Genomic DNA, 72,089 nt, shown 5'->3' with positions numbered 1-72,089 from the left:
AAATGATCTCACTAGGGTCCACTTTCTTGCAAAAATGAGCACATCATCTCACCATGTAAGATTCCTCCCCAGCCTCTCAAGAAGTCTAGTATCTTCCCCTGTAATCAAATCCCTCTTCAGAAATATAAAAGATCTTGTTTCTAACTGTTTTGGCCTAGAGAGAGAAAATATTCTAGAGAGAGGTGATTTAGTTTTTAAATATTTTTGGATGGAAAAATATCTCATCTAATTAAAATAAATTCCCCTGAAGCAGAAGTTCAAAAAGAATTTTAGAATGTGCATTAGAAACAAATTATAATCTGTTCAAAAGGCCTTATCTCCTAAGGGTCCAGATTTTCTGAAAGTTTTAGATTAAGGTTCTGAGAGGCCAATAAGATTAATCCAAATGTAGGGAGGAGGTAAATTGAAGAAATAAATAAAATCCCCCCAAAAATGAGTAAATACTCACATAAGATGAAGAATGGACTAAGGACCAAAGGAAATACTAAAAAAATGAATTTTTGACACCTCAGAGTGGGGATTCCCCCTCATGAAGTAGGTGCCTTTTTCCATCATTGCTTTTGAATTTTAAATACATAAAATTAGATATTTCATCTCTCTCCTAATTCAAAACTAGATCCAAAAAGTGAACTAAACTGACCCAAAAATGGTAAAAAATTAGATATTTCATCTCTCCTCTCTCCTAATTCAAAACTGGATCCAAAAAGTGAACTAAACTAACCCAAAAATGGTAAAAAAATTGACCAAATTGATCTAGAAAATTCTAGAATCAGTTTGCTTGGTTAGAAGCTCACTTTTTCCTATAAATAGAAGCCTCTCCCTTTGTAGAAGCTGCAGTGCTACTCTACTCCTCCCTAGAGCCAAAAATAGTGAATTTATTGATAATTCATTAGTTTTTGACCATTTCCTCTTCAAAAGAATTGGTGGCTTGCAAACAAGAGTAGATCCCTCAAACCATCAAGCCAAAGCAAAGCTCACAAAAATTCATGTAAGCTAGAAATCCTACTTTTTCTTTATTCCATTTAATGGTTTTTTAATTTTTGTTTTCTTTAAAATGAAAAATGATGTTATGCCTTGTTGGAAAGGCTTCCCCCCCCTCTCTTCATTCTTGAATTCAGCCTTTCTTTATATGTAATCAAATTCTTAGAATTAAACTTTTCATATTATTTCTCTTTAAAAAGTGGAATTTAGTTTAGAATGCTTTAAACCATTTGGGATAATTTCTAAGTAACTTGAGAATGAAAAAAATTAAAAAATAGTCAGCCATACAAAGGAGGTTATGGCAAAATTTTCTTAAATTTTGTGAAATAAGTTTTATCTTTTATTATTCAAAAAGAGTAATTCCCACCGTTTGTGTATTCTAAAAGTGTTATTTTCATTCTAGGCATAGAAAAATACATCTTAGAAATATTTTTATTATAAAAGTGTTATTTCCATTAGAATTAAGTTCTATGCTAGAAAGATGCATATTGGAAAAAAAAATTTAATTCTAAAAGTGTTACTTTCATCAAAATTGATTTTTATGCATAAATAGATGCATAAAAGAAATTTTTTTATTATAAAAGTGTTACTTTCATCAAAACTGATTTTTATGCATAAATAGATGCATAAAAGAATTTTTTTTATTATAAAAGTATTACTTTCATCAAAATTAATTTTTATGCATAAAAGAAATTTTTTATTATAAAAATGTTACTTTCATCAAAATTGATTTTTATGCATAAAAGAATTTTTTTAATTATAAAAGTGTCACTTTCATTAAAGCTGATTGATGAGCTTCTGGACAGGCTAAGTGGAACCCAGATCTTCACAAAGATAGATCTCAAATCAGGGTTATATCACAAATCAGGATTGATAAGCAAGATATTCCGAAGATAGCATCAATACTCGGTATGGGCATTGTGAATTCACTATCATGCCGTTTGGATTGACAAATGCCCCAGCTACATTCACTCGCCTAATGCAAGACATTCTCAGAGAATACTTGGATGATTTTGTTCTTATTTTCTTTGATGATATTCTGATTTACTCAAAGAATGCAGCTGACAAGCTCATGTCAGAAAAGTTCTTGAGATTCTAAGGAAGCACCAACTCTTTGCAAAAAAGAGCAAATGCACTTTCTCTGCCGACCATGTTGAATACTTGGGCTTTCTGGTATCCAAAGATGGAATTTCTCCAGATTCCGCAAAAGTCCAAGCAGTCATAAATTGGCCTGAACCAAAAACAGTGAAAGAAGTCAGGGGATTCTTGGGATTGACTGGCTGGTATAGAATTTTTATACCAAGTATGCTCTCATAGCTTCCCCCCTGACTAATCTTCTCAAGAAGAATACCCCGTTTCAATGGTCTGCCAGGTGCCAAAGTGCTTTTGATAAGCTGAAGACCGCCTTGGTAACTAATCCCGTTCTGAAGTTGCCAGATTTCTCTCTACCCTTTGAGGTAGTAACTGATGCCAGTGGTTTTGCCCTGGGAGGTGCACTCATGTAGGAAGGTCATGCAGTGGCCTATGAATCCTGAAACTCCGAACGCATGAGAGGAATTATGCTGTCCATGACCTAGAACTACTTTCAGTAGTATATGCCCTGAAGTTATGGAGACATTACGTACTGGGACAAAGATTCACTTTGATGATGACAGATCATCAGAGCTTAAAGTGGATCTTAACTCAGAAGGATCTCAACATGCGCCAAAGAAGGTGGATGCAGACCCTGCAGGAATTTGATTTTAAAATCAAGTACCGCCGAGGATCTCAACATGTGCCAAAGGAGGTGGATGCAGACCCTGCAGGAATTTGATTTTGAAATCAAGTACCGCCCAGGAAAAGAAAATGTGGTAGCAGATGCCCTCAGCAGAAAAGCCTCCTTGCTTGCAATTACTGTAGTGTCAAATCCTTTGATTATTGAAGCAAGAGAGAAGATCATGCAGGATAGATTCTTTGGCCCTATTGCTACTTATGCAGGAAAGCAAAACTCCACAGAAGTTGAACTGAGTTCAAGGGTACAGCCTGGATGATGGAATTATGTATTATAATCACAGGCTATGCATTCCCAAATGATGAGGGAACTAAGGGTCAAATTCTGAATGAAGCCCATGACAGCCTTATTGCAGGACATCCAGGTTTCATAAAAACTTACATGTCTGTGTGACGAAAAGCTTCTTTTGGCCTGGACTAAAAAAGGATGTACTTAATCATGTACGTCAATGTCTGACATGTCAGAAAGTCAAGGCCGAGAGAGTAAAATTGCCTCGGAAGTTACATCCATTAGACATCCCCCACATGAAGTGGGAATGCATCAGTATGGATTTTATTACTGGATTACCTTCAGTGCAATCAGGTTACAACTCCATCTTCGTGGTAGTTGATAGACTAACCAAAGTTGCCATCTAATTCCAGTAAAAGAAACCTACACTATAGTGGATGTGGCAAGAGTGTTCCTCAAGGAAATCTTCAGATTGCATGGCCTACCCACCAGAAGAATAGTCGAGACCCCAAATTCATGTCAAGATTCTGGACTGCATTTTTCGCAGCAGTAGGAACCTTCTTGGATCTCAGCACAGCTTACCACCCCGAGACCGACGGTCGAACAGAAAGAGTAAACCAAGTAATCGAAGATATACTTTGGTCATGCTGTGGCAAGGAACCCAAGAAGTGGCTAAGCTATTTGCACCTAGTTGAGTTCACCTACAATGCTTCTTATCACCAAAGTATTGGGATGAGCCCTTTTAAAGCTCTGTATGGACAAGCTTGCTTAACTACATTAACTTGGTCTGACCCATTGATTAGGGTCGAGATGTCCAGATAGATGCTTGACGACATGGAGCAGCAGATGGAGTCAATTCGCAAAGATATAAAAGTTGCCCAGGATAGACAGAAACAGTATGTAGATAAGAAGAGGACAGATAGAAAATTTGAAGAAGCAGATAAGGTCTTCATTCGAGTACGTTATCCCCCAGATATTGTGGGCCATATCTGATTACAAAGAAAGTAGGTGACTTAGCCTACGAGATTCTTCTGCCTCCTCATCTCAAAGTACATAATGTATTTCATGTCAGCCTTCTTAAAAAGTATATACCAAGCCCCCGAATCATGTGCTTGATGATGAAATCTTAACTTCTTCAACCCAAGGGCAGATGGAACTCCAGCAGCCTGAAGAAATCCTTGATGTTCGAGAAAAGGTTCTTAGGAACATGATTATGAGAGAATTATTGGTCAAATGGAAGTTCTATCCTTTTGAAGATGCCACCTAGGAGAAAGAAGCTGAACTGTTGCGGGATTACCCCCAGTTTGCGAGATGAGGACATCTCGCGTTTTTCAAGTAGGAGAGAATGTAAGATTCCTCCCCAGCCTCTCAAGAAGTCCAGTATCTTCCCCTGTAATCAAATCCCTCTTCAGAAATATAAAAGATCTTATTTCTACCTCTTTTGGCCTAGAGAGAGAAAATCTTCTAGAGAGAGGTGATTCAGTTTTTAAATATTCTTGGATGGAAAAATATCTCATCTTATTAAAATAAATTCCCCCAAAACAAAAGTTCAAAAAGATTTTTAGAACTAAACTGACCCAAAAATGGTCAAAAATTGACCAAACTGATCTGGAAAATTCTAGAATCAGTTTGCTTGGTTAGAAGCTCACTTTTTCCTATAAATAGAAGCCTCCCCCTTTGCAGAAGCTTAATAGTGTTTTATGCATTGCTACTCTACTCTTCCCTAGAGCCAAAAATAGTGAATTTATTGATAATTCATTAGTTTTTGACCATTTTCTCTTCAAAAGAATTGGTGGCCACTCTTGTTGCAAACAAGAGTAGATCCATCAAGCCAAAGGAAAACTCACAAAAATTCATGTAAGCTAGAAATCCTACTTTTTCTTTATTCCATTTAATGGTTTTCTAATTTTTATTTTCTTTAAAATAAAAAATGATGTTATGCCTTGTTGGAAAGGCTTTCCCCCCCCTCTCTTCATTCTTAAATTCAACCTTTCTTTATCCTAGATATGTAATCAAATTCTTAGAATTAAACTTTTCATATTGTTTCTCTTTAAAAAGTGGAATTTGATTAGTTTAGAATGCTTTAAACCATTTGGGATAATTTCTAAGTAACTTGAGAATGAAAAAAATTGAAAAATGGTCAACCATACAAAGGAGGTTATGGCAAAATTTTCTTAAATTTTGTGAAATAAGTTTTATCTTTTATTATTCAAAAAGAGTAATTCCCTCCGTTTGTGTATTCTAAAAGTGTTATTTTCATTCTAGGCATAGAAAAATGCATATTAGAAATATTTTTATTATAAAAGTGTTATTTCCATCAGAATTATTTTCTATGCATAGAAAGATGCATATTGGAGATTTTTATTTTATTTTAAAAGTGTCACTTTCATCAAAATTAATTTTTATGCATAAATAGATGCATAAAAGAATTGTTTTTACTATAAAAGTGTTACTTTCATCGAAATTATCATAAATAGATGCATAAAAGAATTTTTTTTGTTATAAAAGTGTTACTTTCATCAAAATTAATTTTTATGCATTAATAGATGCATAAAAGAATTTTTTAATTCTAAAAGTGTTACTTTCATCAAAATTGATTTTTATGCATAAATAGATGCATAAAAGAATTTTTTTATTATAAAAGTGTTACTTTCATCAAAATTGATTTTTATGCATAAATAGATGGATAAAAGAAATTTTTTATTATAAAAGTGTTACTTTCATCAAAATTGATTTTTATGCATAAATAGATGCATAAAAGAATTTTTTTAATTATAAAAGTGTTACTTTTATCAAAATTAATTTTTATCCATAAATAGATGCATAAATTTTTTTTTTTTAATTCTAAAAGTGTTACTTTCATCAAAATTGATTTTTATGCATACATAGATGCATAAAAGAATTTTTTTATTATAAAAGTGTTACTTTCATCAAAATTGATTTTTATGCATAAATAGATGCATAAAAGAATTTTTTAAATTATAAAACTGTTACTTTCATCAAAATTGATTTTTATGCATAAATAGATGCATAAAAGATTTTTTTTATTATAAAAGTGTTACTTTCATCAAAATTGATTTTTATGCATAAATAGATGCATAAAAGAATTTTTTTATTATAAAAGTGTTACTTTTATCAAAATTGATTTTTATGCGTAAATAGATGCATAAAAGAATTTTTTTTATTATAAAAGTGTTACTTTCATCAAAATTGATTTTTATGCATAAATAGATGCATAAACGAATTTTTTATTATAAAAGTGTTACTTTTATCAAAATTGATTTTTATGCATAAAAGAATTTTTTTATTATAAAAGTGTTACTTTCATCGAAATTGATTTTTATGCATAAAAGAATTTTTTATTATTATTATAAAAGTGTTACTTTCATCAAAATTAATTTTTATGCATAAATAGATGCATAAAAGATTTTTTTTACTATAAAAGTGTTACTTCCATCAAAATTGATTTTTATGCATAAAAGGATTTTCTTTTATATAAAAGTGTTATTTCCATAGAAGTTGGATTTTATGCATAAATAGATGTTATTTCCATAGAAGTTTGATTTTATGCATAAATAGATGCATACAGAATTTTTATATCAAAATAAGAGTTCTCTTTAATCCTATGTTTAAATCACATAAATATTTGTAAATGAATAAGTAAATACTCTGTGAGAGAAAATTCTACCGTTTCATATTCTCTAGGATGGTAATGAGAAAACTCAGAAAAACTATCAAAGTCGAAATTTTAGATATGATTAATTTATTCCTCATAGGAATTCGTGAGATTAGTTTTGAATTCAGTTAAGCAAATACTCAATGAATGAAATTCAGTAAAGTAGTAATCGAAATATTACCCTTCGAGAAAGATAGTTCAGGAGAACCTTTCCAGACCAGACTCAAACCCTGAATCAGACTATGACCAAGACATAACTCCTTCGTCAGTTTCAAGAAAAGACGATGTAACCAGTTCAGAAAAGTTCACTGAAAAATTCACTCAAATCACCCACCGAATCCGAAACTAAGTTGAGACCCTTGATTTTGATCTTAGGATCAAGGTTACAGAATTCAAGGAATTCTATTTGGAATTCAGACCTGCGATCAGAAAGTCTTGGGATATGGATTTAAGATATACTCATTGTATTCAAAAGAAACTCAAAACTGAAAACTTGCATAGAAACCCTGTTTTCCGTAAAGGACTGTCTTATGCCAGAATGCTGGAGGGAGCATTTGGTATATGTGTTTTTCTAAGGGAAGTTCGGTTGCAACACCTGGCGGGGAGTGTTCAAAGGACGGCTCACACAGCAAAAACTTACCCAGGTCTTGACCAGCCTTGGTATGGTGAAAAACGGTGTGCTTCCGGTACAATGGGTGAGGGCCGACGAAGCGGTCCCTGAGTGAAGTGCTAGGACACCTAAGGAGGATCCTGGAGGGTTTTGACTAGGCGATGCACGGGCTCGCGGTGCTTAGGACACCCATGCATATGTCATGGAAGATATATATGTATGATAATGAAAAATTATTGTAATCTGTTACTGGATCTCGTTGCTGACCAGCTGGTCTCGATGGAGAGTCCAGAGTGATACCTGTTTTTGAGAAACAAGAAACTGGATGAAAATTTTGAGTTATGATATCTGTAACCAATAATTATTTGTCAATGGATTGTTTTATAGGTTAAAGTTTAAAGAGGAGTGTGTGCGTATCTGTATTCTAAAGCAAAAGTTAAGAAAGGCATTCAATTATGGGTGGGTGAGTACTTGTCTGGTTCTACCAATTCCAGTGGTGGTTGGACGGTGGCTAACCCATGGGCCGGATAGGCGCTGGAAACAGTAGAGTTTTAATAATAAAATTGATTAATAGGAATGCGCTTAGAACTCAAATAGTTAAATAATAACTTGAAGACTTCTCAAATGAATAGATCAACGGCTGTGCCTGATTCAATTAGGAAAAAAGTGTTGATTCCTTCAAGATAAGTCTGTAATAGTTTTCCTTCTATCTGGTTTAGTTAGATGAAGGTTAGTTCAATATCTTGACCTCGCAAAAAAATTTGTTAAGAAATTGAAAATGGTGGAATCGTCCCCGTTTTTTGGGCATGGAAAATTTCCCCGGTTTCGATTTTCAGAATGACCACCAGCTTAGTCTCGTGCCCAGACATCCAAGGGCGAGGCCCCAAGTGGGAAACCCTACCCCACACATGAGGGAGCTGCTTCCGCTCTGCCAGCTACCGGGAATCCGATTTGCGGAGGGGGCAGTGGGATCTCACACACCAAGTATAAAAGGATTTGCACCACCACCACACCCATAATAATAATATACAAGCCTCTATATAAACATTTGTAATTACATAACCACTTTTGTGCATAAATAAATTCAATTGCAATGTACATGTTCGTTCCTATGCTTATCATGAAAAGTAATTATAAGAATAGAAACTGTAGCATATTTTTCAAATCAATTTGATTCTTTCTATTTTTTTGACTTTGTTGCTTCTATATGCATCATATTTTTCTTACAAGGCCCTTTGCTACTCTCATAGATGTTTTTCTTCTCTTTAATGTATATTCCCTTCTTCATGTTAATCCACCATGGCAATTTTTTCCTCTCTCAATTCATTAGAATGTAACTCTCTTTTCAGGAGAACCACACTCTCTAAAGATATGTGAGGTGTACATGGAAAATGTAGGGGGAGTTACGATAGTCCATCCCTTGCATATATTAGGTATTGTCACCACCCACTTCTTACATTCAACCAAGGAAACCCAAACTTTAGTTATGATGGTCCTTTTAAATCATGATCTTAAAGAAATTTTAATTAGAATAAGGAGCATATAGATTTAGCTCTTACCTATACACTCAGAAATGAGATCCACTTGTATCTAATGGGGAGCAACCACTCTCAACTCAATCACCAAAGGCTCAAAATGGGGATACGCCAAGCAATGAGATCCATCAAAATGGGAATACAACAAAAAATGAGATCCATCAAAATGGGGATACGCCAAGCAATGAGATCCATCAAAATGGGGATATGCCAAGCAATGAGATCCATCAAAATGGGAATACAACAAAAAATGAGATCCATTCAGAATATCCTCTTGTTTCAGTGGGGGAACGGTTGTAACCATTGTCATCTCAATCACCACTCAGAAATGAGATCCACTTGTATCTAATGGGGAGCAATGACTCTCATCTTAATCACCAAAGGCTCAAAATGAGGATACACCAAGCAATGAGATCCATTTAGAATATCCTCTTGTTTCAATGGGGGAACAACCATTGTCATCTCAATCACCAAAGGCTTGAAATAGTAGCCTCTATGTCTTTTAAAAAACATCATTTTTCACTTTTACCAGTGTGGAATGATCATGCAACTACGTCCTCTCATCATCAATACTTAACTCCACCAATTGACAAAGAAGTCTAGTGGCATCATTTTTCACTTTTACCAGTGTGGAATGATCATGCAACTACGTCCTCTCATCATCAATACTTAACTCCACCAATTGACAAAGAAGTCTAGTGGCATCATTTGGTACATCCACACCTCTTTTCCATGCCATATTGGGGTAAACCATAATAATTCTTCAAGTTCTTATCAAAACCAAGCAAAGGAAAGATTGATAGTATCTTTGTAGAAGAATAAGCTACCATGGAAACTTGATATAACTTATCTAAAGTAACTTCTATAGTAGGTTCCTCAAAAGGGGGTTTCCAAAAATATTAAACCATCATTTTTCGTGTAAATGGTTAAAAATAAGATCTAAAATTAAAGCAAAGAAACAAGTAAGCCATACATACTTAAATAAAGTATGCCGCACAAATCTAAAAAGATTATACAAAAAAAAAACAAGAAACAAGTAAGCCATACATTCTTAAAGAAAGTATCACATATCCAAAAAGAGTATGCACACCCATTATTCCCTATTTATCCACTTAATTACTTAAGTTCACCCTAATTATCCACCTAGTGTAGGTTTTATTCATGGTATTTTTCATTTAAATAATATTTTCTTCTCCCCTTTCTTAGGCAAAGATGTAGATAGCTTACAACACTGGTTCTCAATCTCCACCTCTTAAGATCTCTATATTCCAATCAATATCACAAACATCTAGTTATTGATTTGTTACTAGTCCTCATAGTTAGTCCTCATTAAAGATTTGGCTAGCCTCCAAGATCCCTATAAAAGATCCCTACATTCTACTAAAGATCACAAATTTCTAATTAATGATTTGTTATTAGTCCTCATAGTCATTAATTTTTTAAGTTTTAGACACTAAAAAAATATACTATGCAACCCAAAATTGTTGCTATTCTCAAGATCGAGACCTTCAATCCACCACTTGCCTCCTTTTGCCTTGCTCATTGTGGGGGTGTATGGTGTTTAAAGGGGAATGAATATGAGATTATGTGAGCTTGTGTGTTGTGAGGGGAGGGAAGATTTTTAATTCACACATATATTCACACAAAAATGAGAGAGAAAGATTGGTTTAGGGAGTGGGAAGGAGGGTTTATATTAAAGTAGGTTTGGTGGTCTTGACTAAAACTATCAACTATGAAATAGGAGATTTCATAGTTGACTTTGCAAATCAAATAGAAAGGGCTTTTTAAAGCTACATTTCTCTAGAAAAGATAGAATAGTATCAAGGATGTGTGGTTCTTTCTTTTACCATTAGCAGTCAAGAGATCCATCCTCATGTCAAAAAAGTTTTGGAAGCTCTTAGACCTTTATAAAATCTGTATAACCTTAGGGGTGCTCAAGACCTTAAATTTTAATTTATAAATTTATTATTGAAAAGAGAAATTTAGTTTTTTTTAAATATTTTTTAGTTACATAAAATCCTTCAATTATCTCAACTTCTTTCATTTAAAAATATCATACTTTGTTCATTAAATTTTATAGTGATTTCAAACTTTAAGAGCTAAAAGAGAAACTTAGTTTTATATAAATATCATTCTTTTATAGTGATTTCAAAATTTAAGAGCTTAAACTCAAAGCTAGCTTAAGAACTAAAACTCTAAAATAATTTATCAAAAAATCCACATTTTTACATGATTTCAAGTTTTTATACAAAATAGTTTTTTTTTAAATTCAAGTGAATAAGTTTAATCATTCTAGATACTAATGTATTACCACTTTTCAAAAGTAGGTTCTTTTTCATGAAATATTTGAGGGAATCTTTGACTAATAACTTGGACAATTATCCATTGAATTAGAATTATGATTTTTTAGGGACCTTGTTATTTTCTAATCTTCATCATTATCCATAATCATTTGTTTAATCCTAACCTTTGATTCATCTCACAATTTTTAATACCCCAAGTTTTTTAGTAATGATCATGAAGCTTCCCACAAAATAAGCTACAATGTAAACTACAAGAGTTAAGAGATTCAACAAAACTTCAATGCCCTTGAGAAACTAGAAAAGTTAGATTTGTGTATCCCAAGGGTTTCTTTTCAAAAACTATAAGAGAACTATGGTAGCATTACAAAGTTGATATGAGATACAAGGTCACCTACTCTCTTATGCATTTAGGAGGCTACACAATATTTTCTCATCAAATGACTTCATGGAATCTTTACTTTCATTGTTCATGTTATATAATCACTATAATGGACAAGGACATACATTTGGCTCTTGCTTGAACCATGAATATTAAAGCATGCACAATCAATTAGAAAAATAAAAAACAAAACAAAAGTAAGGGGAATTGGAGTAACATTGTCACATGAACAAGAGGAGGGACTATTCTAGAATTACCTATTTCTTAAAAAACTCAAGCGTAGTTCCTCCCGTATGAATGCCTATTTTTGATTCATCCACAAGTGCATGAAGAAGGTCAAGGATGGACCTGTAGAAATTATACCTTTGGAAGTAGATTTTCAACCCAGGCTTTCTTTGTGAGACCAACACAGAAGCACACGACATGCAACTTGACATCAACCTCCCTTTGCTAGTTTGAATCCAACAATGGGGGTCATCGACCACTGCCTTAAGAACTACATCTAGCCCTTGTTGGCACTTATCAATAACAAGCACAGTGGGTCAGACATTGCCCATTCTGGAGAGCACCATTTTCATAGAAATTTGCAAAGGAACTGATTCTTGATTGGAGCCACTGTCATTGGTGCAGAACATGAACCACATGGGGATGCCAATTCCATGTTGATTATGTAGTATAACAACATATGGTGGAAGGCCAAACACATTTATTTTAAAAGTACTATCTATGGACCATGAGTTATTTCTAGAAACCCGAAAGGCCATCTGCAACATCCACTCATCTTGTATAATGAGGATGAAGGGTCTGCCCTTTTCATCCGTCCGTTGGTAGCATGGGGATCATAGGGTTGAAAGTACAACACCTGCACACAAAGAAATAATTTAAGTCTACTTCAAGGATAAGCATTGGATGAGTCAACTAAAGTAGTGCAAGACACTACCTTCTTTTGGGATCTCAAATTTAGAGCTTCTAGGCACATTGCCGACGACGACCAATCATATTTGGAGAGCTTCCCTACAAAGAGGCCAAAATGCCATAAGTAATGCCCATTCCAGAAATGTGTATTGTGGGTTGGTTTACTATATTTTTTTACTTTGTAGGCCTGGTTTTCAACAATGGTTCACTATCTAGGGGCCTAATTTGATGTAGTGTTTTTAAACATGGTTTACTCTCTGGGGGCCTAGTTTAATGCAGTGTTTTTTTGCCATGCGTTAACTATTTGGGCTTAATTTAATGCCTATGTTCATTGTTGGAGCCTAGTTTAATACAATGGTTTTTTGCCATGTGGTTTTTACTCTCTAGGCCTGATTTAATGCCTCTATTCACTGTTGGAAACTAGGTTTAATGCAGTGGTTTTTTGCCATGTGGTTTATTGTCTAGGATTGATTTAATGCCTTTGTTTACTATGTGGGCGTACTTTAATGTAGTGGTCTTTTGCCATGTGGTTTACTATTTGGGAGTGATTTAATATTAGCATATGTTCACTGTTGGAGCTTGGTTTAATGCAATGGTTTTTTGCCATGTGGATAATTGTATGGGGGGGCCTAATTTAATGCGTCTATTCACTATTGAAGCCTAGTTTAATGCAATGGTTTTATGCCATGTGGTTTACTGTCTAGGCTTAATTTAATGCTTCTATTCACTATGTATGCAATGAATGGTTTACCTTGATTCAAGACTAATTCCAAAAATACACACATAAAACAAGGCAAATTCAACTGAGTCGGAGATATTACCTTGATTTCGCAGTTGATATGACATCATTTGAAATTCTTTAGGAATCAGAAAAAACCTGAATGTGACCTGATCCAATGAAGAGGATCTTTCTATGTGGAATTTCTCCTTGGATGTGCTCATCCTAGCCACACGGCAACATACCCACGTTAAACAAATGATTCATGTAACACTCAATCACATGTGGATGTGCTAGAAAATGATACAAGTCACTCCGCATGTGCTAGGTGTGTGTTCTTCATGAAGAGCGTGCATTGTGATGGAAAGTTCATCAACCTCATCCACATACTCAACTTATACTCAGAATGGGCAACCACATTTCTTTGATATTCTCAAATTTTATAATTTTCTAGAACCCTTTTTGATAATTGAACAATTATCTTCGCTAGTCCACTCTTTTTAGTCGAGCGAACAATAGCATGTCTCACTTTGTGTTGAATCATCACCTCTATCAATCGACTATCCACATGAGACTGCTTTGTGATAAATGATTCAGTGTGGGGGCTATCTTTTTTATCATTCTTGCTAGGCAAGAAAGGGAAAACACCATAGTTAATCTGCTTTTCAGCTTTCTTGCAACAACTACACCCATGAATGAACTCCTTCACATACACAATGGATATGCCATGCTTCCTCATGTTGGTACACCAGCTAGATTTGATGGCGTTGAATGTTGAATTAATCCCTTGGTGATATCTTGTGTCCACATCCACATGGCTAACATGGAAAATACTTTCTCACCCTTGTATGCATACAATTTGTGAGTTTGGTGGTGACCTCAAGCAAACATAATTGGAATGATCATCACTTTGCACCATGAAAAGGACCTCTTTTATTATTCACCACTTCTTCATATCCAATAACCCCCTTATTATTCACCACTTCTTCATCACTTTGGACCATGAAAAGGACCTCTTTTATTATTCACCACTTCTTCATATCCAATAACCCCCTTATATCGTAAGCTTTGATTGTTTCCAGTGTCTTTGGCAACTCCCCATTGAGATCACGTCTCATCAAATTATTGCTTTGCATGTTAAAAGTGAATTGTCCCTTGATGGTTTGATGCTTTGAACACCATCTTGAAAAAACTCTTCAACATTCAAGCCATCGCTTGATGCATCATCGGATGTCAAACGGTCTAATAATTCATTAAAATCAAATTCACTTGCATTACATGTTAATTTGTCCATCATTCTATCCAAAATGCCTGGGTTGATTCATATGTATTGCAATTGTCATATAAGTGATTCATATATTTTACATGGATCAAGATAATTTGCAAGAGAAAGAGAGTAAGGGCATACATCTTGATCCACGTAGGTGGCAATGGAGTGGATTGAGAACTTCATAGATGTAGGTGGCAATGGTGGAATAGGGAACTCCATAGATTTAGTGCTTTGCTTGGTGTGTCAACCTATCAATTGCAATTCAAAAAATCCACAATAGGTGAGTGGGCTTGGATTTAGATTAAACAACATAGAAATAAGCAACATAAGTTGCATACAAGGTTCTCGGGAGGCCATGCTACAAGGTCTAGAATCGTTGTCAGTAAACCCAAACAAAAAAACCAACACCAAAAGCTCAAAGTTGGCATGGTTCGAGTTTACTTTTCGAGCCTAGTTTACTATCCATTGATGATTTCAAACTTTGGAAGCCTTCTTTTAATGGTAGCCATGTAGCTGCCCCAATTTGAATGATTGGATGTCATGCACTTTCGCCTGGCAAATCTACCCCAAGAACTTTTCAGGTGGCCATGTGTAGCCCCAATAGCTTGTCTTAATAAAATTGGGCTTGGTGTACACATGTGTCTGAGTTCTAATGGTTTACTGTAAGTGAGCCAGTGTACGGACATACCTTTCCTGAAAAAAACTTGGGCATACCTTCTTTAAGCATACGGATGTACATTCCCCCCCCCAAAAAAAACCTTTTTTTTTTAAATTTCCAAGTATTTAGTGGTGCTTATGGTCTTCCTCTCTGACTCATTAGGGTTGTCTTTACATGCATAAAATTCCTCAAAAGACCATTTTTTACCTTAAGAGGCACCGTTCACGCACAAGGCAAAAGAGAGCTGAAACTCCTAATTTGGGCATGCGTGTGCAACATTGAAGTTTTTCTAAGCTTCCCCGCACACCATGGACACCTTTCCATCATGGTTGCATGCCCCCACCCCAATGCCTCCATTCCATTGAACACCACAACCACCATAGCACATTCACATGTGGTTGTCACGCCAAACACTTTTGATCGTGAGGGCGAAACGATTTATGAAGAGCCCTCATCTAGTGGGGCCCCTCCATACATGCACCCTGATGTTGATAGATGCCCCAAGCACACTTACATACCTTCTTCTCTATCCACGGATCTATTCCCAACCCCACCCTTGCACCATCTCCCCTTATGTCCCCACAACTTGACATTCTGAGCTTAGCACAAGCTCTAGAAAGGGGAGTGTCACAATACTTGCACCACCCACAAACATCACATACAAAACTTATGTGGGTGAAAATTTTCAAACTTCTGCCAAAATTCCACGGAGTTGGAGACCCCGTATTCCACATAGAGGTCTTTAACCAAATTTGTCAGGAATTTGAAATTTTTGACGATGTAACCAAAGTCCATCTCCTTGGACTCAGCCTAGAAGGCAAGGCAGTGCAATGGTTCCAATTCTTGGACCCTTGGCATAAAAGCCCTTTCAGAGCATTGAGAGAGGCCTTCATTCTTGGCTTTGCACCCTACGGGCCCAAATGGAACCCCATCATTCAACTATTCCAATTGGAACACAAAAACTAGAGGAAACCTTACGCGACATCACACATCAAGTACCTTGATTCGTGTTGTGAGAAGAAAGGGAAAAATTGAGTCAAGCACTTAATGGACCATTTCCTCTTGGGCTTCACGACCACATGTTGTGGTCAAGGACCCCTCCACCTTTGATCACTCCTACAAAAATGGGCGATCTTTCTCGATGGCAACATGCGAAAAGCTATTCCATGCAATTGCCCACCACACCAATGACAACCCAAAGCTCATTTGTAACATTACCTTCCTCTCCTCTCGGGCATCAAGCCTTACTGGTGGCACCACCCCCAACTAACTACTCACACATCACGCCACTGCAACCTTCTCTAGTGCCCATCTTTCCACTCCAACCGTTGCCTCTCCAGGAAAAACCCATTGATCATAGAAAGATTCCAACTACATCCATTACTAAATCCCTGGAGCCCATGTGCTCGGCCATCCCCAAGGCCTCCATAATACATCACCTCCCTTTGACAGTGCCTCTCATGGACCCTAAACCAATTGTGCACACTATAGGTGCACTCGCAGGGAAACCACCTCTTTTGTGTTTCCTCTACCAACAAGGATCCCAGTTAAATGTCCTAAAAAAAGAGCATGCCAATGACACCACAATGTCACAGTTGTGGAATCAACCATTACTTCAAAGATTGCCTTTTGCAACAATGAGTTTCTCAATCCACAGGCAAAGGCATGCCATCCCTCAACATGTTGAGCATTCAACATATGGAAAAATCTCCACTGTCCCATTGAATGTTGTCACACGGTTGTAGGCCAAGCTAAAGAAGGCCACATCCCAAAAGAAACAACACACTAAGCACATTGGCCAAGGTGAAGATCGGGTGAGCATCCGCACTGACTCAACAAAGACCACATCCTCCTCCTCAATAGGATCGATGATTGTGCCGAAATGCCACTCCCCCATGCAGCTCCCCAAAAACTCACGAAATGGCAAAAACGGTTGGCCACATATCCCAATGGCATCCTTGAGAAGCAACGTCTTCATCAGAGGACCAAGCACTGGTAGAGCAATACAGGCTTATCTTGAGCTGCTACCCGTTTTTGTGACCTTTGCCTTAGTACCAATGAGTGCATGTCATCCCCCATAGAGCAGGAACTTCTGTACTAGGTAAGGTAGGAGCCCCTGCTTATGCTCTAGGCTGAGAAAGATCTGTTTGCCAACATGACGTTGACAAACAAAGATCTTGCCCCACATGTGCCTCCTAATCCTCTAATGCGTAGTCCACAACGACGAATCCCAACTTCCATGTTCACATCGAACCACTCGCGATGATGCGAGAACATCAAGCCCAACACAGAGTCGGACAAGGACTCACGAGGTGCCCACACAAGATTTGCTGAGGAATTTTACCCTCTTATGGCATCCAAATATTGACCTCTACCCCCGTCAAATAAGGACCAAATTGAACTTCCATATACTATTGTTGGCCCACCTTATGGTCAAGGCCCCGCACCTGCGGAAGCTCCTCGTCAACGTGACCTGGCCGGCCTCTTAGCCTTCCTTTCCTCCCAAATCCAAATGTCCATTGGAACCTTGTTAAAAGGTAATCCAAATTTATGGAATAATCTTTGGGATTAGATGGAACAAAAACTCCAGGCTTCTGTGGAGGAGTGAGGTAACTCAGATTCCTCGGCAGATGATTCTGAGCCCCATCATCCTGAACTACTCCATCATCACTACCCACAACCCAAAGGTGCACCAACAATTTGAGTAAATTCATCAGACCACTACTTTAAAGGCGATGACACAAACGTAGCCCTACCCATTTTCTATAACAGACATGTGGTCAAAGGCATCCTGGATGATGGTAGTGTTGGCATAAGCATACTCACAAGAACATGCTGGAAAAATTGGGGTCATACCACATTGGTGATAAAGCACGCGGACAGGAAATCTGCATGACTCGTGGGCTTAGCGTATGACCTCAAGGTAAAAGTTTGTGACATGACTGTCAACCTCACATTTGTGGTCATGAACTTTTGTAACACTGCCTATAACAACATCCTGGGCAGACCCTTCATGCAACAAACACAACTGATCTGACTGGGACACACATCATGTCTACCACCGCAAAGGATCTCAAACACTCAAAGTCAATTTATATACCTGGCACTCACATGCCGAAGACTCTATGACCATTGCCAGGAGAAACGATCTCTTTGTTTGCGATGCTTCATCAAGCCCTTGATGATGCGTGGGTGCCATCCACGGTTGCTTCTGTCATAGTGAACAAAGTTTGGCTGAAAATCCTTGCTACACTTGACACCCTTCCGAATTGCAAACTCGGCACGCAATTCATTCAGAAATAACCACCCTTAGGGTCTAGATAGATTTTTCCTTTGGTAGATATATGCAACGAAAGCGTACCTTACTGTCTCCCACAGTTAGCCACAATCTTTTGCACCATGGGAAACCTGGGTCTCCCTAGGCAAACCATCTCTTAAAAAAACTGCCCATGCCAAAGTTCAATTGCCTAGTGGACAACGTATACAAAGCCTTGGGTCTTTAAACATAAATTATACATATTTTCTCTAATCCATTGGCTTGTAGGTTTTATGTGGTTCCCATATGTGAGACAAAAGAAGTAGTCTTCCTTGGCGGAAGTTGGGTCCAGAACACTACAAGTACAATCAACTCAGCTGACAACACAACTAGCCTCAAGCTTCCCATAGAATCTGATCATCCGCCCCCACCAACTACTACCACGCGGGGTACTCTCACACCCTCAACCATAACTGGTAAGTTTTTCACTGCCCCTAAATTTCCACCATAACTAAACCCACCAAGAGTATGGATTGGACTCTCGACTAAGAATAGTCTACAATGGTGGTGGTGGCAAGCCCACATATATCGCATGGTACATACCAATCTTATATTCTTTTACAGGCGTGGAAAACCCACACTTACAAAAGAAAACACTTACATTCAAATTTCACATGAAATGCATTTAATGTGTTGGGTATTTCAATCCTAAAACTTATATTGGAAATAACTAGTTGGAGTGCATATTTCATGTCATAGATGCATGAGCACTCTAAGGACGGGATATTCATTGGAAAAGAATGGATTGATGCCACTCACTGCTGTCAAATCAACTGGCACAAAGAAATAGCCACCATGGAAATCAACGGCTCCGTCCTCTTGTGTCCCCCAGAGGAAATCATTCACACACCCTCACCCTCAACTGCCTTTCCCCCTCATGTCCCATCCTCATCACTGACAGTCTCCCCTATTCATCCGTCAGCCATACAAAGGAGGTTATGGCAAAATTTTCTTAAAATTTGTGAAATAAGTTTTATCTTTTATTATTCAAAAATAGTAATCCCCACCATTTGTGTATTCTAAAAGTGTTATTTTCATTCTAGGCATTTAAAAAATGCATAGTAGAAATATTTTTATTATAAAAGTGTTATTTCCATTAAAATTTAAATTCTATACATAGAAAGATGCATATTGGTTATGTTTTTATTATAAAAGAGTGATTCTCATTATATTTAAATTCTATGCATAGAAAAGATGCATATTGGATATATTTTTAATTATAAAAGTGTGATTTTCATTAGGATTAAATTCTATGCATAGAAAGATGCATATTGAAAATAATTTTTTTTATTATAAAAGTGTTACTTTAACCAATATTGATTTTTATGCATAAAATGATGCATAAAAGAAATTTTTTTAATTATAAAAGTGTTACTTTCATCAAAATTGATTTTTATGCATAAATAGATGCATAAAAGAATCTTTTTATTCATCAAATTTAATTTTTATGCATAAAAGAAATTTTTTTAATTATAAAAGTGTTACTTTCACCAATATTGATTTTTATGCATAAATAGATGCATAAAAGAATTTTTTTTATTATAAAAGTGTTACTTTCATCGAAATTGATTTTTATGCATAAATAGATGCATAAAAGAATTTTTTTAATTATAAAAGTGTTACTTTCATCAAAATTGATTTTTATGCATAAATAAATGCATAAAAGAAATTTTTATTATAAAAGTGTTACTTTCATCAAAATTGATTTTTATGCATAAATAGATGCATAAAAGGATTTTCTTTTATATAAAAGTGTTATTCCCATAGAGGTTGGATTTTATGCATAAATAGATGCATACAGAATTTTTATATCAAAACAAGAGCTCTTTAATCCTATGTTTAAATCCCATGAATATTGGTAAATGAATAAGTAAATACTTTGTGAGAGAAAATTCTATTGTTTCATATTCTCTAGGATGGTCATTGGTAATGAGAAAACTCAGAAAAACTATCGAAGTCGGAATTTTAGATAAATGATTAATTTATTCCTCATAGGAATTCGTGATTAGTTTTGAATTCAGTTAAGCAAATACTTAATGAATGAAATTCAGTAAAGTAGTAATTGAAATATTATCGTTCGAGAAAGATAGTTCAGGAGAACCTTTCCAGACTCAAACCTTGAATCAGACTATGACCAAGACATAACTCCTTTGTCAGTTTCAAGAAAAGACGATGTGACCATTTCAAAAAAATTCACTTAAATCACCCACCGAATCTGAAACTAAGTTGAGACCCTTTGATTTTAATCTGAGAATCAAGGTTACAGAATTCGAGGAATTCTATTTGGAATTCAAACCTGCGATCAGAAAGTCTTGGGATATGGATTTAAGATATACTCATTGTATTCAAAAGAAACTCAAAACTGAAAACTTGCATAGAAACCCTATTTTCTTAAAGGACTGTCTTACGCCAGAATGCTGGTGGAGGGAGTATTTGGTATATGTGTTTTTCTAAGGGAAGTTCGGTTGCAATAGCTGGCGGGGAGTGCTCAAAGGACGGCTCACGCGGCAAAAACCTACCTAGGTCTTGACCAGCTTGGGTATGGTGAAAAATGGTGTTCTTTCGGTATGATGGGCAAGGGCTGACGAAGTGGTCCCTGAGTGAAGTGCCAGGACCCCTAAGGAGGATCCTAAAGGGTTCTGACGAGGTGATGCACGGGCTCGCGGTGCTTAGGACACCCATGCGTATGTCGTGGAAGATATATATATGTATGATGACGAGAAAATGATTGTAATCTGTTACTGGATCTCGTTGTTGACCTGCTCGTCTCAACGGAGAGTCTAGAGGGATACTATTTTGTGAGAAACAAGGATTAAATGGAAATTTTAAGTTATGACATCTTTAACCAATAATTGTTTATCAATGGATTGTTTTTAAAAGTTAAAGTTTAAAGAGGAGTGTGTGCGTATCTGTATTCTAAAGCAAAAGTTAAGAAAGGCATTCAATTATGGGTGGGTGAGTACGTGTGTGGTTCTACTAATTCCAGTGGTTGGGCGGTGGCTAACCCATGCCGGATGGGGTTAGGATGGAATCAGTAGAGTTTTAATAATAAAATTGATTAATAGGAATACGCTTAGAACTCGAGTAGTTAAATAAAAGCCAGAAGACTTCTCTAATGAATAGATCAACGGCTCTGCCTGATTCAATTAGGAAAAAAGCATTGATTCCTTCAAGATAAGTCTGTAATAGTTTTCCTTCTATTCGGTTTAATTAGATAAAGGTTAGTTCAGTATCTTGACCTCGTTAGAAAAATTCATTAAGAAATTCAAAATGGTGGAATCGTCCCCGTTTTTCGGGCATGGAAAATTTCCCCGGTTTTGGTTTTCCGAATGACCACTAGCTTAGTCTCATGCCCAGACATTCGAGGGCGAGGCCCCGAGTGGGAAACCCTACCCGCACATGAGGGAGCTGCTTCCGCTGCCAGCTACTACCGGGAATCTGGTGTGCGGAGGGGGCACTGGGATCTCACACATGTTGTTAATCAACATAATGATTTATCCCAAATCTCAACTTACGATCACTCCATTTTGCTGAGCCTTGATTAAGCTTGTACTTCTTGTGTACAACTATGCTAACGAATGAGAGAAACACGCACTGGCTGCCCACACTTGTTAATTATGTTGAGCCTGAAGAAGGCAATAAAGCCCCAAATAGCATTTTGAGTACATGAAGAAGGCTATTTTAACACGTCGCACCTACTATCCTGTCCACTACCTAACGTGTTGTGCCTCTGTCCAGTCCACCACCTCCATATTCACCACCATAGCCACATCCGTGAAGCTGGGGTACTTCAAAAAGTTGGCCTAGAGAGAGGAAGAGAGATGGAAAAGTGAGTGAATCAAAGAGGAGGGAGTTGCAAGGGTTCTCGTTCCAAGACTGCTATGGCGTGCGCAAGCTCCTGTACCATGAGCTACTATGCTTCGATGGCAATTAAGAGATATTCTTTGCAATATAGGCCATTGTCAAGGCAAGAAGAGGTTGTGTCTGATAGGTAGGGTGGTGTGCCAACATGATGATGATGCTTCACTCTTGAGTCAGTGTGACCAGCCTTCAATAATAATCTCACATTCATTTGTGCATTTTCTTCCTTTGCACTTAAACCACCCAATAATGGACTTTCTATCACTTAAGGTTGGATGTATACACTTGCATTTGGTAGGGCCGCTACTACTGCACTTAACTGAACTTGTTGTGCAAGGGATGATTGTGTCTATTGTGTGAATGAGGATCAAAGGGTTAGTAGCTTGTATTGAAATTAGGGCGGATGGAGAGACACCATGATCATACTCATGATAAATGCATAAGACAAACTACGTAAGATGAAGATTAATGCTAATCACATCATTAACTAAATGGGCAACATAATGACACAAGAGATGGGATAATGGAGGTTAAGTTATCTTGCATATTAGATGAGAGCCTCTTATATAGGCTGGAGTACAATGGATTAGGTTGTGATTAACCCCTAAGCAAAACCCTAATTATATCTAGAAGAAAGCACCCAAAAACCTAGATTGGACTGCAAAGGAGATCTCCTCCTACTTGCTCTAGGCACCTAGAATATGCTCCATATATTCTAATGTATGTCATAAACCATAGTCTACAAAAAAGTTATAAGGTTAAGTGACCATATGAACCATATGCCCTAATTACCAATGTCACATGGATGATTTGCTGTATTGTTTTCAACACCCTCCCCCTCAACAAAATATCCATGGCTACTAAGGTGACAATGCTAGATCTAGTTACTATTTACAACTCTAGTTATGATGACCAACCAAGTGCCGGTAGATCTTACTCATGGTGGTTTACAATGCTAGAAGTTGATGTTTACATTTCACTTAGGATAGAGGGGTGACCACAGGTAGGCAGATCCTAAATGGTTTAAAAAGCCCAATCATCTTCGATGAAGTTAGCCTCCACTGAGGCTCTTTCCTTTTTCTTGTCGTTTATGTCTTCGCTTGAGCTATTAGTTGTTCTTGCAAGTAGAGCTTTTTGAGATTTGCTTCTATAGAAACAATCTTTTTCTTTGTGCCTTTTTCCACAAAAGTTGCATGACTTCTGGGGAACTCTTTCTTTGGATTTGATCTGAATCCTCTCCTATTCTTCTTGTAGCTTCCTTCATTGAAGAAAGCACTATTTGTATTACCTTGAGTATTACCTTGCCTTTACTTAATTTTTGCATCTTCTTCTAGGAGAAATGCTTGCACATCCATAAGTTTGGTGAGGGCAAGTTAGTGAGAGTGGTAACTATGTTACCATACTCCTCTTGAGGTAAACTTTTCAGGAGGACAGCTATGATTACATCTTCTTCAATAGTCTTCTTGATCCCAGCTAGCTTTGTGAGAATACTTTTCATGTAGTTCAGATGGGTCGGGAGTGACTCCCCTAAACTGAATTTTAGCTTGAAAGTTTTGATTAGCAAGCTGATTTTAGAGTTCTTTGACTGTGCTCCAAAAAGAGAATCTAGGGTATTCCAAGCCTCATTGGATAAGTCCTTTCCATCTAGGTGATGGATATAGGTATCACTTAGTCCCAAGGCTATGATGGCCAAAGCCTTCTCATCCTTGCCAATCCATAGAGTTTTCTCGTCCCTGGTGTTTGGCATTTTTTCTTTCCCATTTGTTATGCCCCATAGCCCTTTTCTCAAGAGAGTAAATTTAATCTTTGTCTACCATGTATGAAAGCTATACCCTTCAAACTTATCTACTTTATATGTACTAGCCATTATGATTGGGTAGGTCTTACCTCTTGGCACTAGAGACCAAAAGACAGTGTCTAAACCCTTACATGAAGTTGAGATGCAAGAGGCTAGAAACTAAAGACCGTCATCACCATAGAGATGCATATTGGAGAACAAAAACCTTGAAAACCTGTGATCTCTTGCAAGATGATAGTACCATGTCCTTTTTGCTGAGGGTTTGTATGAAAGCTATACCCTTCAAACTTATCTACTTTATATATACTAGCCATTATGATTGGGTAGGGGCACACTAGAGACCAAGTGGGAAAAGGTTTGGAAGAACTATAAAAGCCAATTTCTCTTGTTCTCGTGACGGATTCTCCCATTTGTGCAATAGAAGTGATCTCTCTCTCCCTCTCTCTTGCAACTCTAATCTAGCATGTGTGGTGGGCTTAGGGTTAGTGTTTGGGAGTGATTAGTTCTAATCACTTGTTCTCTCATACTTCCCTATTTCTTCTTCTCTCCCTCTTGCTTTAGTAATTAAGCTACCAACACGATGGTCTCTCGTAGAGATCCCACACAATCTTTGTGAGAGAGGTTGTACCACCCATTGGATTAGAGTAACCACCCCTCGATGTGATAACGTGTGTGAGGGAGGCCGCAACGAGTGGCTACGGTGGAGTTCTTGAGCCTAGCTCGAGCTTGGCAGATAGGCAACGTCTAGTAGATAGATCTAGTAAACATGCTTACTTTATTGCCTATAAAAAGACATTGACTGCTTATCAATGTCTAGTAGATAGATCTAGTAAACATGCTTACTTTATTGCTTGTAAAAAGACATTGACTGCTTATCAAGCTGCACATGTTTTCATTAAACAAGTTTTTGTGCATCATGGTTCACCAAATATTATTGTTTATGGTAGACATAGAAAGTTTTGTAGTGATTTTTGTACTACTTTCTTTGATAATCTTAGAACAAAACTTGATTTTTCTACTACTTTTTATCCTAAATCTAATGGACAAAACCAAAGCAACAAATAGCACAATACTTGATTTGCTTAGATCATATGTCTCATCTCAGCCTAAGCAATGGGATAAGTGTTTACATATTTTGCAGTTTGCATGTAATAACTATCCTCATATCGCTACTGAGAAAGCACCATTTGAAATAGTGTATGGTAAGGCTTTGCCTACTCCAATTACTAGACTTTCACATTCTATAGAGGCTACATATTCTTTTGTTAAAGACTTTGACCAAATTCATGAGTTAGCAAAATTGAATATTCAAAAAGCTCAAGAGAAATACATGAAGTATGCAAATCACAAATGCAAACATGTCATCTTCAATGAAGGTGATTACGTTGTTGGCCTGCTGGTCTCTACTGTTTTGTAAGAAACAAGGATTGAATGGAAATTTTGAGTTATGACATCTGTAACCAGTATTTGTTTGACAATGGATTGTTTTATAAATTAAAGTTTAAAGAGGAGTGTGTGAGTATCTGTATTCTAAAGCAAAAGTTAAGAAAGGCATTCAATTATGGGTGGGTGAGTACTTGTCTGTTTCTACTATTCCAATGGTTGGGCAGTGGCCCATGGGCCGGATGGGGTTAGGCTGGAATCAGTAGAGTTTCAATAATAAAATTGATTAATAGGACTACGCTTAGAACTCGGCTAGTTAATTAAAAGCCTAAAGACTTCTCAAATGAATAGATCAACGGCTGTGCCTAATTCAATTAGGAAAAAAGCATTGACTCCGTCAAGTTAAGTCTATTATAGTTTCCCTTCTATCTGGTTTATTCAGATAAAGGTTAGATCAGCCGCCCGTGACCTCGTTAGAAAAATTCGTTAAGAAATTCAAAATGGTGGAATCGTCCCCGCTTTTTGGGCATGGGAAATTTTCTCGGTTTCGGTTTTTTGGAATGACCACCAGCTTAGTCTCGTGCCCGGACATTCGAGGGCGAGGCCCCGAGTGGGAAACCCTACCCCACGCAAGAGGGAGCTGCTTCTGTTTTGCTACCATCCGAGAATCCGGTACGCAAAGGGGGTAGTGGGATCTCACAAAAGTATTATTACCCCTTTTAAACAAATGGTCCCTAAACATGTTATATAGATAAGATAATAAATGCATAGAGGGCAATAATACATTTCTCTTTCTTCACTCTCTCAAAAGAGGACTTGCATCATCACAAGAATATTGAAATGTGGGACACCCCACATCCTCTTATACTCAAGAAGGGGAAGAATAAAGGGTCGAGTTGATTTGAAGCAATAAATGCCAAGAATCTATGAAGTACCAGTAAAAGAGTGTGATGAAATTCATATAAATTGATATTAAAAATAAAAATTCATAAATTGGTAATTGGGTCTTTAGATGGAAGTACCACAATTGTATGGAAGCGCTTCACTCATAGGCCGCTTCCTTGGTCCCTCATCCACCGTACCGGAAGCTCACCATTTAAATCGAACCGAGGTTGGTCAAGACCTCGGTCGACCTTGCTACGCGAGACGTCCTCCATTGACTCTCCGCAGTTACAACTTTAACAGTTAGGTGATTTCTGGAAGGGACGCATTTATTAGATAAAAGGCCGATGCGGGCTTGCCCGGTAATGCGGTGAATCATGATAACTTCCCGAATCGCACGGCCTCGGCGCCGGCGATGCTAAGCAATCCAATTGCAATCCTTTTCAAACTCGAGTGACCACCTCTACATAGTCCGAATCACACATATGAACTCAAACAAAAGATTCCAATAGCTCATTGGAAATATCTTGAAGTGTTCTAAAACTTGGTTTTTTAAACTCTTAAAAATTACTTCATTTGCAAAAGTTATGGTCAAAACTATGAAGTTGTTTATTTAAAAAGGTTTTCACATCATTTATGGGGCTAGTCAATTCTCCAATCATACCTTAATTTTTTTAAAAAATAAAAGGGTGGTATTGAGAGTCATTCAAAATCAATTCCAATTTAATGCTTCAATTTGAGAAGATTCACCTTTCACGGTGCCCAATTAAATGGCCTAAAATTGTATTTTTGAGCCATTTTGCTCTCCTTCCTACTAAAAACGACTAAGGTCTCAACAATGGAACCAAATGGTGCACAAAAGCGCTTAACTATAACCTAAGGATCCGTAGTTATGACTTTTGGGGTTTAAATTTATTGAAGTGCAAGAAGAAGAGACGGAAAATTCTCAATTAATTGCATCCTAGAAGAGTATTATGCGAGAGATTAAGCAAAATAGAAGAATTTATTAACACAATATATAGTAGTCACATCAATGGAGATATATAAGATTCCTAAGACATGATCACACAATAAAGGCTTGATGTGAGACTAGTTATGACTTTTGGGGTTTAAATTTATTGAAGTGCAAGAAGAAGAGACGGAAAATTCTCAAAATTGCATCCTAGAAGAGTATTATGCGAGAGATTAAGCAAAATAGAAGAATTTATTAACACAATATATAGTAGTCACATCAATGGAGATATATAAGATTCCTAAGACATGATCACACAATAAAGGCTTGATGTGAGACTAGTATGGCATTTCTAAATCAATCAAATCAAGCATACACGTATATACTAAGAGGATGGAGTAGACCATAATAGTGTCTATACTATATAAGGTCGCAATAAGCTACACAAGCTATGCAAGATCATCTAGGCAAACTATGATCAATTAATTATGTATGAAATGTTTTCTCTACTAAGAGTGATCAAGAGGGCTTCTTTAGAATATTTCTCACCATGCTCACACAAATTACAATTGTAGAAGCATTTAAGCTAGGACTACATAAACCCAAATGTCACCATCACCCATCACTTGTCCTTCTTGGTGGCTACTTTTGCCATGTGTTTCTTTGCTTTATTTAATCAAGGAATCCTTGACTTGGTAGATTACATCTAACCCCACATTAAGCCGACACAAATACCACCAACATAGGACTTTGAGACTCCTCTATTATGTATCCTTCCACACTCCTCCACAAGTATTCACAAGCCTCTGTAGGACTTCTAGAAGGATTCTCCTCCATTATGCATCCTTCCACACTCCTCCACATGCATCCACAAGCCTCCATAAGCTTGCCATGCATTCGCCATCTTATTCAAATAGAGTTACCAATAGACATATGGCCCACACCTACTTTATGAATCATCACTAATTAAATAGAGAATTTGCACTAGTTCCCATACCAATGTAGTAATCATCTATTCATATGGTATTTATGATATAACAATCCATTCATTCTCATACCTAGCACATAATATTAAATAAACTTCCTTGGAATCCTTCATGTGAACATTACTAGCATACCAAAGATCAGGTCCCACATGTATCTTGTCGGGATATCCATGGGCATAAATATTATATTATAATCAATAAGTCTCACAAAAGGGAAAATTTTGGTATTATAAGTCTATGGCATACCATCTATGGTACTGAAGGTCATCTCTCCCAAGAATGCCCCTTAAGACATTATTACAAGTCTCTGTTGTACCATCTACCATACTCAAGGTCATCTCTCCTAAGATTGCAAATTAAAACATTATTGCTCTTTCTACAAAAAAGGGGGCCACAAAGATAAGGAATGCTTCTATCTTAAGGGGATTTAGCTAATGTAACAATAACTGTAGCAACCACCCTTGATCTTCAACAACCCTCTTGCTAAAGCATTTATTGACACACCTTCCACGACTGTTTCTCCATCGACTACTCCAATGGAGCCCATGTATGAACCCGCATTTTATGTTGTAGCTCCCCAACCCTATGTGGTCACCTTGCCATCCACACTCTCTTATGAAACTCCTCCCATAGCCACATCCTCTCTGACATCCCAAGTATCCTTTTCACTGGTGTCTCTCCCCCATAAAGTACTTTTATCCTCCGTCGGCCACCTATCCCTCTCTCCCGTATCCACCTCTGCTGGTGTATGTAGTGACTTAGCTATCACCCCAATCCACCATAGTCCCTACCGCCTATGTAGCCCCACTCCATCCCAACCTCCACCTATGGCTAGATCTTGAGTTTTCAATCGAGGTTGCATCACACGGCTAATTATTTATTTTTCTTTCTGGGCAATAGTGGTCATTTTCAGCAGTAATGAACTCTTCCAAAAGGCTCTTCCCCATGCTTACATTTTCCAAAGGGTTAAGACCATTTTACAAGGGATTAATCATCTGAAGCCTCTCTTACCCACTCCTACCCTGATGGTCACCATTATGGAGGCCATGGTCCCCTCATCTACTTAAGTAGTACTAGAGCTAGTCATTGTCACATGTTCTTAGGGTGTGTACTCCCAAACCATCTTCTTTAAATGAAACCATGAACGTACTTCTAAACCATCTTCCTTAAATGCACCCATGAACATTGGGGTGGGGGAACATGTGTAACTTGAGGCCCTCCACAAGCTAATGAGACTACCCCACCCATGGAGCCATCTCCTACTCCTACTCCTCCACCAACCCCCATACCTCCCTACTCCAACACCCCAAGTGGCAATTCCTTGACTACATCTATATGGGCCACCTTCCTATCCATTCTTGTGATAAAAATACCCCTCTCCCAACCCTATGCATTGAACTCATAAGAAATGAAATCTCTTCAACTCATGTTTAGTGGTCATCCCTCTTCTCTAGCGATTCCAATTCAAAGGGACATTCCATCCAATAGTAGTAGTGGTGGACATGTATGACACTTGTAGTGGTGGGTGTGACACCACACCACTATCTTCCAATGAAGCCAAACTTTGCTTCACTTCCCCCATGATGGCTAATCATTTTAGAGTCTTCCAATCTTAATATTTGTCAAAGGCACCAAGATCCCCGGTGTCATTGTCGATGGTGGCTCTAACATCAACATATTGCCTGAGGCCACGAGCATCATGCTTTGAATCTCTCCCTTACAGATCCACCTCCCTTTATTCTTTATATTTCTAACCAAAGAGACATGATGCCCCTTGGCCTTGTGCAACATTTTCTTGAATCTATGTAGGTCTCACAATTTTGATGGTTTTCATGGTATTAAATCTACCACTGGACTAAAGGGGCCTATAATATTTTGATTGGTTGCTCATGGGGCTAAGAGCTACCAAAGTAGTTAATGTTTGGGGCAAGGTAGACCTGATGATGCCCTTTCCAAATCATACATTGCTACTCCGTCTTAAACGGCTTCCAATGAGGGGTTACCACGCACTCCTTCCCCCCTATCCAATGTAGTCTATTAGCATTGGCTAGATGGTGTGTCCAAGATAAGTTTATTGCTCTTATGGTTGATTGAAATGCTCTTAAAAGTTTGGTTGCACCACCATCCCCAAACTTTAAAGAGGAATCTTAAAAGTCTGGCTACACCATCATCTAAACTTTAAAGAGGAATCTTTAGAGTTTGGATGCACTAGCCTCAATGGAGGAACTTATTGAGATGGTTAGTTAAAGGGAGACAAATTTCCATGCTGTCAAAGTTTGGCTACACAACCCTCAACTAAGGAACCTATTGAGATGACTAGTTTACGGGAGCCAAAGTTCCATGTCGCATTACACCTGACTTGCTCCACCCCTTGTGGCCCCCTAAATATAGTGACTATGTGTGATTTTCTCCACCCCTTGTGGCCCCTCCCTAATAGTCATTCAGGAGTAATGTGTGACCCACTTACAAACACAAAGAGGACCCTCTACATAGTCATTCATAGGAGTAATGTGTGACCCACTTACAAACACAAAGAGGACCCTCTACAAGCTGCCCTAGGAGCATATTGGTGATTTCCCTCTTGACTCTATTCCTGTTAATGATCCCTTACCTCTCCATTAGGAAATTCACAAGTGGTGCTTCTCTCTCTGTCCACATATGACAATGAAGTCCACAAACTAATATGAGATCTATTGAGGAGCCTCACACCATCCATGTACCTTTTTGGGTTTGGGATAACCCTATCACCTTGGACATGGTATCTACTTTCTCAACCCAACATCATGAATCTGCCTTTGCTTGGTCTTATCAAGATTTATTTGGCATCAATCCTTCCATTAGCACCTATTGCATTTCTCTCAAGAGGTCAACCAAGTGTAAAGAAGAAGCTTGATAAGATGATGGAGGTAGGCATCATTGTTCCTATCAAACACTAAGAATGGCTTTTTCCCATTATCATCATTCCAAAGAAGAAAAGCAATAAGATCCGCATTTGGGTGGACTTTCAACCCCTTAACCGAAGTACCATTAGGGACGGATTTCCTTTTTCATTTATTAAGCATGTATTGGAGGGGGTCATTGTCCATTGGCTACTTGGTTTTTAGTACTGACTTTGTGCTGATGTCATGTGTGAGTGCTCCCTCTCAAGCAACATACTCCATCTATCTCAAGCGAGTAGAGGCCAAGGGTGTGATTCTTTTCTTGTGATGTTCTATTTACCCTTGGTGACATTGGCCAATCTTTCTACCTTGGCCCCTTCTTTTTCTCTTGGTGATCTCTTCTCATTGGATCCTAGTTCTCCTTCTTCTTTGAGGCTCCTTCTCTCCTATGTAGATACCTCTCCTATGTAGGTACCTCTATATAAATATTCACCAAGTTAGTAAATGGAGTAATGGTTCACCAAGTTCCTTGGCTAGCTATTCCTTTGGCACCAACTTCCTTGACTAATATCAAGTTTTCAACCGTCACGCTGACTTGCCCATTGAGTTCTTGGTTGCTTAACTTCCTTGACAGTCGAGTCCCAAGGCTACATCGACTTCCTTAACTACCAAGTCCTAGGCTCCAGCGCCCAACATCAACGTCCTTGACCACCAAGTCCCTAGTCATTGACTTCTCTAAGCATCTTCCTCAATCTTTAGCCTCTTGATTGCTAACTTCTTCAGCCAACTTCCTCAACCCTGCTAATTCCCTCAACCCCATTTTCCCTTGTTGACTTATCTAGTTGTCAACGTCTCCGATCATCGACTCCCCCAACTCTCTTGACCACCAACATGTCAGTGCGCCATGGCCATCTTCTTGTCTAGTAGGCTGTCTTCTTCTTCCAATAAATCTCTCATGGTTAGGAGGCCATCCTTGGGCTGCATTCATGTATGGGACTTCTCCTCATTGTATTTTCTTCTCAAGATGGTTGCCTTCTAGGTAGATTCTATTGGGATTGTAATCCCCTCTCTTATGAGAATCCCTTCCCTATCTTCTCCACTCAATGTAATCATTCTCCATCTCTCTCTTCTTAAGGTGACTCCGAAGATAAAAGGGAGTTACTTGACATTAATTAACATTACTCAAATCTAGGTCACCTATTACATGCTGCATTTGTGATAATACAGTGGTGCCTTTGGTTATACAATGGCATGCAAGTGTTTTGGATGATCTCCATAGCCTATGGTTGTGTGTGGAAGTTTGTGTTTGTAGTGAGCATCTAGGGTGTGTAAGTGTATCAACCAACTTTGAGTAAGTTTATCGACCAACTTTGTGTGAGTGCTTAAGGTAGGAAGGTAGGAGTGAGAAAGGGGGTGGCACTTCCCAAATCTAGAGGATCAACAATGGTGTTATGCAATGGAAGTTGATGGAGCCTGAATGTAGCAGGGCACAAGAGAGCATTTTTCACATGCAAACCACCAGTTTTCCTTTGTGGATGGAGGTCAAGGGTACAAAATCTTCACCATCTACAACAATTGGGTTTTTTGATTCATTGGTATTTTACACATGAGTATTGAATGTTAGAGAAGTTACTCCTTGCATCTTCCTCAAATATAATTATTTTGGCTCCCATATGTAGATCATATCATGTTCATTGTATTTTCTTTCTTCTTTGATTGTAAGAGGACCAACATCTTTAAGTAATATGTGGGACCTTTATGTCTTTTCAAACTATTGTTGCTCTTCTCTTCTTCATTCCATTGCCTTTTTTGGGAAAATCTAGTTTGCTAAGAGCTAGTAATTTCATTTGCAATAATGTCGACTCAAGGCTTGCACCAAGCCTATTTGATATGTAGTTATCCATGTTGTTAAACCATAACCCTAGAACTTTTTGGTAGACTATGGTTTATGACATACATTAGAATATATGGAGCATATTCTAGGTGCCTAGAGCAAGTGGGAGGAGATCTTCTTTGCAGTCCAATCTAGGTTTTTAGGTGCTTTCTTCTAGATATTGTGTCAATGTACAAAGATAAGTTAGCCCTAGAAGGATGGGCGTATATACAAGCCGGGAGAAAAAACCTCCTAAAGAGGGAAAAAGTGCCCCGACAGTCCTAAGTGTGTTCACACACATCACTGCCTATATATATATGGCAACAAATCCCCCCTGGGAGTGATGGTGTGAACGAGAGCTGGCACTCATGTATAGAGGAGTGCCATGCCCGAAGTAGATCAGTCCACAAAGGGGAGCAAGCCCAAAGCTTTGCGGAAAGCTTCGAACTTCTCACGAGGAAGCGCCTTTGTGAAAAGATCGGCGAGGTTGTCCTGTGTTGGCACATAGGCCAAGCTGATCTCTCCTGCTGAGAGTCTCTCCCTGACATAGTGATAATGCACCTCAATGTGCTTTGTGCGAGCATGAAAAACTGGGTTTCTCGCTGCCAATGCACTCTGACTGTCAGTGAAGATAGAGGTGGCAGACTCCTGTCCAACACCCAAGTCAGCCCCATAAGCCGTCTGAGCCACACACACTCAACCGTAGCTGTGAAAGCTACCCTGTACTCAGCTTCACAACTAGAAGTAGCCATAGTAGGTTGCTTCTTGCTCAACCAAGATATGCATGAGCTACCGAGCATGAAACAAAAACCACTTGTGGATACTCTTGTGTCATAGCAACCAGCCCAATCTGAGTCCGAAAAAGCATGTAAATCTGGCACGGCAACGATCCCCCCTTGGGATAAAACAACCCAAGATGTATGGTGCCACTCAAGTAACGAAAGATGCGTTTAACTGTCTTCCAATGCTAAGACCCTAGGATATGCATAAACCTACTCACCTGGAGACTGCAAACTGAATGTCCAGCCTCGTAATGCATACATAAATGAGGCAACCAACAGCTGTCTGATAGAGTGTGACATCAAAGTGATCTCCAGCATCATGAAGACTCAACTTCAAACCTGTCTCCATTGGAGTAGCAATAGACTTGCAGTCTTCAAGGCCAAATCTCTGCAACAATGTCTCAATATACTTTGTCTGACACAAAGCAATACCTCCATCACACTGCTTAAATTGTATCCCCAAATAATGATACAAATGCCCCAAATCTGACATCTCAAAAGAGGCATTCAAATCAGCCTTAAAATCAGCAATATGACTTTCATTTGGTCCTGTGAGCAGCATGTCATCGACATAGAGAGCAATGATTAGATGTACATCATCCACACATTTAACATATAAAGTGCTTTCTGTTGGACTATTCTGAAAACCATGTGCAGTCAAATATGTATGTATCTTTTCATACCAAGCTCGTGGAGCTTGCTTTAAACCATATAAAGCCTTTTTCAACCTGCACACTTTGTTTTCCTGCCCTCTTTGAACAAAACCACGAGGCTGTGATACATACACCTCCTCATGCAAATCTCCATTCAAGAACGCAGTCTTTATGTCCAACTGATGTACATTCCAACCATTATGAGCTGCCAATGCACAAATGCTACGAATGGTAGTTATACGACAAGTAGGAGCAAAGGTCTCATCAAAATCAATGCCCTTTTCTTGAGCATAACCCTTTGCAACAAGTCTAGCCTTATAGCGATCAACACTGCCATCTGGCTTTCGTTTCAACTTAAAAACCCACTTACATCCAATGGCCTTTTTACCAATAGGCAAATCACACAAAGACCATGTACCATTCTTGATTATAGCATCATATTCACTTTGCATTGCAGCCAACCAATTTTCTGATTTTTGTGCCTCATCAAATGAAAAAGGTTCTTCCTCTTCACACATACTAGACACAGCCAAAGCATAACAATCTGATGCATAAGAGGCATGCTGAAAACCTGAACGAGTATGACTAGATATAGGTGCATCAATTTTACTATCATGCAAGGTTTGCACCAGCCATTTAGGCATATTTCTAGCCTGCTCATTTTCAGCCCTATCCTCAGAAATTACATCCTGTAAATCTGTATCAGAAATAGGCTGATCTATGATGTCATTTGAAATCTGCATAGGCTGAATATTTGCCTCATTAGGACTTACATTTGAATTCCCACCTGTAATAAACAGAGGCAACAATGTATCAAATACATCCCGTGAGCTCACACCTGTCTCTTTGGTACATGATAACAAAGGCTGCACAGCATCTTCCACAAAAACAACATCTCGACTAATCAAGATACGCTTTGACTTACGGATGAGACAATCTGTAACCCTTGCTCTCAGCATTGTAACCAACAAAAATGCATTTGATAGCCTTATCATCCAATTTTCTGCGTTGTTGCACAGGCACTAAAGCATAGGCCAAGCAACCAAAGACACGCAAGTGACCAATAGAAGGCTTCCTGCCATGCCAAGCTTCGTATGGAGTAATAGACTACAAGGCCTTAGTGGGACACCTATTGAGTACACATGCAACACACATGACAGCCTCAAGCCAAAACGCATGTGGCAAAGCTTGGCTCTTGACCATACATTGTGCCATCTCCATAAGTGACCTGTTTTTCCTCTCAGCAACACCATTTTGTTGAGGGGTATACGGCACTGTACATTGGTGTTTTATCCCACGACTAGCCAGAAATGCATCAAACTCTTTAGACAAGTACTCCCCCCCTCGATCAGAACGGAGGGTGCCCACAATACAATTGGATACATTTTCAACCATAAGAAAAAACTGTTTGAAGCACAAAAACACTTTGGACTTTGCCTTCAGTGGATATACCCATGCATGCCTTGAGTAATCATCAATGAAAGTCACGAAGTACAAGTGTTTACCAAATGACAGAGCTTGCATAGGCCCACATACATCACTATGTACAAGTTGCAATTTGCGAGTGGCCCGCACAGAACCATCCTTTGGAAACGCAGAACGCTGCATTTTGCCCAAAATACAGCCTTCACAAACATGTTTCAATGGTGCCTCCAGAGGGGGCAATGAAGCAACCATATCAAATTTCTGCAAACGCAGCAAACTAGCAAAGTTCAGATGACCAAAACGAGCATGCCATAGTTTTGTATCTGAAACTGCCTTTTCATCAGAAACTGCATTTGCTGAATCTTCCACACACTTGTCATAAGAATTGAGCCTATACAGCCCACGAAACAAGGTGCCAGATACAATAATCGTATCACCAGAAGTCAAATCATGAATAGTACATCTGTCATCCACAAATTTGACTACAAATCTAAGTCTAGCAAGCGTAGAGACAGACAATAGATTCTTCTTTATCCCTGGCACATACAAAGCATCTGAAAGTGTGAAAGCACTGCCAATTTCAGCAGTATAAGCATAATTTTACCAACGCCCTTCACTGGGTAAGAAGCATTATTGGCACATGTGACAGTATTCCCATTAGAGACAGGCTCAAGACAAGTGAACATATCACAATGTGAGGTAATGTGCTTTGTAGCACCACTGTCAAAATACCATACATTAGAGTCAACAGAAAATGCCAAACATGCATCATGTACAGATGGGTCATACTGGCAATACACGCTAAACGCCCATTCTGTATCCTGCACAACATTTGCAGAATCTGCATTTGTAGAAGCATCCGCTATTGTGGCTGCATTTGACTCTTTCTTCTTTCCCTCTTTAGCCTTTAGCTTAGGGCAATTCTTAATGACATGATCATTTGCCTTACAATAGTTGCACCTGGTCTTTTTCTTGCCTTTATCAAGAGCCTTCTCAGACTTATTGTTGCTACATGTGGAAGGAGAAGAAGTTGCAGACCTACTAATAGGAGAAGAAACAGTGGAAGGGGCTACCTTACCACTTCTTCTCTGCTCTGCTGGGCAGCAATAAATGCTTGATCAACTGCACGCTGCCTGGCCCTGTTTTGCTTGGACTGCGCTTCTTGCAAGAGCTTGTTGACTAAAGTATCATACTTGACAGCATTAGGTCTGTGCTCAGTAAGAAGTCTCCACGTGGAAGCAAAAGTCTGATATGTCTCAGGTAAAGCATCAAGAAACAGTCTACACAAGAGAATGATCAGGAATAATCTCACCTGCAAAAATTAACTGTTCTTTGAGATCTTTAATCTCAGCAAGAAAAACATTCATGTCATCATCTTCTTGCATAATCTTCAATTCTAGCTCTTTACGCAGGTAAGAGATTTTTGCCTCGTTACGACCTGCATACAAACCAGCTAGAATATCCCAAGCCTGTTTTGCTATTTTAGCTGAACGAATATGTGGGGTGATGTTACGTTTGACAGAAAGTGCAATCAAGGCATGAGCCTGCGCATCTTTACCATCCCAACAAACGAGCTTGTTCAGCAGTGGGTAAAACAGCAGCAACAGTAGAGCTGCTAGAACCTGCAACATCCTCAACAGATCCTACATCCACAGAACCTGGACGTACATCCATACCCTGCATAATGTTCCACACTCCTTTTGCAACCAAAACATGCTACATCATGTATGCCCAAAGTGGGTAGTTGCTGTCTCCATCCAGTTTGTCTTCATCAGACAACATGCGAAATACATCATTGCTGTTATCAGCCATGGCCACTGACTGAAACTGATGCAAAAGCTGCCTGTAAATGAAGCAAAGACTGAACAAAAAATAACTCGTGCTATGTAGCATGGTCCACAATAGAATACGTATGCCTGTTTTGCAGAAAACTGCACTGTCGAAATTTCTGCAGAAATGACGAAAACACTTGTGCAGAACTTGCAATGCAAAAACGGAGCCCGAAACGACCTCAGATGCGATTTCTGAGAACGCGAAGCCCTACGGGTCTATTTGCAGAGTATAGGGACCTGCAACAAGCGATCGTGAAAGCTCACCTCAATCGAAAAACGTGAGTCAGAGGGTGCTGACGGCGTAGCCCTGGGAGCCGATGCCTGATCTGATACCAATTGTTGGAATTAGGGTTGCAGGAAAGCACACAAAGCTTGGAGAAGAAGAAGCAAGAATGCACACAACACAAAGTATTAGATTGTGTCAATGTACAAAGATAAATTAGCCCTAGAAGGATAGGCGTATTAAGAGACTAAGGTTATGTAGAAGGGTGAGAGAAGGGTGTGAGTGTGAATGGACTTGAGGTCCACTTGTTCACCTATTTAAAGGTGAAGCCATGAGGCATTTTGTAATGTGAGCAAGGCCTAGTTGTATGTATAAGCAACTTAATAAGCAAGATATTATTCTTGTATTTTGTGAGTCTCTTCTCTCTACACACTTGATCTATCATGAGCACCACGTTTTCTCAACATGGTATCAAAGCCTAGGTGATTTGAACCATTGGGGTGGTGTAGATTAGGTCAAAAATATCCACTTTTTCCTCATCTTCTTTGTGTGGAGCTCAACCCACACCACTTGGAGGCCTTCCACAAGCTTGTAGAGGGCGTATCACTCCACAAATTCTTCATGGGAGATGTAGAGAAGGAGTAGGCGCATCAATTCGTACAGGCGATTTCGTGTTTCCTCCCTACGGCGCCGCGACATTTCGACTGTAGTAACCCGCCTGCGTTTTCTGCCTACTACGCTGGTCGTACAGCCATTGCTTGGCTGTAGACCACAATAAAGCAAGCCTCCTTAGGGCTTTGATAGCCCATTGTGTGGAGACCCTACAGCTCTGACTAGAGCTCCAATAGTTCACGAACGCGCCGGCTGGAAGCAAAAGTTCAGGCGCCTTTTTTCATCTTCACTCTCATGCTTTCTATTAAAGCTTGAGCTTTTTGGGTTTTTTTGCTCTAATCAACCCCTCCCTTGCTTTAATCACTCAAATGGTGGTGTGAATGTTTTGTTGTTGAGTTCTTCTCTTGTTTTTGAAGAGTTCTCACTCACATGAGGTAGCCATAAGCCTCATGCCCATCAAGTTTCAACATCAACATCAATTTTTAAGCCTTCAAAGTGATTAAAGTGTGCTTCTAAGCACTAATTGTGTTGTTTAACACTAATTACTCTGTTAATCTAGCAAAGAAAAAGCGTTCTTAAACACTAATAGTGTTATTAAACACTAATAGTGTTATTAAACACTAATGGTGAGTTAATCACCAAAATAAGTGTCATTTGACACTAAAAATGTGCTTTTTAGCACTTATTGTGTTTTATACACACTTATGGTGATATTAATCATCAACTAAAGTGTTGCTCAACACTAAGGTGGCCTTAACCATCAAAGGAGGAGGTCATTTACATTAAGAAGGCTCTTCTTCATCAACATGGAGGCCGGGCACACACCATAAGTGCCACATTCAAGTCTTCATCAACAAACCGCTTCTTCCAAAAAGAAATGGCGTAACCATGAACCAATTGTCTTCATCTCATAGCTAAAGAGGCTGAAGAATTCTGGTTTTTTATCATCAAGCTCAGATTTTTGAGTGGCTTTAAAGTTGAACACATGTACAATAAGTGTTCATCTTCAATGTTTATGTGTATTACTCTTGAGGCCCTTGTTTGTAAGAGGCATAGGCAAGCCATAAGCCGTATGCTCTCGTTTCCCAAGCCCAAGGCATTTCATTCCGTTGCATATTCTGCACTTTCATCGTCTAAGATGAGTTGTAAGGTTAAGCATAGAATCCCTAAATGCTCTACCTTGTTGTTTGTCATGATTGTAAGCATCTTTTGGCATTACTTTTGTAAGAGGCATTGGCAACATTATGAGCCATGTCCTCTCCTTCTTGAGCCAAAGATGATAAACCTTATTTGTTTGAGTATTTACCTCAACCAATTACTCATTAAGCTTGTAACTTCAAACCCTAAAGGGTATCATTTAACCAACATACATAAAAGCTATTGTAATTGTGGAGTAGACACTGCCCTTGACCAATCCATAAGGGAAGTGGTAAGACCCTCCCTTTCCCTTTCCCATTTAAATCTACCTCATTATCCATGGAGGAGATATGGTATTCAAGGGAGCATAAAGCATGTTGGAGGACCATCTAAAAGCAAACCACTTAAGCAATGGTGGCAGCCTGCTTATGATCATTGTGTGAGAATGGTCAAGGTGGAAAGCATATGGTGGAAGCAATGGCATGTATCTTTTAAGCATGTCATCTACAAGAAGTCAAGCAAACACAAAGAGTGGGGTGCACCATCATCGAGGTGTACATCTTCATCGACAACAAATAAAGACTTAGATGGCATCAATGTAATAGCCTCTAAGTACTAGGAACACATTTGTAAATCCTAGATATTCACACCTATAATCTAAACCTTGTACGCCTAATGTTATAAAGGCATCCTATGTCCAATACCACCTATTCCATCCTTCCATAGTTGGTATTGAGGGGGGGTATTAAGAGACTAAGGTTATGTAGAAGGGTGAGAGAAGGGTGTGAGTGTGAATGGACTTGAGGTCCACTTGTTCACCTATTTAAAGGTGAAGCCATGAGGCATTTTGTAATGTGAGCAAGGCCTAGTTGTATGTATAAGCAACTTAATAAGCAAGATATTATTCTTGTATTTTGTGAGTCTCTCCTCTCCACACACGATCTATCATGAGCACCACGTTTTCTCAACAGGGCGTATATACAAGCCGGGGAAAAAAACCTCCTAAAGAGGAAAAAAGTGCCCCGGCGGTCCTAAGTGTGTTCACACACATCACTGCCAATATATATATGGCAACACTCTTCACTACTTGTTTGCAAGCGCACGTTATGAAAGAGATAGGCCTCCCATTTTGATATGTGTGTAAGCGCATTTATCTCTCTGCTTGCTCAAAAGAGAGTGAGAATAGAGAGTGAGGCTATGGAACAGTGCAACTCAACAGTGAAACAGAAGGCAAGGGAAGGGCTTTGATGAAACATTGGCAATGATTGGTGGATTTTAAACACCCTAACCCTGGATATATAGTGTAGAATGTCTTGGCAGTAACGTTGACGCTCTCAACATCCCTGATCATATCGAGGATCACCTACCATACATCTTGTAATTGCCTAAGCATATGTAAGGTCCCTCCCAAGCCATGTATGTGTCTCTTTTAATATAGATTTCAAGAAGGAAAGAGAGTGCACTTAGAGAAGAGTGAGACAATAACGCTAGAAACATTAGAAAAGTGTTAAAATAAAAATATTAGCTCCGAAAATGCTAAAAGAAATAAGAAGACAAGAATAGTTCTATTAGAGATAAGTATCTTCAAAAATAGAAATTTGAATTTAGGTGATAAGAGGTCATATCTAGAGTACTTTTACATATTTAGAGTCCATGCATACTAAAAATGTGAAAAAGCAACGCATTTCTAAAGATGGCATGTTTGTGGCTATATACATACGTTTTTGCCTATTCTACCCACTCAAGCTTGTAGACCAGATGCCTTTCGGTTCTTTTGACTGGTTATGCAACCATATGCTAAGTTTTTATTAAAGAGTTATGGCTGAAACCATTCGCTGGTTCTGTCAAGGTCTCTACACAAGGAAACTGTAAGAATGCAACTAGTAGTGCCACAAGGTGATTCTAGACTTTGAGATACATGTATCCCTTCATTCTTATCTAGTCTCTTGGAAAAGAAAGCTAGATTGCTATGACCTTTATGAGGAAGAGACTACTACTCCATAACTTTTCTTTTAAAGAAAGAATAGTATGTCGTAGCTCTACAAGAGAAGGCTACTTTGCCATAGACCTTCGAAAGAGAGAAAAGTCAAAGTACGAGTAAGAGGAGATAAAGCTCGTGGATGATCAGATGATTTTAATCGTAAGGGAAGGTATTAGAAGACTCTCTATTCTCATATATCAAGTTTTGAAACTCTTATTTTTAACAACAAGCAAAGACAACGATAAATGACAAATTTCTATAAGGTATATATATATATATATATATATATATATATAATGAGGTATGGCCATGGCTTCTCTATTAATTGTTAATAGTGATCTATTTGATTGATTTACTAGTTAAAGTTTGTATTCTTAAATAATAGCATATGCCTTACTAAAGAATGTCTTATCACAATCTCAAGTTGAAATGCTAAAATCTTTGTGAAAAGGATTGTTTTCTTAAGAAGGTAACATGGATCCTAGTCCTATGTTTTAGTTGAGTAAATGGATTGTTATCTTGGTTAAATTAAGGTACAGGAACAAGTTCTCCCTGCCTTGATGCTGCCCCGTTCTTGTGCTTGTGTAGCCGGACACAGCGGAGACGTTAGTAAGGCCCAGAGTCGGCCCATGGTATCCCTCATACCATTGGGAGAATGAGGTTCACCGATTGAGGCGGGTGATTGTGATGCTGCCTAGGGCCTAGGCTAGTGTGGTGAATTAGCTCACCCTAGTGCGTAGACATCCCTCTCAGGGGGCAAGAGGATTGAGCAACGGAGCCTGAGAGGGCGACAGGCCGACTTGAGTCCTCGCCCACCAGCGGCGGGCCGACGATGAGGTGTATGGTCCCATAGGGTTTTGCCCAGCATGTAGAGGTTGGAAAGCCAAATTCTAGATCATCGGTAGTATAAAGGAAAAGAATAAGAGAGCCAGTTTGGCTTGTATGGAATTGATTCATGTATAAACCTTTTTTATAAATCTTGTCTTTGGCATTATTGTACTATGGAAAAAGGCTGTTTTAACGAACCTTATGAAAAGGGCCTTAATTAAGGAACATGTTTATTTATGTCAAACAATGTGGTAGGATTAATTAGAAAACAAATTGACACGTGAGTAGGGTGGAAAGTGGGAGGATGGAATGCCCCAACGACACCATCCTACGGATGGGTGGACCCGATTAGTCGGCGGGTAGCTTTCCAATAGATTAAGTGAAAGCCCTACGCTAGATAAATAGGTTCTCGAGCAACTCTATTCTAGGAGTCTAGGCCAGCGGCTATGCCTTGCATGGATAAGGAAAAAAGCGTTGTCTCTAGGAATCAAGATTAGTAGTTGCCCAAATTATGATCAATTACCCTATGGGTGATTTGACTTTTAGAAGACCACGCTCCCCCTGCGGGATAGGACTAGGTCTTACCTATGAATCGTATCCTTGAATCTCTGCATGGTTAAGGCATCGATGAGTAGGAAATTTTCTCCAAGTTAAGACTTAGTGGACTATCTTAAGTGTTTTTCCTATTTTGGAAGGGGGGAACCTTATAGCATACTCTGGTGGGGCAACATACTTCACATAGACAAAAATTACAAGAAGAAATTTTAGGCCAAGCAAATGAAAAATTACAACTCCCCTCAAAGCATCTTTCAATCAACCACCAACCAAAAAATGTTGATATATAAATCAATGGTGCGGTGAAAAAACAAAAAGCATTGAAAAGTGCCAAACACAATAAAATATCACTACACCTAAGACATAGCCAATATTCCCATGAAATTCACAAATCCATACCAATAGAGTCACGGCAATCCACCCAAAAATATCATAATAGTAAAGAAATAGTAATAATAGAGCCAATGAATACAAGGTGAAGATTGAGTGCTCACTAGTCATATGGATTGTTCCCGCAAGTACGTCCACCATATCATCGCCAATATGTGAAGTATTGGCCTTCTCACCTCTAGTTTTATTCTTGCTATATAAAGAAGAGAATATGCATAAGACGTGATAACCCTATCGCCCACATCCATTGAAATACACATGCAACCAATGTGAAGGCATGCCCTCAAGATTAGGGCTATCCAACTCCACTGCTATATCACCATGATGGCACAAGAGATCCAATTAGAAAGCCATAAATGTATGGCTAATCTCCATGCTCCCATGCCACTTAGCACCATCAGGTTCCCTAGACCTTGACTGCTCTGCAAGTGTGGCAAATGATGGTATGTAATGGACTCCAATGGCCACATCTACAGGGATTAAAATAGAGGTGTACTGTCCCACAAGTAGACAAGTGGATCTACCCCCGTATGTGAATCATAAACAATGTAGATGTACTATATCATAGGACCTAAAACAAGACAAAAAAACATATTCAATAGTGAATGTATGCAAAAGTACAAAGCATCATTAAACACCAAAAGAAGAGTGGACATACCTCTATCACATAGATCCTACAAGCTCCACATAGCCATAGGCAGAGTGATGCTACATGACGATAAGTCGATGCCAAATCTCAAGATCAGATATATAACAATACCGATTAATCCACCCTATGGCATGCCCTAAAAGCAAAAAGCAAAGCACCTAAGTTATAATATGATTCTTTGAACCACACCAAGGTTCTCCATGCCAACAAGAAAAAAAGATCAATCGTACCTCCAGTGGATGCCATAATGAGAAGCCATCCATGATTAAAAAGCAAAAAGGCTACCACCACTGATATCCCATATTGCACATGCTCCTCTATGATCATATCGCATGCAAGTTGAGGCGGAGAACCATAAAGAAATCCACCAAAGGGGAGATCAAGAAAAATAAAATGTGCTACCCACCCGACAGGTTTTCCCTTCCTCACACACTCTCTACCTTGATGCTGATATCTCATGACGCGCTCATGATTCTCTATGTACACAGCAATGTAATTACCAACAATGGCTATACACTAATTCTCCAACCAATGAATCAATGGTATGCTTAGGAACATAGACAAGAGTGCTTCTTTTCTTAGAAAGCACTTGCCACCACGGCAAGTGTTGTCCGCACTCCCTTCCAAACATAAAAAACAAAAGAGTCACCTCATTTTAACCAACTACACCAAACCTATATAATTAAGAAGCATATGAGATGGAATGTCTTCTTACCACCCAAGAAATGAACTATCATCCTCTGAATAAATAGGCTCCCTATCCTCTGAAAGGTTAAGGCTCCTCAACTCAATGTCGACGTTTCTCACAACCTACCAAAACCATTACATAGGCCTATCGTCAATACATATCATTGTCAATTTGTATCCAATTAAAATACATTGATCCTTCCATGCACTTAAGTCTGCAGATGTGTCCCTCCTATACTACCACCTTGTTCCACCTCCTTCTTGAATTGTGCATGCTTCTCCTTTTCTCACTCTAGTACTTCACCACTATCCATATCAATCTACCATGGATAGTTATCTAACTCCCACTTTGAAAGGGAATGCATGTAAGGAGGACACATTGTGGTAGCCTCATTTTATAGTGATCGAAAACCACTGTCTAGCCCTTAGAGGTAGAGAAATATTGTTTCTCTTTTAAAAGTGGAATTTGATTAGTTTAGAATGCTTTAAACCATTTGGGATAATTTTTAAGTAACTTGAGGATAGAAAAAATTAAAAAATGGTAAGCCATACAAAGGAGGCTATGGCAAAATTTTCTAAATTTTTTCGAAGTTTCCTATACAAGAGACCACCCCAAAATAGTATACCTCTGTGCACTAATCTCTGAGCAGCCATCTAAATCAAGTCAAGCTTTTGTAGAGTTTTGAGATCAGCTCCCTTCTCTTTTCCCTCCACACACCTAACCATATGAAGCAAGAACTTTCTTCCCTCAATCCTCACCTCCTCATATCAAGAAAAGGGTACTCGACACAGGAACTACAATTCCACTAGGCACATCGATGAAATCCTTAAGCACATCTTGAGCTCTCAAGAATATCTTCTTCAACACAATCTCTCTTTGAATCCAACTACTACAAAAGGATAACATTTCTAATATTACATGAGATTTGTTTATTTATATACTCATTTCGTGTTCTTCACAACATGCCAAAGTACTCATAATAGAGAGAAAGAAAGAGGCTTACCTTTTGTAGTCATGGTCCCCTCTTGGAACGGAAAACATGGACTTAGTAGCCTTGTTCACCTCAAATACAGAAAACCAATATAGCTTTGTCTCATTGGAAATATCACACATTGCAAGCAAGATAAGCTTCTCTAATGTGGCAAAGCTTTCACCCAGCTACTTCAGTGCCAGGACTCTCTTCCACCACTCTTCCCCCAAGAGAGGCATCAACAATATTCAAAATCTATCCATAATAAAAACAGTGGAAAAAAGATAAAAATAAGATGCTAGAGCAATAAAAAAAAGTGGGCATATTGTTGAAAGACATGATTTCCAAGCTATTTGCAGAAAGTTACATTTCTAATCTCGTCATTGTACTTTTATACTCAATTCATCCATTTCCTTAATCTCTACCTTTCTCAACTATTCCTTTAGATAAAGAAGACCTCATTGCTTCCAACTTCTTATGTAATCTTTAAAGAACTGAACCTATGGAAACCACATTATGCTCTCACAACCACAAAATATCCAATTCATAGGCACTTGATGCTTGTTGTTACTTATGCCCTTGTCTTATTGCATATTGAAATGTTTTAAATGCTAAAGTTATACATGTGAAAATGTCTTATTAAACATTAAATAACTTACATTATATACCTATCAACCCAAGTATCTCTATGTGAGTGGAAACCAAGGCTCAACTCCCCTTAGTATATTTCTTTCAAATTTTTATAAAATGAGCTTGACATCCTCATCGTCGGGAAAATTTTTCAAATAATCTTCTAGATTTGTCAAACAAATGTTGGTTGTGTTCAACAATTCATCCCTCAAAGAGGTGGCGACCAATGCATGCAGGTTAAGGCTACATCAATCTTGAAACACCAACCCTTTAAAGGTTTTTTGTCAACACTTTAATCAAAACATAAAAAGTTATTTGTTAATACTTTAATCAACATAAAAAAAGTAAGGTATCTCAATTTTAAACACCAAAGAAGAAAGGTAAGGACTTCCAAGTTCATTCTTTGTAAACATGAGAGAAGCACAATCTTGGAAACTCAAAGGATCAATAATGGTGGACAACACTCGGACATGCTTGTCTCTTTTGCTAGTAAATCTTTTGCGTATTGCCTCCATCCATGCCATTGTTCTGTGGTTACCCTCCCATACATAGAGCATATGTCCTGTACACGCCTTGGCAACCAATCCCGTTCTGAAGAAGCTGCTGGATTTCTCTCTACCCTTTGAGGTAGTAACTGATGCCAGTGGTTTTGCCCTAGGAGGTGCACTCATGCAGGAAGGTCATGCAGTGGCCTATGAATCCCGAAAACTCAGAATGCATGAGAGGAATTATGATGTCCATGACGTGGAACTACTTTCAATAGTATATGCCCTGAAGTTGTGGAGACATTACCTACTGGGTCAAAGATTCACTTTGATGATAGATCATCAGAGCTTAAAGTGGATCTTCACTCAGAAGGATCTCAACATGCGCCAAAGAAGGTGGATGCAGACCCTGCACGAATTTGATTTTGAAATCAAGTACCACCCAGGCAAAGAAAATGTGATAGTAGCAGATGCCCTCAGTAGAAAAGCCTCCTTGCAATTACTGTAGTGTCAAATCCTTTGATTATTGAAGCAAGAGAGAAGATCATGAAGGATAGATTCTTTGGCCCTATTGCTACCCTACTTATGTAGGAAAGCAAAACTCCACAGGAGTTGCAAGGATACAGCCTGGATGATGGAATTATGTATTATAATCGCAGGGCTATGCATTCCCAAATGATGAGGGAACTAAGGGTCAAATTCTAAATGAAGTCCATGAGACAGCCTTATTGTAGGACATCTAGGTTTCATCAAAACCTACATGTTTGTGAAGAAAAGCTTCTTTTGGCCTGGTCTAAAAAAGGATGTGCTTAATCATGTACGTCAATGTCTGACCTAGCAGAAAGTCAAGGCCGAGAGAGTAAAAATGCCTGGGAAGTTACATCCATTAGACATCCCCCAGAGGAAGTGGGAATGTATCAGTATGGATTTTATTAATGGATTACCTTCAGAGCAATCAAGTTACAACTCCATCTTCATGGTAGTTGATAGACTAACCAAAGTTGCCCATCTGATTCTAGTAAAAGAAACCTACACTGCAATGGATGTGGCCAAAGTGTTCCTCAAGGAAATCTTCAGATTGCATGGCCTACCCAGAAGAATAGTAAGTGATCGAGACCCCAAATTCACGTCAAGATTTTGGATTACATTTTTTGAAACAGTAGGAACTTTCTTGGATCTCAGCACAGCTTACCCCACCCCGAGAGACTGATGGTCAAACTGAAAGGGTGAACCAAGTAATCGGAGATATACTTCAGTCATGCTGTGTGGCAGGAAACCCAAGAAGTGGGTAAGCTATCTGCACCTAGTCGAGTTTGCCTACAATGCTTCTTATCCACACCGAAGTATTGGGATGAGCCCTTTCAAAGCTCTGTATGGACAAGATTGCTTACCTCCATTAACTTGGTCTGACCCATTGATTAGGGTCAAGATGTCCAGACAGATGCTTGACGTCATGGAGCAACAGATGCAGTCAATTTGCAAAGATATAAAAGCTGCTGTCGAGGATAGACAGAAGTAGTATATGCAGAGAAGAGGTCAGACAAAAAATTCGAAGAAGCAGATATGGTCTTCATTTGAGTACGCCCTAAAAGAAGTTCTCTATCTCTTGGGAAGTACAAGAAGTTATCCCCCAGATATTGTGAGCCATATTTGATTACAAAGAAAGTAGATGACTTAGCCTACGAGCTTCTTCTGCCTCCTCATCTCAAAGTACATAATGTATTTTATGTTAACCTTCTTAAAAAGTATATATCAAGCCCGAATCCATGTACTTGATTGATGAAATCTTAACTTCTTCAACCCAAGGGTAGATGGAACTCCAACCTGAAGAAATCCTTGATGTTCGAGAAAAGTTTCTTAGGAGGAATAGAATTCTGAGAGAATTATTGGCTAAATGGAAGTTCTATCCTTTTGAAGATGCCACCTAGGAGAAAGAAGTCGAACTGTTGCAGGATTACCCCCAGTTTGCGAGATGAAGAGATCTCACGTTTTTCAAGTGGGAGAGAATGTAAGATTCCTCCCCAACCTCTCAAGAAGTCCAGTATCTTCCCCTGTAATCAAATCCCTCTTCAGAAATATAAAAGATCTTGTTTCTACCTATTTTGGCTTAGAGAGAGAAAGTGTTTTAGAGACAAATTATTCAAATTTTAGATATTGGATGGAATTCCCCCAAAATAGAAGTTCAAAAAGATTTTCAGAAGGTGCATTAGAAATAAATTATAATCTGTTCAAAAGGCCTTATCCTAAGGGTCTAGATTTTCTAAAATTTTTAAATTAAGGTTCTGAGGGGCCAATCAGATTCATCCAAATGTATGGAGGAGATAAATAGAAGAAATAAAGAAAATCCCCCGAAAAATGAGTAAATACTCACATAAGATGAAGAGTGGACTAAGGACCAAAGGAAATACTAAAGAAATGAAATTTTGACACCTCAGAGTGGGGATTCCCCCTCATGAAGGAGGTGCCTATTTCACATGTGTGGTGGAGTTTTAAATTCTCAAATATTGAGATATTTCATCTCTCCTCTCTCCTAATTCAAGTCTAGTTCTAAAAAGTAAGCTAAACTGACCCAAAAATGGTCAAAAATTGACCAAACTGATCTGGAAAATTCTAGAATCAATTTGCTTGGTTAGAAGCTCACTTTTTCCTATAAATAGAAGCCTCCTCCTTTGTAGAAGCTTTATAGTGTTTTATGCACTGTTACTCTACTACTCCACCCCCCAAAGCCAAAAACAGTGAATTTATTGATAATTCATTAGTTTTTGACCTTTCCCTCTTCAAAAGAATTGGTGGCCACTCTTGTTGCAAACAAGAGTAGATCCCTCAAACCATCAAGCCAAAGGAAAGCTCACAGAAATTCAAGTAAGCTAGAAATCCTACTTTTTCTTTATTCCTTTTAATGGTTTTCTAATTTTTGTTTTCTTTAAACTGAAAAAATGATGTTATGCCTTGTTGGAAAGGCTTTTCCCCTCTCTTCATTCTTAAATTTAGCCTTTCGTTATCTTAGATAAGTAATCAAATTGTTAGAATTAAACTTTTCACCCTAGATTTTTTAGAATGCCTTCATCTTGTAAAAGTCCCGCCAAAGCCAGCTCCCTCATCCTTCAAGAGATTTTAAACACCGGGAAGTTCTTCCAACTTTTCGCCTCCAAAGAGACACCAAGGTCCTAACCACCAGAATGCGGAGACAAGAAGCTTCAGAAATGAAGGAAGACCTTTCCCCCGAAGTACATTCTCAGGAACTCCGACTCTCTCCAGAATGCAAAGGGAAGACCTTCGAAGCGAGAACAGATGCTTCAGATGTCAAGGCCTTGGGCACCAGCTCAAGGATTGCCCATCTCCTTCTGTGGGCCAAGGAAGCCAGGGTCCCAGAGTTCCGAGACAGACTCCTTCATATAAGTCCAATCAGGGTACCCAGCGCCGCCAAAATCAAGGTAACCCCAGGAGAGTGCCAGCTTAGCCTGCAGCCTCCATGCAAAGCAGTCTCCGAACTCCTTCCCAGAATTGGAATAACCAAAGAGAGATTTCCACCTTAGACTGCAGCAACCAGAGCACTCACCATAGCTGAGAAAGTGGAGGAAGAGAAAGGACAGATCTATGTAACAATTGAGCATCAAGGAAATAACCGTCAATTCTCAGTCCTCCAGACTCCAGTAGAGTACCAGGGTAAGAAATTTAAGCTTTTGATTGATTCAGGAAGTACTCATTCTTTTATTTTCCCAGGATGTCTGCGTAAATTAGTCCTAAATCAAAAATCAAGGAAACCTATGCAAGTGGAATTAGCCAGTGGGAATATTCTTTTCACTCACCTTGAGACTGACCTTATTCAGTTTAGCTTAGATGGGAACGTAACAGAGTGCTAGTTCAGAGTCCTACCCCTGGGAATATATGATGGAGGAGTCCTTGGAATGGATTGGCTCTAAAAGAATCAGGCTGACATTCATTGTCACAAAGGAACCATCTCTTTCCTAGACCTTCACAGGAATAAAGTTCAAGGAATTGGAATTTTCGGATCTCTAGTGCTGCAATTAATCAAGGCTTCCAAATTATTAAAAGGGCTCAAAAAAAGGCAAGCTGTGTATGTCGTTAAAATGAATCCGGTAGACATAAAATGCAAGGCTAAAGAACCAGAGTGGTTAAGTGAGTATGCAGATGTATTTCCTGAAGATCTGACTGAGATGCCTCCGTCTCGTGAAGTAGATCATGAGAACGAATTAACCCCCGGAGCTCAGCCGGTAGCCCAGCGTGCATACAAAATGCCAGTCCCTGAAGCCATAGAACTTAAGAAGTAGTTAAGATAACTGTTAGAGCAGGGATTCGTCAGACCCAGTGTCTCACCTTAGGGTGCGCCCGTTCTCTTTTTCAAAAGAAGAAAGATGGAACGTTAAGACTCTGTATTGACTACAGAGGACTGAATCAATTAACACAATTAAGAATAAGTATCCTATTCCTAGGATTAATGAACTTCTGGATCGGTTAAGTGGTACCCAAATGTTTACAAAGATCCGGGTACTACCAGATTAGAATCAAGGAGCAAGACATCCCAAAGACAGCATTCAATACTTGCTATGGGCATTATGAGTTCACAGTCATGTCGTTTGGATTGACTAATGCCTCGGCGACATTCAATTGTCTTATGCAAGATATTCTTAGAGAATATATTCTTGGATGATTTTGTTCTTGTCTTCTTTGATGATATCTTAGTATACTCGAAGAATGCTGCAGACCATAAAGATCATGTGCGCAAAGTCCTGGAAATCCTAAGGAAACACCAACTCTTTGCAAAGAAGAGCAAGTGTTCCTTCTCTGTTGACTAGGTGGAATACTTGGGATTCATAGTGTCAAAGGATGGGATTTCTCCTGACCCCACAAAGATCCAAGCACTAGTTGAATGGCCAGAACCCAAGTCAGTAAAGGAAGTCAGAGGATTCCTAGGGTTAACCGGATGGTATAGGATCTTTATACCTAGGTATGCTCAGATAGCATCCCCTTTAACTAACCTTCTCAAGAAAAGTACACTTTTTCACTCGACTGCAATGTGTCAGAGTGCCTTCGACAAGCTGAAGACAGCCTTAGTAACCAACCCTGTCCTTAAGTTTCCAGATTTTACCAAACCCTTTGAGGTAGTTACCGATGCCAGTGGATTTGCCTTAGGCAGTGCTCTAATGCAGGAAGGTCATGCAGTGGCCTATGAATCCAGAAAACTCAGAACACATGAGAGGAATTATGCCGTTCGTCTCAGTAGTGTATGCTCTAAAGTTGTGGAGACATTATCTTTTGGGACAAATGTTCACCTTGATGACAGATCATCAAAGTCTGAAGTGGATCATCACCCAAAGGGATCTCAACATGCGTCACAAAGGAGATGAATGCAGACCCTGCAAGAATTTGATTTTGAAATAAAGTATCAGCCTGGGAAAGAAAATGTGGTTGCAGATGCGGTCAACAAAAAAGCCTCCTTGCTTGCAATTACAGTGGTGTCAAATCCATTGAGATCAATGAAGCAAAGGAGAAAATCATGCAGGACAAATTCTTTGCCCCTATTGCTACCCTTCTGATGCAGGAAAGCAAGACTCCTCAGGAAATGAGTCGAGTTCTTGGATACAAACTGGATGAAGGATGCATGTATTATAATAATCGATTATGTATCCCCAATGATGCGAGAATAAAGGGAAGAATTCTGAGAGAAGCCCATGATAGCCTGATAGCTAGACATCCAGGGTTTAGAGGCATTAGATGTAGGGGCGGACATATTGTTGAATGTACTTAAGTAGCTCAACAGGCACCCATCGATCATTGGGGCAATGGTCAACCCCTCTCAAGCTTGAGAAGCTTTAATTTGACTGGCTTTTGAATATTATTGAAATGCTTTAATGTATTGTAATAAAGAAACACATAAATTTCTATTTATGCTTAATTTTAATGGTTTTTAAGCATTTCTCTCTCTCCCCCCAAAGAAAGGTCATTCCTATGACCTATTCTCAATCCAAATGAAGCTTCTCATGAAGCATTTCTCTAATCCAAAAGTAATTTTTATACTTGTTTAATTGGAGGCCAAAATAATGGCTTTTTAATGCTTTTATGATATTTATTTCATAGAGAAATTATGAATCAATCCATTATCCATAATTGAATAATGATCCAATTAGTGGTCATTCTAATCATACTAATAATATTAAACTTCATTCTCTCAATTAAATTGAGAATTATCAATAATAGCAGGGGCAGCGGAGCTATGGCAAAAATTTTGTAAAATAAACACATAAAACATTTTCATTAATAATATGAAAAGAGGACTTCCTACCATATTCTAGGAATTATCATCCTAGAATAATTGAATGATTCTCATTGTAATCATGAAGAAATTTATTTTTATGATTATGCATAATTAGTAAATTAGGAAAAAGAGGAATTTTTGGTAATTTATTTTTATGTTAAAAGAGTAATCCCCAAGACATTGGAAATCCATGTATTCCAATGATTTAGAGAATAAAATTGGAATGCTAAAATAATGTATAATTTATGAAAGATTTTAGTTAAATTTATGTTTTTGTATAGATAAAATTTTATGATGAAAGAGCAATTCCCACCATATTGAAATTCAAATATTTAAATAAGGAAAGTATAATTCCTAGTGCAAAGGAATTAATGAAGATTTTTATTTAATTTTTAAGAGAAAATATAGTTAAATTTATCTTTTTGTATAGATAAATTTTTATGATGAAAGAGGAATTCCCACCATATTGGAATCCAATTAATTAAATGAAGAAAGTGTAATTCCTAGTGCAAAGTAATTAATGGAGATTTTTATTTAAATATTAAGAGAAAATTTTAATTAAATTTATCTTTTTGCATAGATAAGTTTAATCGATAAAAGAGGAATTCCTACTATATTGGAATTCAAATGTTTAGATGAGAAAAGTGGAATTTTTAGCTTAAAGGAATTAATGGTTATTTTTATGTAATTTTTAAGAAGAATTTTAATAGATTTAATTTAGGAAAAAGAGGAATTCCCATGATAATTGGATTGCACTCATTGAAATGAGAAAAAGAAGGATTTCAAGTTTATTCAAAAAAAATAGGTATTGATATTTTAGTTAAAAGATGAATTTCCATGATAATTGAGAAAAGATGGATTTGAATTAAATTCTAATGTCAAAAGATGAATTTCCATCATAATTCTACCTAATGAATTAAGGTTGAGAATTTATGTGGGAAAAAGAAAATCTTGGATAATTGAATTGGAAAAATCACTAAATGGATATTTACCCAAAAACTAGATGTTTAGTTGAAAGTAATCCTGTAGAACTAAACTGAATGAATTTAGTTAGACTACGTGAGGTCGGACAGTAAACCTAATTGTCCTCTCGAACTAAATCAGACAAAAACTTCGTGACCAATTCCAATTACTAAATCCAAAGAATAGACTATCGAAACTAATCTAGTTTTTCCCTGACCAATCTCACCAAGAATCTAGTTGGATAAATGGATAAAATGACGGGTAGATTACCCTCATGAGAGATCAAGGATCCTCATTATTGAAATTGGGAATTATTGGGAAAAGGGTCTTTGGAACCAATCTCAAACTGGAATCTCACTTGCATTGGAAACTCTGTTTTTCATTCAAAGGACTGTTTTACGCCAGAATACTAGAGGAAGCATTTGGCTTATGTTTTTCTAAAGGAGGTTTGTTGGAGCAGTTGGGGGTGGGGAGTCGTCAAGGGACATCGCCCGCGGCAAAGCCTACCGAGGTCTTGACCAGCCTCGGTACGGTTAAAATGGTGCGCTTCTGGTGGTACAATAGGCGAGGGCCAATGAAGCGGTCCCTGAGTGAAGTGCTAGGACACCTAAGGAGGATCCTAGAGAGTTCTGACCAAGCGATGCACGGGCTCGCGGTTGCTAACACCCAGGCATATATCGAGGAAGATATCTGATGGACAAAAAGGAAAGGTTTTTGGGAACAAAAATTTGATACTGGATCTCGTTGGTTGGCGAGTTGGTCTTCAACGGAGAGTTCAGATGATGCATTTTTCTAATACAATGGACTTGGAATTTTGGAAAATGATGATCGAAAATATTATGATTTTATTCAAGGATTGTCTTAAAAGCCAGTCGAATCTGTTATAAATGGCAATTTCATATTGGGTGTGTATGTGGTGTGCCTATTTGATTTTTGTTGGCTAGGGGGCCTGGGAACTCTTTTCCTCGGTACCCGGGTAAAAACCCAATCAAATCTTTATAAAGGAATCCCACCAATTCAGTGGTCGGGTGGTTGGCTAACCCATGGGCCGGATAGGCTGGATCAGAGGATTCCTGAGAAACAACTAGATACGATTAGTTATGTTAATCAGTTTAAATCCTGAGAAGACCTTGTTTTGTGGGAAGGGATCATCGGCTGTGCCTTGAAAATGAGGAAAAAGGCGGTGATTCCATGGACCAAGTGCAAGTCCCTTCTTAATCTGACCATGTGACTTTAGGCTTGGTCAAACCAGTTTAATTTAGTCATAACTTGACTCGTTAGAGTAATCTCCTAGTTAAAAGATTTTTCACGTTTCTGGCGGAATCGCCTGTGTCTTCCGGGCGAGGGGAGTCTTCCAGCGGCCTTGGAGGGACCGCCCCTGCCTCTCCTCCCGGACATCCATGGGCGAGACCCCGAGTGTGCAGGATGCCGCTTTCGCCGGCCGGCAGGAGCCCCGGAGCAAGTGGGCGGGGACCTCACACATAGAAACCCCTCATGCACTCCACTAGGTGAAATTATGGATTCAGGGTAGACATGACGCCCCCAAAAGCATGGTACTAGTACATCTTTTTCAGGAGTCTCTCTTGAATGATTAATTAATGCACCACATCGTTGTTTTGTTTCTTTGAGAGCATGCCAAAACAAGTGACCTTGGACTTGGCATCCACTCTACGAATAGCCCACAATGTCCTTGCTATTTCTCTCTCCTTGATAATGGTTACTGGGCTTTCTGGCACATTCACACTTGTGCTCTGCCTTTTGTATTCATCGTGCATGTCACATACTTTGGCCTATGGCTATCATTGTCAAGCACTACTCTTGGTGTTAACAAAAGACGCCATTTACGCTGCACTGACCTCTCCTCTTGCATAGCCTTCTCACCTTGAATACCAGCTTCATCCATTGTAACATGTGTCAAGTCAATCAACCTCTTTGTAGAGGATGACCTTGCTTTTCTCATGAGAAATTGATGCTTGATCTCTTGCAATCCAGGTCCACTTCTTGTGTACCCTCCCACCAAGTGAGCGTTACTATGGGTATTATAAAGCACCGCCATAGTAAGATCCATTGCAGATGCTTCGTACAATGACAATTGTTTTCTACTTCCAACAACAACCCTCATGCTCAAGTGTTTGATCTCTACAAGAATGGGCCATCTTGTTCCTGAGTCAGAAACCATGAACTCCAATTTTTTCTCAGACCTCCCACCAAGCAATCCATGTTTGAAGTGATGCCAATTCGCTCTCAATAGCATGTCCCTTCCTCCACCACTATTGCAATGCATATTTACAATTTGTAGCTGCCACTTTTGAACAAGCATTTCTTAATTTTCTACATAAAATCTTGTGCTCTTCATGGGAAGGTGACCTAATATAGTGTTTTGTGTCGGCCACCATGCTTTGCTCCCAGTGAAACACACATGAGTGTCCTTTGTTTGGACAAGGTCTTCCTCCAAAATACATAGAGTGGATAACAATCTAGTTTGCACTTGCCTCATTTGCCATAAATCCTCAAAACTCAGGCTTGTCAAAACCACAATTTTGCACCACTTCGTTCATCTTTCAAAATTCTATTTGGGAAAATCTGTCCTCAACTTTGAATTCACAGGTGTGGCAATGGTTAGCAACTCTTGTATAAAAGAATCATTAACATGAGCAACTATAGTGGACCAACTAGCAACCCTGTGAACGTGGTCAAAGTGCACCGACATCTCTTTCAAGTTTCCAGAGGAGGGGGACACCCATGTTGATACACCTAGATGCATGTACGGTTTGATTTACGATTAATGCAATCCCACTATTCCACTACAGCCTGGATTTCACGTTCCCAGACCTCACCGGTGTTGTAGAGTAGACTATCTTTGGGCCCTCTTTTCCTCTTTCCCTCTTTTCCCCTTGGGAACCCTAGCTCTCTTTCCCTCTTTTCCCCTTGGGAACCCTAGCTCTCTTTCCCTATTTTCCTCTTGGGAACCCTAGCAACTCTTCTACTCTTTATTCTCCCTCCCTCTGTGCTCGTCCACACCATGCCTCCTGATCGTCCTTGCATGTCGGCTCATTTATCTCTACCTCCACGACTTTGAATCCGCACCTCTAATCTGCATATCCCGGGTAAGTACATTTGAAGTGCTGTTGTGCTCTCTCTCTCTCTCTCTCTCTCTCTCTCTCTCTCTCTCTCTCTCTCTCTCTCTCTCTCTCTCTCTGGCGCACTCTTTCAAGCAAGCAGAGAGAGAGAAAGAGAGAGAGAGAGAGAGAGAGAGAGAGGCTATGGAAGAGAACCTCCTCCTCCTCTTCAATACTTGTTTGCAAGTGCATGGTATGGAAGAGATAGGCCTCCCATTTTGATATGTGTGTAAGAGCATTTCTCTCTCTTCCGCCTGGTCAAACGAGAGAATAGAGAGTGAGGCTATGGAACAGTGCAAAGACTCAATAGTGAAACAGAAGGCAAGGGAAGGTCTTTGATGAAGCATTGGCAATGCTTGGTTAATTTTAAACACCCTAACCCTTAATATATAGTGTAGAATGCCTTGGCAGTAATGTTGGCGCACTCAACATCCCTGATCATATCAAGGATCACCTACCATGCATCTTGTAATTGCCTTAGCATATTCTGGTGGCAACATACTTCACATAGACAAAAATTACAAGAAGAAATTTTTGGCCAAGTCATCATTTATGCAAAAATAACAAGAATAAATTTTAGGCCAAGCAAATGAAAAATTACATCTCCCTTCAAAGCATCTTTCAATAAACCACCAACCAAAAAATGTTGATATATAAATCAACAGAGTGAAAAAACAAAAAGCACTGAAAAGTGCCAAACACAATAAAATATCACAACTACACCTAGGACATAGGCAATATTCCCATGAAATTCACAAATCCATACCAATAGAGTCATGGCAATCCACCCAAAAATATCATAATAGTAAAGAAATAATAATAATAGAGCCAATGAATACAAGGTGAAGGTTGAGCGCTCACTAGTCATAAAGACTGTTCCCGCTAGTACGTCCACCATATCATCACCAATATGTGAAGTATTGGTCCTCTCACCTCCAGCTTTATTCTTGCTATGATGAAGAGGCTACGCATAAGACGTGATAACCCTATCACCCACATCCGAACTGCACATGCAACCAATGTGAAGGCATGTCCTCAAGATTAGGGCTCTGCCGCAACCAACCTCCACTGCTATATCACCATGATGACACAAGAGATCCAAATAGAAAGCCAATGAATGTATGGCTAATCTCCATGCTCCCATGCCACTCAGCACCATCAGGTCCCCTAGCCCTTGACTACTCAGCACCATCAGGTCCCCTAGCCCTCGACTACTCTACAAGTGTGGCAAATGATGGTATGAACGGACTCCAATGGTTGCATCTGAAGGGATTAAAATAGGGGCATACTGTCCCACAAGTAGACATGTGGATCCATCCCCCCGTATGTGAATCATAAACAATGTAGATGTACTATATTGCAAGGGCCTAAAACAAGACAAAAAACATATTCAATAGTAGTGAATGTATGCAAAAGTACAAAGCATCATTAAACACCAAAAGAAGAGTGGACATACCTCTATCACATAGATCCTGCAAGCTCCACATAGCCATAGGTAGAGTGATGCTACATGACAATAAGTCGATGTCAAATCTCAAGATCAGATACATGACAATACTGCTTAATCCACCCTATGGCATGCCCTAAAAGCAAAAATCAAAGCATCTAAGTTATAATTTGATTCTTTGAACCACACCAAGTTCTCCATGCCAACAAGAAAAAAAGATCAATCATACCTCCCGTGGATGCCATAATGAGTAGCCACCCATGATCAAAAAGCAAGAGGCTACCACCATTGATTTCCCATATTGCACATGCTCCTCAGTGATCATATCCCATGCAGGTTGAGGCGAAGAACCATAAAGAAATCCACCAAAGGGGAGATCAAGAAAAATAAAATGTGCTACCCACACGACAGGTTTTCCCTTCCTCACACACTCGCTACCTTGAGGCTGATATCTCATGACGTGCTCATGATTCTCTATGTATATGGCAATGTAATAACCAAAAATGGTTATACGCTAATGCTCCAACCCAATAGGCAATGAATCCATGCTATGCTTAGGAACATAGACAAGAGCGCTTCTTTTCTTAGAAAGCACTCACCGCCGGGCAAGTGTTGTCCGTACTCCCTTCTAAACATAAAAAACAAAAGAGTCACCTCATTTTAACGAACTACACCAAACCTATATAATTAAGAAGCATATGAGATGGAATGGCTTCTTACCAAGAAATGAACTATTATCCTTTGAATAAATAGGCTCCCTATCCTCTAAAAGGATAAGCTTAGCTCCTCAACTGAGTGTCAACGTTTCTTTTACAACCTACCAAAACCAATACATAGGCCTATAGTCAATACATATCATTGTCAATTTGTATCCGAAACATAACACATTGATCCTACCATGCACTTAAGTCTGCAGATGTGTCCTTCCTACCACCTTGTTCCACCTCCTTATTGAATTGTGCATGCTTCTCCTTTTCTCACTCTAGTACTTCATGCCTATCCATATCAATCCACCATGGATAGTTATCTAAATCCCACTTTGAAAGGGAATGCATGTAAAGAGGACATTGTGGTAACCTCATTATAGTGATCAACAACCACTGCCTAGCCCTTAGAGGTAGAGCAATATTGTGTCCATTCTCTTTCAAAATAGTGAAAACCTGCATAATTTCAAACACATGCTACCAAGAGCAACTTAGAAAACAACCAACAAACATAGAGCTGCCTATATGAGACCACCCCAAAATAGTATACCTGTGCACTAATCTATGAGCAGCCATCTGAATCAAGTCAAGCTTTCTTATAGTTTTGAGATCAGCTCCCTTCTCTTTTCCCTCCACACACCTAACCATATGAAGCAAGAACTTTATTTTCTCAATCCTCACCTCCTCCTTATCAAGAAAAGGGTACTCGATAGGAACTACAATTCCACTAGGCACATCGATGAAATCCTTAAGCACATCTCGAGCTCTTAAGAACATTTTCTCCAACACAATCTCTCTTTGAATCGAACTACTACAAAATGATAACATTTCTAATATTACGTGAGATTTTTTTATTTAGATACTCATTTCGTGTTCTTCACAACATGACAAAGTACTCATAATAGAAAGAAAGAAAGAGGCTTACTTTTTGTAGTCATGGTCCCCTCTTGGAAGGGAAAACATGGATTTAGTAGCCTTGTTCGCCTCAAATAGAGACAACCAATATAACTTTGTCTCATTGGAAATATCACACATTGCAAGCAAGTTTAGCTTCTCTAATGTGGCGAAGCTTTCACCTAGCCACTCTTGTGCTGCCAAGACTCTCTTCCACCACTCTTCCCCAAGAGAGGGATCAACAATATTCAAAATATAAAAAGAGTGGAAAAAAAACAAAAATAAGATGCTAGAGCAATAAAAATAATGTGCATATTGTTGAAAGACATGATTTCTAAGATATTTGCAGAAAGTGACATTTCCAATCTTATTGTACTTTTTTAGTTAATTTATCCATTTCCTTAATCTCTACCTTTCTCAACTATTCCTTAGGTAAAGAGGACCTCATTGGTTCCAACTTCTTATGCAAATTTTTAAAGAACTGAACCTATGGAAACCACATTATGCTCTCACCAACACAAAATATCCAATTCATAGACACTTGATGCTTTGTTACTTATGCCCTTGTGTTATTGCATATGAAAATGTTTTAAATGCTATGTCTTATCAAACATTAAATAACTTACATTATATACCAATCTACCCAAGTATCTTTGTGTGAGTGGAAACCAAGGCTCAGCTCCCTTAGTGTATTTCATTCAAATTTTTATAATGAGCTTGACATCCTCATCAAGAAAATCTTTCAAATAATCTTCTAGATTTGTCGACTAAATGTTGGTTGTGTTCACCAATTCATCCCTCAAAGAGGTGGCGACCAATGCATGCAGGTCTACATCAATCTAGAAACACCAACCCTTTAAAAGTTTTTCATCAACACTTAAATCACAACATAAAAAGTTCTTTGTTAATACTTTAATCACCATAAAAAAAGTAAGGAATCTCAAGTTCAAACACTAGAAAAAAGGTAAGGACTTCCAAGTTCATTCTTTATAAACATGAGAGAAGCTCGGACATGCTTGTCTCTTTTGCTAGTAAATCTTTCACGTATTGCCTCCATCAATGCCATTGTTCTGTGGTTGCCCTCCCATACATAAAGCATATGTCTTGTAAGCATCTGAAGATTAGGTTGGGTTGGTATCTCTTCCTCATAGTCCCTATTCATGTCATGCCATATCGGATCCCAACTTGCCATAATGTCCTCAGTAACTAAAGCTTCACCTCTTTCACATGTCAAGACTGAAACAATGAAGACACCTTTCTCTGGCACATAACTCTCTCTCTCCCAAAAGAGATCTTCAAACCAGAAATATTATCTCTCAAACCTCAAACCTCTGACTTTAGCATATGGAATCATCTGACAAAGCGGAATTAGAGGACATTCAAAGCAACTCACTATTTTAACCTTCTTGAGAATGTCTTCACCTTGGAACATGGAAATGCTACTCTCATCCCTGACTGAATCCCCTCTCAACACCTCCGGACATGAGACATAGGGCACAATTTGAAATCTTGCCTCTTGCTCATTCAACTAACTCCTCTTTGTCATTGTTCTCTGTAGCCTCATCTTCTCTCATGCCCACATCAACTCTTTCATTATTTTCAGAGCCTTCCATGTTATCCTCCAGAGACTCTAAAATCAAATTTGCCTTACTTTGTCTTGGCCCCTTCTACCTCCCCCTCTGTTTGAAGACTCAACAACACGTTTGCTGGGAAAAAAACATCATGGTAATCTAATCAATTAGTAAAACATATAGGGTTTAATGTTATCAAAATGCAAAGGAGAGGGTTCCCATGGTATGTTAATTTTTTTTATTTTCACTACACACACACACACACACACACACATGACAACAACAACAAAATTCAATCAAAATGCTAGACAAAAAGGGTTTAATTCCAAAAAAAAAATGGAGGATGCCCATTTCACTAGCGACCGCGAACAACAAGCCAAGCCCTGCCTCGAGCAAGTGCAAAACGAAAATTGTGCATGTCACCATGCATTATTGTTCTTCACTCTTCTATATTATTAGATAGGCAAAGAAGCATCAAAAGAGACATTCCCACATGTGAAAGTGCTGGACAAGTAAAGTTTGAACCAAATTCCAAAAGAAAGCTTTCAATATTTTTAACACTCTTTAAAGCAGATTTTGTCTTTGCAGTTTTTTCCGCAAAAGCTAGACAAGAATAACTTCCAAGCATGGAAGTTTAGGCAGATCAATTTTTTTATGGGAAAATGATATTGGGAGTTCATCATATGTGTGATGAAAAGGAGTCAAAGATTGCTGAAGAAAATCACAGCCCCTAATAAGTGTTGGCATATAAAGCATGGCATGAAAGAGCCAAAAAGTTGCTTGACCCTCTAATAATTCAGTCTCAAGTATTTCTTTTAATGGGTTCCTGGCCAACCAAGTATTAGACTATTACGCTATGTAAGAATTAGCTAGCCAAGTATTAGGCTATTATGCTTAAGTATATGAGAATTATCACTTATTCATACATTAGTATATAGCTCATTTGTAGTACTTATATCACTAATCCCTTCTAATACTCTCTTGCATAGTTCTCAAACATATTTTTTCCTTCCAAAATCATTCTCACAATGAATCTATAGAAATTCTAATTGGAATAAAATCTAGACAACCAGGATAGACAACCAGGATAGACAGTGCTTTGTCCAGATTTGAGCTTCCGAAGACTCCCACAATTCAACTCTTCCTTTTCAAGAAGAGAACAATAAGAATTTTCAGGGCTTGTTCTCCACTATATACCTACTATTTATCACACATGAGCATTGTTAAATTGTCTATGCACCCTAAGAAAAGAAAAAGACACTTGCACCAGGAAAGAATCTACCAAGGAAAGAACACAGGAGGTATTATGTCATAGCATGTTTACCAAAATTCCATAATTATATTTTTGTCGGCAAAAAGAAGCAGCCATTCTGCTTTACTTACAATAAAGCCACAACCCTAGATAGCAAACAATACCAACCAAAACTTGCAGAGGCACCCCCAGGCACAAGAAACTTTTGGAGACATAGGGTTATGTGGCATCTCCTAATCTAGTCAGAGCTTGCAATCAAGGGATAATATCTCGTGGCACACTGAGGTTTGCATGGTAATGACAATCGAAAGTGCTTGGAATAACTCTACCTTTGTAAAGCCTACTTGGTGCATGAATTCGTGGACAGATACATCTAGATTCAAAACCTGCAAGTACACATAATACATGTGCTTGCAGGGGAGGTACGCCTCATGTTTTACTTCCCTCTTCTGAGAAGCAGGACATGAGCAGGTTGGAAACTTTGCGAGTGTCACCACATAATGCACCCCAGCTGCACGGGACCCCTCAGTGTGCTCACATGAAACATGTGAAACTCATTACATATGACAATATCTTCTCTTGCAATGGTAGCTAGCAACAAGTGAGTATCCCTTTTGCACATTCTCTTGAAATTCTTTAGTAAGCTTTGAATGCCAATGCACCACCTTTGTACCTCGATACTTAGGTCGAAATGAGCTTAGTACCTTTGGTGTCGATCCCACCCTTATACTCATTTTGGTAGTGGCTTTATTGTTGTCACCCTTTCAAGACCGACCACTTCAACCAATGAGAGATTTGTTCCTTTAGCACAACAGGCCACACTCCAGGTGATGGACTAGGGGAGCTATGACACCATGTTGTGTCCACATTCTAGCAATGTGTGCTTGTAGAAGCACAAAACCATAGAAACCCCTCACACACTCCACTAGGTGAAATTGTGGATTTAGGGTAGACACGACGCCCTAGAAGCATGGTGCTAGTACACCTCTCTCAAGAGTCGCCCCTGAATGATCAATTAATGAACCACATTGTTGTTTTGTTTCTTTGAGCAGGCCAAAACAAGTGACCCCTGACTTGGCATCCACTCTATGAATAGCCCACAATGTCCTTGATATTTGTCCCTCCTTGATAATGGTTACTGGGCTTTCTAGCACATTCACAGTTGTGCTCTGTCTTTTGTTCACGGTGCATGTCACATACTTTGGCCTATGGCTATCATTGTCAAGCACTACTCCCAGTGTTGCCTGCTCGAAAGAGTCTGCACCGGTGCAGACTCTTTCGAGCAGGCAGAGAGAGAGAGAGAGAGAGAGAGAGAGAGGCTATGGAATAGAACCTCCTCCTCTTCTCAGTACTTGTTTGCAAGTGCATGGTATGGAAGAGATAGGCCTCCCATTTTGATATGTGTGTAAGCGCATTTCTCTCCTTGCCTGCTCGAAAAAGAGAGAATAGAGAGTGAGGTTGTGGATAGATGTGGTGGCAATACTGTCCTCTTAGGGGGAAGGAGAAAGGAAAATGGGAGGAGCTTAGAAGGGGGCTGGGTCTTAAGGACAACTTGCATTTAGGAGACTGGAGAGACAATCCGGGCCATACCTATTTTAGCCTTCAATATTTATCCTCCTCCTCTAGAATTGACAACGTTTTTTTAAGTCATCAGGCTTCGTGGGGTGTCTCACACTCTGAGAGTTTCTGTTGATTGCAGTTCTACTCTCTCTCATCACTTGCCTCTGAAGTGGGGCTGGAACACAAATGATGGGACTAACATTGATCTCTCTCACTAGCCCACAAGGAAACTGAGAGTGAATAATTTGCTTCGTAAGGGCCCTCTCTTTGTGGATTATACGGAAGAAGCAATTAGAAAACTTAAAAGGAGAGGGGGGGCTGAAGGTGCTTGGAGAGGCAATTTGCCAATGAAATGCAAGGGATTATCAGAGCTATGGGTAAATTGAGGGCTGAGGAAAGGAGAGGGGAAAGAAGGAAATGGGCTGCTTTGTTAGAGGAACTCCTTGTTAAGAGACAAACTAGAGGATTGAATGCTGAGGAGATTGCCTTGTATTTCAAGTGCCAAGCTAGAATTAAGGAGGAAGATAGATAGGCCAAAGAGCAGGATAAATGGGCTAAATGGAAATTCTTTAATAACAGAAGAAAACCAGATAGTAGTTTATTCAAACTTCCAAAAGGGAAGAGTGATAGAGTGAGGTTGTGGGGAGCATTTTAGATGAAGATGGTACTCCCTTGAATGATATGAATACTCTAGCTAAGAAATGGGTTAAATTTTTGGGATCTACTCTTAGCCTGAAGGAAGATAGCTCCTTGAGGAGGTTTCAAGTTGAAGATAGGCTGTTGGGCCTTCTGAGCCAAAACGTGGATCCACACAAATCAAGGTGGCTAAAAAGGGATATAGATGTGGAGGACTGTTTGTATGCCTTGTTAAAGCTGGGGAGAGATAAAGCCCTAGGCTGGGATTGTTAAGATTCTAGAAATGGGATTGATCATGGTGAAGGACATAAGATTAAGCATAAGATTAAGGTGGATTAAACCACACTAAGAACTCCATAACTAGAGAGAGAGAGAGATTGCACACTCAACACTATTCCCTTGTATTGCATATCACAATGAACCATACAATGATATAGGCTCTCAAGCCTTATCTCACTTTACATGTCATCATCCATGTGGCACTCCCTTTTCCACTCTTTTGGTCAACACTCACACACCATACAATATTACATGTGGCATTCCTATCTCACCACAATATCTTGCACTTCTAGGGTGCTTTCCCACATACACACAACACCGCGATTATATCTCTCAACACCCCCTCTTAATCGAGGTGTTCGACAACTCACCCATCATCCATCACCCATATCAATGTAGCATTGCACAACCGCAATCGCTATCTCTCAACACTCCCCCTCAATGATACATTGGAGTGTCCATCATCGAAACATGTGTGCACGTGTCTACCATCTAGACACCTAGTCCATTTTGAGCCGACTCATCGCTCACAGCGGAACCACTGAGTCCGATTTGAACATGGAAGTTCGGGCGGGAACCAACCCATGCGCATGCACCTCACACGTGCATCGCTCTTGCACACATCACACCACAACCATTTTGAGCTTCTCGGTGAGCTCGGGCATGACGACCCTCATACCATGGGTGATTACATAAAGAAATCCTCGTTTTGAGCACACAAGCTCGGGTACGGTTACCCATCACAAACATTTGGGTGAAATCATTTACAAATCATTTTGGCCATAGCCGGGCAGCGGACCCAAGTGTGTGTGAACATCTTCTAAAAAGGTTTTTAAAAAAAACCAGTTGTGTGTGAATGAGGCTTAATAAGGCAATTTTTTAAAGCCTTGTTTTTAAACCTTATCTTGCTCAAAGGGCTCACATTTGTTTTAATTATTTTTTTAAAAAAATTCTTCAAATGTTTGCACGTTGAATGCGCCCACGAGCCGGTTCTCTGCGCTGCAGTCGCGTCAGATTCCCTGACAAAAGTCTTCTTCTCCTTCCCGCGACTGCTTCTGCACAGCAATTATGGCGTCTTCTTTCTTTCGCCTGCTTCTCTCTCTGGCTGTTATCGCCCTTCCTCTTCTCTAGCTGCATGCTCTGCTCACTGAAGTCACCACAGCAGCCCCCGTCGCCTTGTACTAGGCGTCAATCAGCCTGCTTCGGTTCCTGCTGCTGCGCTACTGCCTGGCTGCCTCCCTGCAGCAACACCATGTCTTCGTTTTGCCTCCGTCTCAGCTTCAGCTTTTACTTCTTCTACAGTTTCCTTTGCCTGCTTTACCCTTGATGTTGCCATGGTTGCTAGCTCTTCCTTAGAGCTTCCATGCTGCACTTACCTCCTCGCTCTTTGGTGCTGTTCGATTTCGCCGACTATTCCCTGCAGTGGAGATTTTCTGCTCTCCACTGAATGTAAGCTTCTTCAGTGTTTTTTTAAAACCTGATTTCTTTTTGTTTCACGCAGCTCGCTTGCACCTTTTTCTCTCCTCTTTAGCAATCCTCTCGTGGCTGCTACACATGTTTCACCTTTGACATGGCCACCGTCCTCAGCATGGCCACAATACCAATAAGCTCTCATATGAGCTTCAAAATTCCATAGCATCTCCTTTTGCTAATTTGCCTCTCCAAGACCTTCAAGTTAAGATCTTCAATAAGACCATCAATATGGCCATTGAGCTCCAATATGAACTCCAATATACATGCCCTTCTTTGCATGCATCCATTTCCAAGGGTGCTTTTCCATTTTGGTTTCTCTCAAGAAACCAAGGTGCAAACCAATGTGAAAACTCTAAAAGCTTCCACCAAACATTGCCCATCTTCTATGAGCAAAACCATGAGCATCACTCTTTCCAATGTGCTCAACCATGGACTTCTTCCAAGCCCATAACCGCTTGTCCCTTCTTAGACAAGCATTGCACCTCTTACACTCTTTGCCTAAATGCAAAGAACCATGGGATCCACAAATCCCACACATAGCAACCCTTCTCAAATATGAACATTCTTCCATGCTCAAATACAAAACTTTGAGGCAAAACTTCACAAAACCAACCTTCTTGAGGCATAATCAGCAGCATATCTTCTCTTGGCAGCTTCTCCTTGACGATGATGAAGACTCCATAGCCTTCATAATGCTGAAATCTCCATTTTCAGCTTCTTTGATGATGAGCAAGCTCTCCATGTTGCAAAACTCCATTTGCAACTCTCTTGGGCAGCTTCTGTGCAACCTCCTTGTTGCAAATCTCCTCTCAAATCCTCACAAATGCAAATCTCCTCTCAAATTCTCATCACAAATGCAAATCCAAATGATAATATGAGTGTGCATAATTTTTTTTCATAATAAACTGAAAATAATGCTTAATCAAACAAACACACAAACAAGCTAATATACATAATAATCACCCATGACCAAGAACCCATTTGGCTCTGATACCATGTTAAGATTCTAGAAATGGGATTGATCATGGTGAAGGACATAAGATTAAGCATAAGATTAAGGTGGATTAAACCACACTAAGAACTCCATAACTAGAGAGAGAGAGAGATTGCACACTCAACACTATTCCCTTGTATTGCATATCACAATGAACCATACAATGATATAGGCTCTCAAGCCTTATCCCACTTTACATGTCATCATCCATGTGGCACTCCCTTTTCCACTCTTTTGGTCAACACTCACACACCATACAATATTACATGTGGCATTCCTATCTCACCACAATATCTTGCACTTCTAGGGTGCTTTCCCACATACACACAACACCGCGATTATATCTCTCAACAGGGATGGTCTTTCCACATAGTTTTTTATAGCCTTTTGGCTTTCTATGAAGGATTTTGTGGGTGAAATTTGTAGGAAAGCTTTCAAAACAGGGCATATGGATAAGGATTTCAAAGAAGGGTTGCTGAAACTTATTCCAAAGCAAACTGCTTGTAACAGATTTGGTCACTGGAGGCCCATCACCTTGCTGATTGTGATTTACAAAATTTTGGCCAAAGTGATTGCTCTTAGAATTACCCCAATGTTGCAGATGTGGTGTCCAAAAAGCAACATGGTTTTATCAAGGGTAGGTCAATATATGATAACATTTTTGCTGCATTGTTGGGAAGAGATGTGGCTATCAAAACCCAACAAAAATGCATCATGCTCCAACTGGATTTACAGAAAGCCTATGATGACAGGATTTATTGGTCCTTTGTGGCAAGAGTGATGCAAAAGCTTAGCTTTGGGACAAAATAGCAACTTGTATTTACACTCTTACTTGGGGTGGTTACTCTAATGTGCTGTTGAATGGAAGAATTGTAGGTGGGTTTGAGATTAATAGATGAGTGAGACAAGGTTGTTCATTAGACCCCCTTTTGTTTGCTATTGCTTCTCATTCTCTAGTGATCTCCTTAGAGAAGGCCTATAGAGATGGGAACATCACTAGGTTAAAGCTTAAGCATAGTGATCAACTGGTTATTCAATGTTTTGCTTATGACTCCCTACTTTTTCTAAGATTTGAGAACAATAATGTTAGACTAACTTTAGATATAGTGCAGGATTTTGCTAGTGCTTCTGGTTCTAAATGCAACATTCAAAAATCCAAAATTATCAGTTTAACTGAGGATGATGATTCTGATATGCAAAGGTGGGGTTGTGAAGTGGTGCAAAAGGGTCATATTGTCAAGCTACTAGGAATACCCCTTGGAGTGGGGTAAGGAATAAACAATTGATGGATTGGGCAATAAATAGGTTCTTGGAAAAATTAAAGAAATGGGAGGGTATCAGAGTTCCTTTTCACATTAGAGTTGATATCTGCAATACAGTGTTGAATGCTTATATTATGTTCCTTTCCCCCGGTGTTGGATCTTGGCAAGTGTCACTGCTGGAAGAAAATCATAGGACCTATTAGAGACTTTTTATGAAGGAATGGCAATGGAATTAAAAAAGTCTTAGCTTGGGTAGCTTGGGACAAGCGATAGTTCCAAGAGAGGAGAAGGTGGCATTGGTATTATTCATATGCCTACTGTATTGCAGGGATTGCCTTGATGCTTCCTAAATGTCTATCTTAGAACACTACTTGGGTGCACTAATGATGAGGGAATTGGTTGAGCTCTCTTATGTGTTGGTGCCTAACGGTAAATGGATGGACTTAAGTTGGAAGGATAAACTATTTTCTTTGACCCTCTTAAGGTCACCAATTTTACAGTTTGCAAAATGCTATGCAAAGACTACTTGGGTCTCATTACTTGGGATGGGGGTTGCAGAGTGACTAGCAACTCTATGTTCAGTTTGGGTATTTGGTGGACACACAAATTTAACCCCCCTTTGGCTTTACTTGACATATCCTCAGCTAAGAAGCTTACTAACAAAGACCTTAGGTACTTGGATGACTGTTGGGATTGGGATGTGGTAGGGTGGAAAGATGTGGACCACATAACTTGGGAATATCATTTATCTGGGGAGAGAGACCTAGTAGCTCAAGTACTTGATCTGACTCAAAGGGAGCTCTGCTCTACTGCTATTGATGACTCAGTCTGGATTAACAATTAGTTTTGGCTCAATGGTATCAAGCTAAAGGATGGCAAAACACCAAAGAATTGACTCATCATCACTGATGAAGGGGGGATGCCAATGTGGATTATTACAATAAAATTTGGAAAGTCAATTGGAGCCCCTCCTCTTGGAAAAAGAGGTGGAAACTTCTTTGGGATAGTCTGATTCCTAAGAAGTTCCAAGTCTTTATCTGGAAGGTTGGTGTGTGGGCATTGCCTATTGGTTCTAAACTTCAAAAGAGAAGTATCTCTAGTGGTATCTGCCCCAGGTGCAGATCATTAGTTGAAGATGGTAAACATGATTTTTGGGACTGTCCAGTAATCAGAGGAACCTAGTCAAAGTTTTCTAAATGGATTGAGAAGAGTTTGGGCATTCAAACATTCTAGGGGGACCTGATTTTGGGTAAATGGTCCCTCAGTGAGATGAACATGTTGGGTTGCTATTTAACATCATTAGAGCTTATATTATGTGGGAAATCTAGTCTAACAAGAATGCCATTGTTTTTATGAAGGTCTCATGTACTCGTTTGCAAGAGTCAGACTTGATGCATAAGTGTGTGTGCATGCATGTGCTAGTCTATATGCAATGTGAATAAGCTGAGATGTACTGAGCTCGATGTGTTGTTACTGAATCTACAGAGGAACATCATCTGACTCTTGCCCTGGTTTTGGTGAAGCTTCAATCATACTGGGAGTGAACTCTTAATGCTGATTTGTAATAGTTGTTGATTCTTCCCTCCATAGATGTGCCCTCATAAAAACACATTGCATGCATAATAGGCTCAATACCGCTTCTAGGTGATCATCATGACTTCCTTGATCCACTTGCTTAGTTGAGTCTATGTGATCCATCTCTTGATCTCCACCTATAAGGTAAGAAAAAAGACTTTAACTTGGGTACCAGTATAGATGAAAAAACCTTGATAGAAAAGAATATATTGACTAGCTCTATCTTTTGTTTTCGCATCTACTCTTTGCAATAACTCGACTTTATATTCATCTTGGAATTCATTATCACCCCCTCATCCACATATTTTTGTTGCTTGTTTGACATTGTATCATCATCTTCTAGTGCATCTATGCCTGCATTGTCTTCCTCATTAAGGTTAGGATCCTCTATTCTCTACTGAATTTTCCCAACTTTTTCACACCACTCAGTCAAAGATGCATCTTGCTCCACCAAATTGGAGCATGTCACCTCCAATGATCATGTCACAACATCATCCATAGTCATGGCAATACCTTTTCTTTTGTTAAGGAGTCATTCCACAAGAGCAACCCCTCCAGTCAATACATCAATGACATATTTGTGCTATGTGCAAAGCCCCATGATGCTCTAGAGATCTAATGAACTCATGATTTTTGATATCAGAACTAAATTTGACCTTCTTGTCCTCATCCTGACTTAAAGATAAACTCCATAAAATGTGCATATTTTGGGATTGGTTGTGAACCTTATCCATTGTCTTAAACATGTCCACCTTGCTTATGAAAAGATCCACAACTGCAACTCAAAGGGTGCCACTTGTCTAAATTTTGGAGCCACCCATGTCATAGCTTCCTATCTCATAATGGAACTTTGAGATTACATTTGCCATAGCGTCTAGAAGTGTTCCAATATTTGTTGCAAAGTCTATAAACACAACAAGAACATATTCGAGTTCTATATTAAGGTCATTCAAACCTTCAATGAGAACTTTAAAAGAGTCCATAGTCCACAAAGTTGGTCCCTTGCTTCGAATGTGGGCATCCAATACTGCTAGACCAAAAGCAACAAGATGGATTTTTCTGTTCACCTCTTTGATCTTCTTGATGTCTATGCAAATTGTTGTAATGCTCCATGGAAGTGCTTGCTCTTCAGGAACCTGGCTAGTTGTTTTTCTGAACAAGTAAAGCAAGTAAGATATTATTGTCTTTGGTAGGGATGGGGTGAATTTTGCATGATTGAGCCTATCTTTTACCCAATTCATAGACCAAGAGAATAATTTATCATACTCC

This window comes from Cibotium barometz, chromosome 12, assembly GCF_041138505.1.
Source record: "Cibotium barometz isolate CiBa-2024 chromosome 12, ASM4113850v1, whole genome shotgun sequence".
NCBI lineage: Eukaryota > Viridiplantae > Streptophyta > Polypodiopsida > Cyatheales > Cibotiaceae > Cibotium > Cibotium barometz.
Note: the sequence above shows the minus strand (reverse complement) of the source record.